We start from the raw sequence: 72,089 nt of genomic DNA on the forward strand, positions 1-72,089 counted from the left end.
TCACCACCACCACCAAATATAAAAAAATGTATTTTTAATTTTTTTTATAAAAATATTTTTCATTAAAAAATATTTTCTATCTAAATAAATGAAGCATAACATTGGGAAACAAGCTGATTTCAGTTAAATCTGTTCATAACTAAGAAAAATTCTTTTATTTAAAAAAAAAAATTATTTAGTAAAACTTTGTATCCCCTTTTTGTTTTTCCAGCACATAAATCTTTGTACCCATCCTTTCTAACCAATCACGACTCATACTTGTTTCGATTCTCTACAATTTTCCTATTTTCAAATACATTCATATATATATATATATATATGTTGTATAAATTGTGTGATAACATAAAACAAATAGATTCATACTCGTTAATTGAAATTTTAGAACAAGCAAACCATTCTAAAAATTACAATACATAACAAAATAAAATAACATAAAAAAGCAAACTGAAACATGCACTAGACAATATCCTTAATTTTTTTAAATAAATTAAAAAAATTCTAGATATGCATAAAATTTGACAAGAATAATGTGACAATATTAATTAAAGTGTATTTGATTTTATTGTTGAGCCAAATAAAATAAAATAAGATTGAATGTATATTTAGCTTTGGTTGTGAATCTTAAAAAAAAAATGATTGTAAACCTTAAAAAATAAAAAATAACAATAAAAAAATAAAATAAAAAAAGATTGAATATATATTTAGCTTTGGTTGTGAATCTTAAAAATTAAAAAAAAAATGGTTGTGAACCTTAAAAATAAAAAATAATAATAATAAAAAAGATTAGAGGTATATTTAGCTTTGGTTGTGGATTAAAAAAAAAAAAAAAAAAAAAAAGAAGAAGAAGAAGAAGAAGTTGGTTGTGAACCTGAAATAAATAAATAATTTCGGCTCATTATTTCTATATTGCAATCTTTTCATTTAAGAGAATACAAAACTACTTAGACCCATCTCAACCGACGATTAGATCCTACTTTAATTTCAAATTAAAGTTGTAGAAAAACTATTATTTTCCAACACATTGTTCATATAACATTACAAGATATCCTACATTCCCAAGAGAGCGAGAGAGAAACACACACGAAGACTCATGATTCAAAGACTGGTCAAGAGGGAGCTACCCTCCTTGATGAGCACAAACACACTGCCAGCATCTCCCCTTGAGATCCGAAGTTCTTCATCAAGGTATGTGGTGAGTAACCATGATTCTGCATTGTTGCTCGGGATAGAGAACATCAGTGGCGGTTGGCTGGAGATTGTCTTTGCAATAGAAGAAGCAGTGTCTTAGACAGAGGTGATCAAGCCTTTGAAGGGTGTGAGGTCAATATTTTGTCCAAGAAATTCAACATTTTCTGGTAACACAATGGAGTCTGTCAACTGGGGAGTCCCAACAATGCCTTCTTCAAACTTGATCTAAATTCAATCAAGAAATGTATGAGAAATCAATTATTGAACATTATTGTTTCCAATTATTGAACATCTCTCATTTCTTCCACAGCTATTAGACGCCGAACTGCAGCATTGATAATTGGTGTCACACTAGCTACAGAAAGATCTTAACATATTTCAAAGACCACGTTAAAAAATAAATAAATAAATAAAAGGGGCTAACAAATCAATCGCAAAACCTTAACATGCTCTATGCTCCAAAACTCTCCCCATTCTGCTATCTTTGGGAATCGTCTTTTTAGTCAAAAAATTATTAAATTAGTCAAAAAGCCAACAACTCGTACCAAAAAGTCAAAGATTCTCTTTTCTCTTTACTTTTTGCACATCTTTTCGTAAAAAGCCAAAAAGTCATCCCAAACATACTAGTTTTTTTTAGCTCATATTTTAGCCAAATAGCCAAAAAGTTACTAAATTAGCATGTTCCCAAACGAGACCTTAGTTATAGACCTGATATACACACTATCGTGTAAATATATGCGCGTGTATCCATGTGCAAAAGTGTGGATGATGCTTTCGGCAAAATCTTAGGTGCCGTTTGGTAACACTATGTTTTCAGTTTTCAGTTTATATTTACAAAAATTTTAAAAACTCAAATAAAAACTTGTTTGGTAAATTTTTCATTTATAAATCAGTGGTCTCAGTTTATAATTTGGCCAAAAAATGTAAACTCAAAAAATATGTTTCCGTTTTGAGTTTTCAGTTTTTTTTTTTTTTTTTTACCACCCAACACTAGCTACCACCCGCCACCATTTTCCACCACCGTTTTCCGCCGCCACCACCCACCTCCCATCACCACCTGCCACCACCACTCATCACCCACCAGCCACCACCAGCCACCACCAGCCACTTGCCACCCACTCGCCACCACCACCCACCCGCCACCCACCCGCCACCACCACCCACTACCCACCTGTCACCCACCTGCCACCACCACCCACCACCACTACCCACCCACCACCCACCACCACCCACTACCACTACCACCACTACCCACCCACCAGCCGCCACCACCTACCTGCCACCCACTCGCCACCACCACCGCCGCCACCGCCGCCACCACCACCACCACCACCACCACCCACCCACCCGCTACCTGTCACCCACTCGCCACCACCACCCCCACCACCCACCCACCCGCCGCCACCATCACCCACCACCCGCCACCACCACCCCCACCCGCCACCCACCACTCACCACCACCACCACCACCACCACCACTCACCACCCACCACCCACCTGTCACCCAGCCGCCACCACCACCCACCACTACCACCACCACCACTACTACCACTACCACCACCACCACTACCCACCCGCCACCACTACCCACCACCCACCCACCACCACTACCCACCACCACCACCACCATCACCTACCACCCATCCACCACCACCACCCACCCGCACCACTACCCACCACCACCACCACCACTCACCACCCACCACCCACCACCCACCACCCACCACTCACCATCTACCACCACCACCACCACCACTACCACCACCACCACCACCACCACCCGCTTGTCACCACTACCCACCACCTGCCACCACCACCACCACCACCACCACAACCACCAACCACTACCACAACCGCCACCACAACCGCCACCACCATCACCCACCACCCATCCGCCACCACCACCCACCACCCGCCACCACTTGTCATTTCTCACTCTTTTTATATTTTTAATTTTTTTTAAACATTTTGTCTAAACCAAACGAGTTTGTAGTTTATGTTTTTTTAAAAATAAACAAAAATCGGTTTATAAAATTTTTATAAATATAAACTGAAAACGTAATCGTTACCAAACAGGCCCTTAATATTTGGATTATACTTCAGAAAAACATAACAATTTGTGATGTTTTTGTTAGTGATCCATTAGTCAAATCAAAGCCCTCAAACTATTGGCACTACCCACGAATAATAATTGGGTAAATTACAAATACACCTCCTGAGATTTGCTTAAAATGTGAATTGTTCCCTATAGTTTGAAAAATTACAAATACCTCATTGTTTGAATTTTTTATTTAATAGAATTAATTGAAAAAATAAAATTTCTAATTGTTCTCTTATACAATGATAAAATTATCTAAATTATTAATTGAAATAAAATTTTAATATCATTAAAAACTATTAATTAACTTGATAATTTATTAATAAAATGACTTATTTGTTATGAAATTAGAAACTTTAGGGGACATATTGTAATTTTTAGAACTACATGAGGTAATTCATAATTTAAATAAACTTCAGGGGTGTGTTTGTAATTTATCCATAATAAAAAGAACACAAGAATAGGGAAAAACATGAACCTGCATACAAATAAGTCTAGCAACACAAACTAATCACAAAACCTGACACAAAATGTAGGAATGGCAACGAGGCAGGGTGGGGCCGGGGATCACCATCCCCGTCCCCGATCCCCGAAGCTACAAACTTCACCGTCCCCGGCCCTAATCCCCGACAGGGAACCCCTCACTCCCCCCAGGCCCGCTCCCAACGGGGATCAGGTTTCCCCAACCCCGGAAAATCCCCGTAACTCACTCACTCTCTCTCTCTCTCTCTCTCTCTCTCTGTTTAGCTTTCTCTCTCAATAACAAATCATCATCAACAACATCATCGATCATCAACATCATTTTCATCAACGGCAACATCATCAAAAAAAAAAAAATAGAGACAGATCTGGTGGGAGGGAGGAAATCGATGGTGGCGGTGGCAGGATCTTCTCAAATCTGCCATAGCAGAGGGAGGAGGAGGCGAAAGGCGACGGCATACGAAGGTTTGACGGTGGCCTGGTGGAGGAGGAGCCGACGGAGGACGAGGCCACGAAAGGCAACGGGAGGAGGCCGCGAGAGGCGACGAAGAAGGAGGAAGAGGCGATGGAGGAAGAAGCGGCAGTGGCCTGGAAGAGGAGGAAGTGGTGGTGGCCTGGAGGAGCCGACTGCATTTGTGGAGAGAAAAGAAGAGAGAGAGAGTGTAAGAGAAAGACAGATCAGAGAGTGTGTGTGTGTGACTGTGTAGTGTAAGTCAACCAAACCCTAAACATATATATATATAAATCGGAGCTAACCGGAGCAGGGGGCGGGGCCGAGGATGAAATATGTATCACCGGCCCGAATGTCACTGCGGATTTATTTTTGAATACTATCCCCGGCCAGTCGGGGGTATTTTTCAAGGAAAAACCACTCTTATCGGGGACGGGGGGTCGGGTCCCCATCGGGCCGAGTTCAAATTGCCATCCCTAACAAAATGCATATGATTGGACAAGATTTTTCAAAAGTGGGTCCCACTAACAAATTTTGTAAAATTTTGTTCATTCACGTGTATTTTGTGTCCATAGAAAAACTGACCTGTACACCCTTGGGACTTCAGACTTCCAATTTGGCATTGGTGCTGAAGGAAGTAGTAACCAGTGGTCCGGAAAACAAAACAGAGTTCTAAACCGTAAAAGTTCTGTGAATCAATGGTCTATGATACTTCCTCCACCTTCACTAATGGCAGTGTTCTTGACAACAAAGGGAACAAACCTACAAATGATGTATACCTGCAATCTCTCACATCAAAATTCTGTAAATACCCAGATTACATTGTAAGAATAATGTAAGTCTCAGTTTTGACCCTATTTCCAGAGCAGCTTAAATTCAGTGAGGCAATGTGAAATGTAAAATGAGACCTTCTCTTTGGTCTTAGATACAAAATTTTTTAGCTTCCATACTATACAGAATTTATGCTCCTGTATTGCTCTCCAGTTTGAGAGAGTGTTGCTACTGTTCGTTCGGCGGAGCTAAACAGAAGGTACTTCTACGTTAACAAGTCTAGACCGTCGTATACTGGGAGACAGATGCTGATATACCTCCAGCACCCACAATAAGATAGTGAATCTATTTTAAGGAGACTATGATATTACACAGCTTTCAGTTTGCTTTCTTTTCCTTAAGTTTTATCATATGTATTTTTGTTCATTAAGTTGTATGATGTAATCCCATTTCTTATTCTGTAAATCAGTTTAATTTCGTATGAATTTGTTTGTTTATTTTATTTAATTATACAATTTGTACAAGTACCACTTGGCGTTGGGAAACAAAGAAAGGTGCTCCATTTTTGTGGGTCTTGGGCTTACTTTGGTCTATCGTAAATTCAGTAGCTTCCCATGAAATGTCTCTTGTTATTATGACATATTTATGGGTCTTGGGCTTATTCTGGTCTATCACAGATTTAGTAGCTTCCCATGAAGTGTCTCTTGCTATTAAGAACTTGGCAAGCTTCAGCAATTTCATGGCCTTGTCCAGTATGTTGGACATGTGTTGTATATTCTGAAGTGCTGGTCTGTTTGATCATTTGTGGAAGATCTAATGGGATAGGTGCATCCATAGGATGTGATATTACATTATCCTCTAGGTTAGGTACTTTTACCTCTCATTTCACACCCTTTTTCAGGCGTTCATTTTCTCCTCTTGCTCTATGTCTAGCTATTTTAAATGGTCCTACTGGGCCTGCCAAAAATATATGTTAGCTTTTTTAGCTTTTGAATGTTAATTATATAATTTTAAGCATGCCAGCATAAATCAATAAGTCCTTACAGAATTTTTATTACCAACCAATTATCAAACGATTGTGTTGAAATTCTTTCAACCTCAATGAAGAAAACTTTTACTAGTGGCTTGCTTAGGAGAAACTTATAAATATGATAAGTACAAAAAACAGTTTAGAAACTGAATTTCATTAAGTAAATGAGAACTTACAATGAAATGACACAACCTCAAAAATGTTTACAGCAACAACTACTTGAAACTACTCCTAAGAAATGAAGTACAGTACAGGAATTAAAGAACTGAAAATTTAAAGGACTGGAAATGTAACGACTGGAAAGAAAAATATGAAGTAAATGAATTTGAGTCTAGGTCCTCCTTCTGGTGGCATTCTCTTCTATTTATACTTTTTGAAGATAACTGTCGAAGTGGACTTATAATCGTCGAAATGTTTTTCCATGATCACTGATCATGGTTTTGCATAGTTAGCTCCCACTACGCTATCTTTGCAATTAGGCCTCCCTCCTGAATTTGAATTTGAATTGTGAGTAACCGTTAGGCCACGTTGTCTTGTGTCTTTTAACTATTCCACTATTGTGCAGATCCATTATTACCAATATAAACTGCCACGTGTCTATTGTTGATTGAAGACTTGCATTAACTTCCCAAATTATTCTCTGTGAGCCACGTGTTAAACTGCGATTGGCCAATACAAAATATAGCCAACAATAACTCTCAGTTTTTTATGTGCTTCTCATCAATTGCTGGGGGTGCCATGAATGAAAGAGAGCGCTCGAAGAAAGATTGTTTGTACAGAGCTCTATACATGGAAAATTCTATATACAACAAATTACCCTGATAGTTACTATATTTTGCGTCTTGTATCATTTTCATCTTTATATTTATAATTGACCTAATTTTGGTCCTTAATTTTAAATTTTGTGCTAATTTGGTCCAATTAATATTGTGTTAGTGTTTTGTACAGAAAATAATCACTAAATTAGTTAAAGATTTGAACGGAAAATAATAACTAAATTAGTTAAAGTTAACTCTCTGAGTTTATTAAGTTTTTAATTTTTCTCTTAAAAATATGATACATGGCACTTATGTGTGTATTTTTTAATAAAAATTACTAAGAGTTCTAATCAAGTGGATTAAATTGAGATAAAGTTACAAATTCATAATCAAAATTGAGTCAATTTAGATTTATGAGGACCAAAATGATGCAATGACCAAAATATAAAGACTACCGTCATAATTTACTCTTCTATATATATGCTCTCCCCAATCGTCAACTTTGTGACATTTGATTATGACTAATTGTGAATTATTATGACTTGATTACGACTTATTGTGATTGTTATTTAGAAAAATTATATATATATATATATATATATATATATATAAACTTAAAAGTTTAACTCTTATAGCAAAATAAACTCTAAATCTTTAATTTTATTAATTTAAATTCAAAACTTTTTATTTATTTTTAATTTAAACTCTCAGTCAATGAAAAAGGTAATGTAGTCATTAAATTCAATGTAAGTATACACAAAGTGTCTAAAATATCATTTTTTATTGAGTTTAAACACTAAAACATTTTTTTTTTCTATAACTCATCTTTTCAAAAAAAAAAAAAGAGAAGTTATATATTATGTATTTGGTTATGACTCATTATTATTATTATTATTATTTTTTTGTTTAAGTTATAACTGAAAAAGATCTAATTATAATATTTGTGAGAATTAATATCATAAATACCATAAATTACATATGATGCACTTCTTTTCAGAGAGCTTAATATTTTATTTTTATTTTGCTATATTAACACTAACTCATGTACTAATATTACCGGTCATTCGTCGTGTATTTTTAGTATATTTTAGGATAAATTACAAACACACCTCTTGAGATTTATTTAAATTTTAAATTATTTCTTATAGTTCTAAAAATTACATTATGCCCCCTAAGATTTCTAATTTCATAACAAATAGGTCATTTTATTAATAAATCATCAAGTTAATTAATAATTTTTAATAATGTTAAAATTTTATTTCAATTAATAATTCAGATAATTTTATTATTGTATAGGTGAATAGTTAAAAATTTCATTTTTTCAATTAATTTTGTTAAATAAAAAATTCTGATATAGAGGTATTTGTAATTTTCCATATCATAAGGGACAATTTGTATTTTAAATAAATTTCAGAAGGTGTTTTATAATTTACCCTACATTTTACTAATGCTGTGTTTGGTTGGGGGATTTGGAGAGGGATTTGGAAAGAGAAATGAAAAAGCTCGGTGAAATGCAAATAAAACATGTCAGTATTTTACCTAGTTTCACACACCTTTTCCCTTTCTCTTTCCAAATCTCTCCTCGAATCTCCCAACCAAACACAACATAAGGAGTGGTTCTACTAACACACAAGACGAATATAATTTTTCATAAAAATTGATGTAGTTTCCTTCAACATGTAAATGCTGACAAGAAAAGAAGATTTGAGATCTTATTTTCAGCACTCTTTTACAGATGAATACAGAGTATTTATACAACAATTATCCAAGACTAACCATGATGAGTTAACTCTAACTAATCATACTAACTCTAACTCTAACTAACTAACTGTAGAACTAATTATGTTACAACAACATCTAACAGATATTATAATGGATATGGAATGTTATCACTGGACTCGGCTTGTAGCTTCTCACACTTGGATGTGGCTGATGAAGGCTGTTTGAACTGCTGCAGAACTTGAACCTGTTTGGACTGTTGCTGCTGCTGAGTCTGATTGTAAGCTTTGTAAGCTATACTTTCATCACCCCCTGGCAAGCTCATAGGGGAAGAAAGCACCATGAGCTTGTCACGAAGAAAATGAAAGCGAGAGACGGGTAAAGCTTTGGTAAACAGATCAGCAAGTTGATCAGAGGAGGCAACATGCTTGACAAAAATTTGTTTGGATGCAACTCGTTCACGGATATAATGATAGTCAACAGCAATGTGTTTAGACCGAGAATGAAAAACAGGATTGGAACTCAAGGAAATAGCAGACAAGTTATCACACCAGAGAAGTGGACATGGATGAGCAATGTGTAAATCAGTAAGAACCATTTGAAGCCAACTCAACTCAGCTGCGGCCTGAGCAAGAGCTCGATACTCAGCCTCAGTGGATGAACGAGACACTGTAGGTTGCTTCTTGGCAGACCAAGAGATAAGGTTAGGACCTAAAAAGACACAGTAGCCAGTAGTAGAGCGACGATCATGGACACTACCTGCCCAATCGGAGTCAGAGAAAGCATGAAGCTCAAGAGGACCAGGAGTAAAGGACAGACCCTGATGAAGGGTGCCTTTAAGATACCGCAACAAGTGTTTGACAGATGCAAAATCAGCCTCAGTAGGAGCATGCATAGTTTGGCAAGCATGATTAACAGCAAAGGAGATATCTGGACGAGTAATTGTCAAATACTGAAGTGCACCAACAATACTACGATAGAGAGAGGGATTGGAATAAGCCATAGTTGCAGAAGACAGAGAAGAGGACTTGACAGACATGTGAGAAGGGGCTGATTTACAGTCAGCCATGCCAGCCTTAGTAAGAATTTCCGCAGTATATTTAGATTGAGAAAGAAAATAGCCAGATGAAGAAGAAGTCACAGATACACCCAAAAAATAGTTGATAAGACCCAATTCTTTCATTGAAAAAGCAGAGTGCATATGGGCAATGAGAGAGGCAATATGAGCAGAATTATTTCCAGTAATAAGGATATCATCAATGTAAACGAGTAACACAGTCATGGTAGTGGCAGTGTGTTGAATAAACAGAGAAGAATCAGATGAACTAACAACAAATCCATTTGTAAGAAGATAGCTGGAAAAAGTAGAATACCAAGCACGAGGTGCCTGTTTAAGACCATACAATGCTTTAGTCAACTTACAGACAAATTGCGGTTTAGACTTGTCAACAAAACCTTGAGGTTGAGTCATATAAACTTCTTCATCCAAGACACCATGCAAGAATGCATTTGAGATGTCAAGTTGTTTAATCGGCCAATTGTAATGAAGAGCCAAGCAAAGTAAAATACGGATTGTGGGCTGTTTAGCAACGGGACTGAATGTCTCATGATAGTCTAAACCTGCTTCTTGAAGATAGCCTTTAGCTACAAGACGAGCTTTATGGCGAGCAATGGTACCATCCGAATTACGTTTGAGACGAAATACCCACTTGCATCCAATAGCCTGTTTAGTAGGAGGGAGAGGAACCAAGGTCCAAGTGGACTGTGATTGAAGAGCTGCAAACTCTTCATTCATGGCCTTGATCCAGGCAGAAGACAAAGTAGCCTCTTTATAGGAACTTGGTTCAGAATCAGTAGAAGCAGTAGAAGTAATGGCAGATAAGATAGGATGAGCTGCCTTAGACCGAGTAACCATTGGATGAATAGTAAGAGAAGGAGCAATAGGAGAAGAAGGAAGAGAATAGGACTGAAGATCAACAACCAAAGAATCAATAGGAATAGCAGGTGAAGAGGAAGAAGATAATGGAGAAGAACCAGGCAATGGAGATGTGGAAGAAACAGGTGCTGCTGCTGGTGCAGTGGATAAAGAAATAGGAGAAAGAACTGGTGCTGGTGTAGCTGATGGAGGAGGAGAAGGTATAGCTGATGTGGAATGAGAACAAGATGGCCAAAAGAAAGATTTATACTGAGACAAGGAAGAAGAAGGAACCTGGCTAGAGGAATCAAGAAAAGGAAAGGTATTCTCATGAAAAACAACATGCCTAGAAACATAAATGTGACCAGTGCTGGAATCAAGACACCTATATCCTTTGACTGAAGGTATATAGCCAAGAAAAACACAAGCAATAGATCGGGGCTGAAGCTTGTGATGAGCATATGGCTTGAGCCAAGGGAAACACAGACAACCGAAAGGTTTAAGAAAATGATAGTCAGGTAATTGATGAAACAACATTTCAAAAGGAGACTGATTGTGAAGCTTAGAGCTGGGCATGCGATTGATAAGATATACAGCAGTGGCAACAGTGTCAAACCAATAAGCAAGAGGAACACCAGACTGCTGAAGCAATGCAATGGTGGTTTCTATAATGTGTCTATGTTTCCTTTCGGCAACACCATTCTGTGGTGGTGTATAGGGACAAGACAATTGATGATCTATACCATGAGTGCGAAGAAATTCTTGAAATTTAAGTCCCAGATATTTAGTGCCATTATCAGTGCGAAGAATTTGCAACTTAACAGTAAATTGATTTTCAACAAAAGCTTTGAATTCAATGAATTTTGTAAAAACTTCACTTTTAAAATGTAAAGGATAAAGCCAAGTAAATTTGCTGAAATCATCAACAAACAAAACATAGTATTTAATGGAAGAAGCAGAATGAAATGGCCCCCATACATCACTATGAATAAGAGCCAATGGCTTATTAACAGAAGTTGTAGACAAACTAAATGGTAATCGATGGCTTTTGGCCATACAACAATGCTTACAAGGAAATGAAGAACTAGAAATAGTCTGAGGTAGTTTCAGTTTATTACAAATCAATTTCATTTTATGTAAAGAAGGATGGCCTAAGCTAGCATGCCAAGTGGAAGAAGCAGTAGTGGTGTTGAGGCAAACTGGATGAGAAGAAAACCTAGGAAGAACAGCTGGAAGATGATAGAGGCCATGAGAGCTAGAACCTTTATAAAGAATAGCTTTGTTACTCTTGTCCTGAATCACAAAACCAGAAGAATCAAAAGTAATAGAACAATGATTATCAGACACAAATTGATGAACTGAGATGAGATTTGCAGAAATTTTAGGAACATGAAGAAGCTGTGTAAGAGCAAATTGTTTAGAAGGAGTTGGTAAAATACCAGTACCTTTATGCTGAATAGGCAAGGCATTACCATCTCCAACCATAATCTGATCTGAACCTTGATATGGCTGATAGGATTGTAAATTTTGCAGATTATGAGTGACATGACTAGTGGCTGCAGAGTCTAAAAACCAATTGTCTGATGGAGAAGAACCAGAAGCAAGGTAAGCCTTATTCTGGTAAGTATTCTGAAAGTCAGATGCAATAGGAGAAGTCTTAGTGTTGGTAGATTGATAGGAAGTATCCATTCGGTACCAGCAATCGAGAGCAACATGATTATGTTTGCCGCAGATTTGACAAACCACAGAAGATTTGCCATTGAAAATATAACCAGAAGCATTGTTGTTAGAACCAGAGGAATGTTGATAGCCATAGGAACCTCGACCTCTTCTTCCTCGTGAGAAATATCGACCACCAGATTTATGGCCTCTGCTAAATTGAGAATGTCCAAACAAATTTCGAGACGAAGTAGAATTTTTCTGAGAAGAACCTTGAGTTGAATAAGCCACATGCAGATTAGTAGAATTCTGTTTGGAAACAGATTCTACATGAATTGCCTCTGAACAAAGCAGTGATGACAGATTTTCCATGGAGATGGCTTCAGATCTTGCTCGAATTGTGGTTTTAAAAGCATTATATTCAGCAGGAAGGCCATTCAATGTGAGAAGGACCAGATCTTCATCTTCAACTGGTGAACCAGCCATAGCCAATTGATCAGACAAAGCTTTAATCTGAGAGAGATATTCTTCCATTGAACAGGATGTTTTAACAACATTATGAAGCATGTTCTTGAGCTGATGAATATGAGACCTTGAGAGAGAAGTAAAACGTTTCTCAAGTGTACTCCAGACTTCATAACTACTCTTGCAATGAAACACTGTGGTGAACACTGTTGAGGATAACGTAGCTGTAATACAGCTCAGAAGATGTGAATCAACAAGCATCCATTGAGTGTATGCATCATTTGGTACCTCTCTGATGTATTGAGGAGGAGGTGCAGTAGAGCCATCAACATAACAGAGCAAACCAGTAGCTCTGAGAATGTTGTGAAATTGGTTTTTCCAGATAATGAAATTGGAAGAATCAAGCTTGACAGTAACAAATGAATTTAGATTGGAGATAAGAAGTGAAAGATTTGAGGGAAGCTGAGAAGAAGGTAAGGTCGCCATTGATGGACCTTCAAACTCGTGAGAGCAATATTGGCTCTGATACCATAAAGAAGATTTGAGATCTTATTTTCAGCACTCTTTTACAGATGAATACAGAGTATTTATACAACAATTATCCAAGACTAACCATGATGAGTTAACTCTAACTAATCATACTAACTCTAACTCTAACTAACTAACTGCAACTCTAACTAACTAACTGTAGAACTAACTCTGTTACAACAACATCTAACAGATATTATAATGGATATGGAATGTTATCACTGGACTCGGCTTGTAGCTTCTCACACTTGGATGTGGCTGATGAAGGCTGTTTGAACTGCTGCAGAACTTGAACCTGTTTGGACTGTTGCTGCTGCTGAGTCTGATTGTAAGCTTTGTAAGCTATACTTTCATCAGAAATTAAAGGGGAATTTTTAATCAGTAATGATTAAGACCCCAAAAAATACAATCCCCACAATCCTTATTCACTTGTGATTGGTCCAGGAACGAAAGGAAAAAAAGAAAAACACAAATATATAATTAGTTCACATCACTTTGGAAGTGATGGGGTCCCAAAAATGAGGGTCTCACTCTTTTTCTTTTCTTTTTTTAAATCAATTTTGTAGGCATATAGGCAAATTCATTATCCTTCACTGATTTTTAATTGTATTTTATTGCAAAAGCAGCATCTAACAACTGTAAAGAGAAACAATAACATAATTTGTGCCGAACTTATGAGATAACAAAGCACCATGCTTGTGTGATGCGAGGGAGAAGTTGTTTAGTGATCCAACAGTATTGCTTAACACAACACAAATCATGACACTTGTCATGTTATTTTCTCATAGGAGACAGAAAGTAGTGGAACCTACTATTTTAGCTAATGAAATGCATGTTGGAATGCCATTTGGATTTGTCTCTAGAACAAACTATAATTTCTTGATGCGAGATGCCATCAAATAATCTATTTTTTTGTTACACGTATTTTTATGTAATTTGTAAACATATTTTGTAAGGAAAATATTATGGACTAGAGGGTGATGTGTTATTCTAGTAAAATTAAACAGAATATTTAATACAAATATTATTATGAAATAAATAACAATATATAGACAAAAAAAAAAAAAGGAAAGAGGAGTATCATGAAGGTGTTAACTGAATTAAACAATTCTAGATAAAACTCAAGTTCAAAGTGTTAATGGAGTGAAACAATTCAAGATAATGTAACATTTCTCGTCTGGTGTTCACAATTACTAGAAGTAGGAGACTTGAACTATGTCACGAAATAAAGTTATCCAAAATATAATTTAATATAAAATAGAATAGAAAATCACCTTATTCTCTCCAACATCTCAATATATAAAATATGTAAGAATAAACTCTATATCTTACTCTAATGATATTCTTCTATATCTCATAACACTAAGGATAGCAATACATACGATGCTAGATAGACCAAGTGGTTGATTGTACCATTTAAAGCCAAATTGTCAAATTAATAAATAATAAAACTGAAGAATAAGTTATGAAATAAAGACACATAATTAGATAATTTAATATTTGAAATTATTTGAAATAAATTTGGTAACGGACAAATTGAATTATATAAAATATTATTTTTATTAAAATATTTTAACGTGATGTTGCGATCTATGAGTTCACCACGAATCCATTCTGACGACAAAAAAATTTTCATTTTGTAGAGTTTTGTGTGGAGGGGACGAGGGATACTATTGCACCTAAAGTCACAGCATCGTATCTGTTGAAACGGTGCAGTATTGGAAGGGGGGAAATTTAAAAAAAAAAATTGCCCCAGAACAAACACTTCTTTGGACATTGTTATCCCTTTCAGTAGTATTACATGTATTAATTAATATACTAATTAGTATACCAACATATATTTGGACATTGTCACTTCAAAACTATAGACCTACTCATTATACAAATATCATGTTATTGTTTACCATCAATTTTAACGGTAATATTTTTTAAAAAAATAAAATTCATAGTCAATATAGATCTTATTTGATAGATATTGATGAAAGAATTCTAAAAATACTAATTTTATTAAAAATCGACATTTAGATCAAAAGTTATATTATTTTGAAGTTTAATATTTTAGTAGTAGTGGTATATATTGAATTTTTCAAGAAAATTTTTTTATACTCCTTAATACATTAAAATTTATTATGAGATAATTTTGACCAAATCTCCTTTAAATTAAGCTAAAACTTTAATAATATGGTATGCCCTACGTTATTTTGAAGCGGTAGTTGAAATAGAAAAATAAATAAAGGAAAAATGTGTTGTGCCAGACAATGCAAACAGGCTAAAATATAGTATTTTATCACTATTTATTGTTAAAATATAGCAATAACCAGTCATTGGAGAGGCCTTATCATACATGACAACTAGGCTGTTTTGACTATACATATATGCACCTCCCTCTTTTCATTCCTAGGCCAACCTAAATACAATATAAGCAATAGTTCTAATAAAACATACTAATCTTTGTCTGACTTGTAAACATGGTCATGAGAGATTTGAAGTGCAGAAGACCTCGAGGGTTTGGATTTTCTACCAGATTTGAATGATTTGGCGACCCAAGATCGAAGAATACCACCATTAAACAAGGGAAGCGCCACACCAATTTTCTTGAGCGTGTACGCGAATGATTTCATTAGTTGAGTATAGAGAGGCAAGTACGTAAGTGCAAAGATGGAGACTGGGAAGAATGCCACGGAGTATATGGCAATTCTAGTCCACTCTTGCTTGTTACGTATCAAAAGAATCACTGTCGCTGCAAATGCTAGCATCATCATTGACACGGAAAGGATCAACAATGTAATCCCTAGCATAAGGTTTTGAGGAAGAGAATGCTTGAAGTCACTTAATCGAAACGATGAGGTGAGGATGGAAAGAAATGTGATGACGGATGTCAATGCAAATGTGAGGGAAAGGACATCTGTCAAAGCAAAAATTACAAAGAATGGTTGGTCGAGGAGAGTGGGTAACCGGTGCTTTGATTGGGACCTCCAGGGACAGTGTAGGCTGCAGCAAAGGCAACTGTGGAAATTAGGACAGTGACGATGGAGCAATTTTCAGATGTGCGCTTTAGCCATTCTTTCGCTTCTGTACGATGCTCAATATTGTTTTCAGCGAAGAGCCTGTCAGCAGTCTGTCCTTTTTTGTTGAAGTGTCTGGTGAAATGGATTGTAGATATCTTCTTCACACGCTGCAATGGATAGCCAATCCAAAGAGAATGTTGTTCAATTCACTTGTATAACAGGTTCTTAGATCCTAACAAAAAAAGTTACATTTTGCTAACTATCAGTTTGTATCAATGTTAACATTCCATTAAGGTTTCGTTATATAAATGAATGAAAAGTTGACATTTGTCTTGCACATGGCTTCTAAAATATTGTGAAATGCACAAAATGAACTAATTCATCTTTTTCTCTTCTTTTCACTTTCACCTTTCCCTGTTTCTCTTACCCATGTTAGCAGCCATGGCTGCCTACACGACAATTGCCATGTTTGGTTGCCACTGCGGGTAGAAGAAAAGGAAAGAAGAAAAAAATAAAGTAATTTTAAGTATTTCACAATATTTGAGATGTCATGAGAAAGACATGTCAAATTTTCATTTATTTACATAATGAATCCTTAATAGAAGATTCACATTGTTACAAATTAATAGTTTAAGAGTGTAAAATGATACTGAGTTATAGTAAATGAAAATTTTCTTCGAGTTGTTGGACCAAGATCCTATTTGATCCAACAACGTCAAACTTGCACAAATCCAATGCTTAATAAGGAAACGTAGCAAGAATAATATGTTTTGCATGTGCACATCTAGCATTAGCAATACTATCATATGTCAAACAGTATCAACCAATATATCGATAAATAAGGTATCATAAATCTAAAATTTCGTTGCGTATCGAGCGATATTTAAAACTCTGATGCACATAAAGAATGGAACAACGTCAGTAGTGTTAGTGTACCTCAAACAAGAGCAAATCTTCTTGCAATATCAGAGCAGGGCTTCTCATGTCTTCATCAAAGTGATCATTTGGCTTTCTCCCAATCATATGCAGTATAGAGTTCCCGTCATTGTCAATCTTTCTTATAAGCCGCCTCATTGGAATTTCCATCTTCTCAACAAAATCAAAAATATGTATTTGGCGGTACTTAATGGCTACATGGAGTATACTACGCCCGTCATCATCAATGTGCTCGACTGCCTGAGGATACACATTAAGTATTTCTTCAACGATCTCCAAAATACCCGACTTAGTAGCCAAAAATAGTGCAGTTTCAGCAGTATTTGGTTTGTTCGTCACATGGCTTGTCTCAGTTTTGTGTTCCTTCCCTACCGATTGGACTGAGGAAATAGAGGCCATTCCATATTTGTGGGTCTTAGATATACCCATGTTTAATACAGTTTCAGTAGCCTCCCATGAGGTATCTCTTTTTATTAAGAACTTGGCAAGCCTCACTGCTGATTGATATTTCTGGTTTTTTCCCCGAATCGCTTCCCACAAAGGGACTTTAAAACACGATTCACCTTTTCAAAATATAAAAAGCAAAAAAATTCAGAAATAGTTGTGTTGTGTATAGCATAAAAATATATATTTCCAAGTGCTAAAATTGAGTAAAAAGTATAGCATGATTGTAAAGTATTTTCTATAAACCTGCTTCTGTTGTAGAAGCTTCTTCAGTTGAGACACCTGAAAACACCCATATTTGTGACTTTTAGACTTCGAAGTACAAAGTGGCAAAGTGCAAGAGAGATTAATCTAATGCACAAAATAATATGAGTATAGTTACCTGATCAATATAATTTTTTTATGAATAATATACATATAAGGACTTACAAAATGAATGGATCAATTCATCAGAGTGAGACTAGTGTGAGCTTCATTGGCTCAACCGATCTATCTAATCCGCATTTGTGAGCTGGAGCTCTTTTGTTAAAATGTGAAGAAAATTTAATGGTGGTGTTTGGGAAGTAAGTTCCCAAATTTTTTTCTCATTTTTTCTACTAAAAGACAAAAGTTTTGCAAAACCAAAAAAAACACATCCAAACAAAATATCACATCCAACCCCATAATCATTTCACTTTTTCTCTCACAAACATCACATCCAACCACATAAAAACCCAAATATCTTTCCAAACACTAAAAATTTTTTATCTCATAAAAACCTACATCTACTAAAATCTACATAAAAACTCACTTCCCAAACACCATCAATATTACAGTGAGTGCTCCATTGGTTTGCTTCCATATCTTATTTACAAGTTTTGATTCAGTATTCTTCAATTATCTTCTCAATAGACTAATGTAGTGTTTTTTAATCAATAAAAACACTAACAATGAAATGAGTGGAGCCGACGTGAATTATCTTGGCAAATTGGATGAGAGACAAGATCGGACTTATTCATCTTTTTTTATGTGACGTCATTGGTTAGTAAATCACGTGCACATGTCACAATGATATTTCAAGAATATTGAATAATTTTTACTTATTTTATACAACCAAATGAATCGATTATAAAAAAAAGAGAGACTTCAATTAAAAATATCATACAAGATTTGATGAGCCGCTTTAGGTAACTTTTGCTTCCATTTTCAAATGCTGAGGGATTGCATGCTAGAAGTTGAAGAGCTGTCAACCCATCTCCATCTCTTGCACTCACTAAACATTCATGCTCTTTGGCAATATAAAGGGCCAAGTCTGCTTGATATTCATATTAAAATCAAAGAAAAACAATAATCATCAAAGAGAAAATTAAGCAAAATTGATACAATTAGAATTATAAGAACCAAATTGACACGAGGCAGATTACAGGGATCATGAGCATAATTTGCCCAATAAAAAATTGATATGCCACAAAAATATATAATAAAAAAATGCACTGTGTGATTGAGATTTTTGTATATAAAAGGAAAAATGTTTGAAACACCTAATTTATCACCTCTAAAAATCACCTCCAATGATGTTTTTGACAAGTGTCAATTTTTTTTTTTTTTAATCGGCAAAACGAAAAACTTTATTGATGAAAACCAAACAAAGTAAGGAGGATACATCGATAAAGAGGAGCTTGGAGCTAAGCGAAGCTCCAACCTCTTAGTTGGTGAGAAACCAACAGATAAAGAAAAAAAAAACAGAACAAATCAAGCAAAACAGAACAAAAACCAGAAAATCAGTGCAGTCCAAGAGAAACTCAGCAGATCAGCAACCCCAACAGTGTTTTGGTCAACAGACTGAAGGTCAGCAGCTGAGAAACTCAGCATATCAACAAAACCCAGAAAATTAAACTCATTATCATCAGCAAAACCCCATTAACAGTATCCCAGTGGAAAGCTCCAACAGTGTGAGAGACTCCAACCCTCAAACCAACAGCATAACAGATCAACTACCAATGCAAAGCACACCGACCCAAAATAACAGCCCACTGCTAGGCCTAGTAACAACATAGATACAGGGATCCTTCTGAGTGTTTATATTGTAGCATACACCATTTTGGAGGATTGCACCACAGTCATATTCAATCCAGCTTAACAAACACAAACAGACCTCCATTAAGCTCCTGGCTCAAAACCAGAACAAACCTTGCTATTGACCTTGGTAAAGTAATCAGACAATAGCAACCAAACAGACCTTCACTGCAGCCAAATAAACAGACATTCCCAGCATCAACCTATGCATAGCAACCACATAGCAGACCCAGCACCAACAGACCTTCACTGCAGCAACACAGCAAAATGGACCAAGAACTAAACCAAGAAGGGCTCCTGGGCTGCAAAACCCACAGAACAACCCACCCCCAGCCCATCAACAGATCAAATCAGAATTGCAGAACTACACCCAGCAAATCAACACAAACCAGCAGCCCTGCATCCACATAATCAGACTTTGATCCTATCGAGATTATATACAATGTCCTCCACAGAATACTGCAAACCTCCATAGCTATGCTTACACTACAGAGCTATCCTCACCTTCACCAACTCAGCCAAATCAAACCCATCAACACTCTTTTGATGAAAAAGGCATTCATTCCTAGCTTTCCAAATTGACCACAAAACAGCTACGGGAACAACTTTCCACAATGGTTGGATCTCCTTTTTGAATTTATAACCAGCCCACCAATGCAGCAGTGCCTCAATTGAACCTGGAACCACCCAAACCAGATCCCACCATTTCACCATGTCTGACCATAATTTCCATACCACAGGACACGACAAAAGGAAATGATTCATTGACTCCTCCTCTGTTTTACACAGCAAGCACACTGTGTTAGCTTCCGAATTCAACACACCAATCCTTTTCAAAAACACAGAAGTTTTAAGTCTTCTTTTCCAAGCTAACCAGCTGCAGAATTTCACCTTGAGTGGGGCAGAGTTCTTCCACAACATATCAACAGCACTTACGACTGGATCTTTTGACAGCATCCACCACTTCCATGACACACCCATAGAGTAAGAACCTGAAGGGTTTGCCATCCAAAAACAAGAATCCTCTACTTGGTTTGTAAGAACATGTGTGCCCCTTAGTACCCCTTACAACCTAACAACCTCCTTCTCCTCCGAGGCTAACAGAGATCTTCTAAACAGAAATTTCCAATCATGTGCTGACCCTCTTCTATGATTCATTTGCATAATTGTACAACCCTTCTCCTCAGACAGCCTGTACAGTCTAGGAAATTCCACCTTCAAACACAGATTATTTAACAACTTATCCTCCCAAAAAAGAAGTCTTTGCCCATTTCCTACAAGAAGCTTGAAATTAGATAAATAGTACTCAATCAACTCTGGATTAGATGCACCAAGATGGACAACATCTGACCAAATTCTTGACACTAAACAAGATTCTGGAATGGAAGGTACCCAGCCACCAGCACCGAGACCATATTTGCACTTCAACATTTGTTTCCATATAGCTCTGTCCTCCACTCCAAACCTCCATCACCATTTTATCAAAAGGCAAGCATTGATTTCTCTCAGATTTCTAAGCCTCAGACCCCCTTGTGACTTGTCCGCTGTTAAATCCGCCCATTTCACCAAGTGGACTTTCTTCTTAATTTCAGATTTGCCCCATTAAAATGCTGCCTGAATCTTCTCAATCTGTTTAGCTACTCCCACAGGGATTTTGAAGATTGATAGAAAATAGATGGGCAAACAAGAGAGGATTGACCTAATCAAAGTTAAATGGCCAGCGTAAGACAAGACTTTCCTCTTCCATGCAGCTAACTTCTTTTTGATTTGTCAAGCATTCCATCTTCTGGAGTTTAACCTCAATGTCACATCATTAGGGGTGTTTTAGCGGTGATAAATTAGACGGATGTAGCATTCTTGATATAAAAAATGCTCATACAATTTTTGGAGTAGAGTAAAATATAAAAATCTCAGTCACACACTTACAGGCGTGCAATCGTATTGATAAGTGGACTGTGTTCATACAACTATATTTTTAAAGTATTCATACTCATAGCATATATGGATTCTGCGTGCACTAAATGTTTTACAAAATAATTACTAAAAACACGAGCCTAAATGTCATTAAATGTCTATGTATCACTTTTTTTTTTTTTTTTTTTTTTTAATAATCACTCATATTTCGCGTTTGTAGTGTTACTAAATTTTTTAGTTGAAGTGTTGTGTCTATAGAATTGAAATGCATATTAGGGAACAATTACTGAGACCACTACGGGAAAAAAGGGTTTAGGCGGCGTTTTTTTAACGACGCATTTTAAAACGTCATTTTTTTAATATTTAACGACGTTTATAAAACGTCACCTATTTATTTAACAAAACGACGCCGTTTTATAATATGAAAAACGCCTTCAAATGTGTTGTGCCTCACGCGCTTGGTGTCCCCCTCTTTTCAAACCCTAATTTTGAATCTAAGACTCAGCTAAGACCCAAATCTGGAGCGCTCTCTCTCTCTCTAATAAATCTCAGAGCGATTTCGAAGCTCCACCGCTTGTTCATTCTTAGAGCGAGGTAGCGAGAACCAACGAAGGTGAGCTCCACTGTCTCTCTTTCTCTCTCAGCGCTCTCTAAACCCTTATCAGAGCGATTCAGAGATTCATCTCAATGATTTCATCACAGAGATTCAGAGCGATTTCATCTCAGTGATTTCATCGCAGAGATTCAGATCGGTCTCCACCATCTGCACCATCGTCTACTAAGGTGAGCTCCACTGTCTCTCTCTCTCTCTGAAGCTCCTCCTTCCCGTCTCTCTCTCTCTCTCTCTCTCTCTCAGTGATTGATGAGTTGTATGTGCTCTGTTTCAGTAATTGTTTTTCACCAATGAGTTGTATATGATCTGTTTCATTGCCTTATCTTTGTTTGGTTGCTGAGAAAACTGGGAAAAAAATATTAAAGAATATAAATCTGGATTGTTTTCTTTTTTCATGCCCTTGATTTTGCTGTTATTTCAGTTCTAGCATTCATTCATTTGAGATTCAAGTTATTCTGAAATCACATAATTACTGTCCGGTCTTTTAACATTTGATAGAAGGAACCTAGGAGATCTTACGCGCTATTGATCATGTTAGTACTTGCAACTATTCTGAAAAAGAAATTGATAAATGTGATATTTTAGAGTTATCATCCATTCAATTTGGTTAGTATATGACACATTTTCTTGGCCAAAACTAGTGGTCTTTATTACATGTATAATATGCCGATCCACTTGAAAGGGCTTTCCTTGATTAACATTTTTAGTAGAGTTTTGATTATTATTATTCCATTTTCTTTATAGTTGCCATTGAAAAAATTAGCAGAAACATCATTGAAATGAAAATAAGAATATTACAAAATTGGAATGTGAAACAGAAGGAAATATTTCAAAAAATAGAACATTATTTGAGAGAACCAAAACTTCTTGTGTGTCTTATGCGGGTTATATATTGTTAATTGATTTAGAAAATGCTTAATGATCTCATACTTCAACAAAAGTGTACTAAAGAAGCCTAACGACATGTAAAAAGGAGAAAAATAGTGAATTGATAGCTCCAGTTGGTCATTTATCTTTTTCTGCTGCCCGTATAAGGGGAAAGATGAAGGATACAGCTTTTTCTTCCTGCATTTCATCATAATACAATAAATTGATTCTTTATGCGTCATATGCTCACTTTTGGAGACTTGATCAACACCATTCAAAATTTTATTTCATCATGTAAACTTGTTAGTAACTCATACGAGGCTGTTATTGGTGGTTTGAATGTCATGTGCATTTGAAGTCTTATCTCTTTGTATGGAAATCTATGTGGGACATCATTATAATCTTCGTCATGTAGGTTATTAAGCAATTGATGTTTTGTATCAAGAATCTTAGTCTGTAATGATTCAATGAATGCCTATTTTTTTCTTCTTGCATCCAGAATGCTTGGTTATGAGGGGATGGAAGTAATTAATCCTGAGGGAGGCAAAGATGATGCTGAAGAGGAAGCTCAGAGAGGAAGATGGAAGCAGGAGGTGAGTTGTGTGTTATTCTCTTTCTCTCAAGATGTGAAGCTTTTTTACTGAAAGTATTTTTACATTATCAAAATTTTAGAAAGAACGTTATATATATATATAAAAAGCCTTGTGAAGATTAAATATTGGCCCGCAAGTAAGCTGGTTTGTATATTTGTCTTAAATGTAGAATTGCTTGTTGCTTTATAACATCACCACAGCATGAGTTTACAGTCCTGACAAACAAGTCTTGTTCTGGAAAAATTACTTCAACCTATATCAACTATAATAGCATATATATAATCCTCTGTATCTGGGATCGCAGGTATCCTAGTTTGGTAATTTACTGTACTGTTTTGTCAGTGTGTAGTGGAATAATTGCAAGTTCAATTTTTTTGTCAGTATGAGGATTTGCCTTGTTAGATATCTAGTCTCATATTTGCAATTAGAGAGGAGGCAATGGTCTCCATAAGAACTTTCTCTTTCTTTTGATTGCTTGTGTATATCTTAGGTTGCCATGCTATTGAAAGTCACCTACATTGAAATTTCTTTATTTTATGCATGCTGAAATCATTATTTTCTCGAAGGAAAAGGATAGTTATTGGAAGATGATGCACAAGTATATAGGGTCGAATGTGGCATCGATGGTGACACTTCCAGTCCTTATATTTGAGCCAATGACAATGATACAAATTTATTAAAATATGATGTTAGGTTTCTCACGATTTTGGCTCCCAAATAGCCAAGAATCTAGCAGCCAACAAGTTTTGGCTGATTTGAAATTATTTTATTATTATTTTTTAAATCATGGAGTTTTTTTGCTTGTTGAAACAAAAAGAACATGAATTGTAGGAGTTAAGAGTTAAAATTTAATTTACTATTTTCCTAGGAATTTCCAGTAATCGCATGGAGGATCAGGTTTTGAGAGTTTAAGTTTGTCAGATTAGTTAGTAAGGGGTGGAACATGCAGTATGATTTTTTCTATGCTTGCTCATTATTGGGCTGCTTTACACTGCTTTAATCACAGTTGCAACAGGTACTCAAATTGTAGAAAAGGAGGAGTTGTAGAAGATCGCCAATCCCACTTCCTTTAGGCACTCTTGGATGGCCTTTTCTCGGCGAAACCATCTCCTTCATCTCCTGTGCTTACTCAGACCACCCTGTGACCTTCATGGACCGACGTCGTCACATGTATGTCTATGTTTGATAGAGTTTATCTGAGTTCTTTATTTTTTATTTTAAGAATCTATTTTAGATTGTTTAGACTTTTACTAATAGTCAAGAGTATAGATGAGGCTGCTACCATATTGTTGCCGCAGACCCCTGACAAGATGAGGGAGTTAGTCGAGCTCACGTTTTGCATGCCGCCCAAGATCCTGCCTTCATGCGTCCTCACCGATTTCATTCGAGTAAGGTCTTCAAAACTTTATGCTCCTCATACGCAGACTCATACTGCCTAATTCACTGGTTGGAAACTAGGATTGTATGATTTTGTTGCCTTGTCGAGTCTATAATTAGTGTTAGGTGGGGTCATATATCTTAAGTTGGAAAATGCTGCAATCATTTGCTGCTCTTTTTACAGAGCCTGACATGGAAATTTGTGGATGACAAGAATTGTAAGTTCGTAATGTACGTCTGATTATGCCATCATCTATTGAATGTAAAAGTTCATTGTCCAACATTAAGAAAAAGAACTTTTAAGCTATCTGAGTTATGCTGCTGATTTTGAATCAATTTCTGTTTGTGTATAAGATATTGTAGAATTCTTGCGTGTACACCACTTAGCTGCTTTCTACCTGTGAGCATGCTTTACTTTTGACATTATTCTACAAAATACGTAATTTGGAAACCTTTTGAAGCTGGTTTTTTCAATTCTATTTCACCAATTTATATTTATTTGCTTTTGTTTTAGTGGGCTTGAAACTTAGTTTGCTAGTTTTTTCTTTTGTTCATGCGATGACAGATGGCTTGTTAAGCTTTTTGTAGCAAGTGGGACATCTTGGTACCCAGCATATTTGGAGACTTTTCGTATGATGTTTCAGAATTATAGTTCAGCCTGTCACTCTACTCAGTTTCATGCTGGTGCATACCATACTTTTTTTTTTTTAACTTGAAGCATTTTATATTTTTCAGGTAAAAAAACGCTACTTCCATACTCATGATTTGGGCCAGAAAACTGGTTTGCTAAACCTTTCCATTAAAAGGATCTGGAAGATCATTTATACTTATTGAGGATTCATCCGCTCCGATTTTGTTTCCTTCTTCACCAGTGCAACATGAGTGCATACCTCAAGCTATTTTAGGAATGGATGTCATCTGTCAAGCAAAGTCAGGGATGGGGAAAACTGCTGTGTTTGTTCTTTCTACTCTGCAGCAGATTGAACCTGTTGCAGGACAAGTTGCTGCTCTTGTCATGTGTCATACGAGAGAATTTGCTTACCAGGTATGCTGGGAGACCTGGAAGTTAGTATTTAGGCGTATTTGTTTGAGTTCTTGGACATTGTATTTCCAATAATGTGATTTTGTTTCTTAACTAACCATTACTTTTTATTATTTACAGATCTGTCATGAATTTGAGAGGTTCAGTACCTATTTGCCTGACATTAAGGTTGCTGTCTTCTACGGTGGTGTCAATATCAAGGTTCACAAGGATTTACTGAAGAATGAATGTCCTCATATTGTTGTTGGTACTCCTGGGAGAATATTGGCTCTTGCAAGAGATAAGGAACTCGGCTTAAAGAATGTGAGGCATTTTATCCTTGATACTACTTCCTTTGCAATCATTTAATGTAGAGGTTTTGATGATGAAATGAGAGCAGTGGTTGCAAGAAATCTGGAAGGCAGGCAAATTAATTTGCATCCCAGGACAAATCTGACAGAGGTTTCATGAGAAACAGGCACATTAAGTCAACACATTTACTTTGATCTGTGAAGTAACTTGACAATTATCGTTGTGTTAAATGTTTGATTTTTGGTAGTTCTACCAAGATTTGGAAAATTCAGAGAAGGCTCTTGAATGCCTCCAACGGGTCCTGCAAATTGATGGAAGGTATTATGTTGTGGATACATTGTTTTCTTTATCTTTTGGTTTACGAAGATTTTGTGGTGCTTGATTCCCGATGTGATGTCCATTCTCTTCACTTACGTTGGAGATACTTGAGAGTCTTTCTTCTTTAATAGGTTCACCAAAGCAAATTACCTACTTCTCCATGGGATGGGAGAGCACAGGTAACCTGTCCATCAACTTAGTTTTTCTTTTTTTCATCCTTTTCTTTAAGAGTATGTCCAAATCACTAATTTAATGCAACCACCAATGAGTTAACTGAATATTCTTTATGATGTTATTGACCATCCATATAAACAGCATTGTTTGGTGCTTTTTGCCTCTTATGTGCTATACAAATTCTTATACCAGTTTCACATTTTACCCTATGCACAAGTCTCCCTTGTGTCTTTATCTCGTTTTTTCATTCATTCCATTCCTATCCCTCATTATTGGGTGTTAGGAGGGGTAGATTGGGTCTGAACTTAAATTTACATGTAACATTACAACCTATTGCTTTTATTGTTGCCCTTTGTAATAATCAATGAGAGCATTAATGCTATTGCTTAATATAGAAACATAAACTGCTTTCATTTAACTTTTCTACATTTTAGTTTCTACTTTCTAGTCTTCCCCGTCATATTAATGGTAATAAAGATAATCCAAATGCCTAATCATGTCCTTTTTCCTTCACCTCTTCTTTTTTCACTTCTCTGTGATTTTATGTTTTTTTTACACATTTATCTAAACTCTATACTAAACCATTGGAACAGCTTAGCTCAGCTAACTCTAATCCTTAAGGTTTGTTGATGTCTATTGTTTTTATGTTACTGTTTGGTCAGAGCATTTTCATGTGGAAACTCCCATCTTTTGCACAAATATATTGCACCTACATGGTCTTAGCTATGTTTCTAACCATCTTTTGCCTGGCCATACCGTAACTCTCACTCCTGCATTCTTATTCCTGATTGAAGGCAGTGCGACATGGTAGAGCTCTTGTGCGAGTATCATTCAACAGTAATCTGCAGAAGTCGGACTACATTATGGTAACGGCTGATCCTCTTCAAATCCTGGAAATATGTGCCTTTAAAAGCAGATATTCCTTTCTTTCATAGGATATTAGAGTGTTGAAATTGTACAAGAAAACTGCAGAAAAATGTTTACTTTTGCATGATTATGTCCTGAAAATAGCTTGCCTCTATAAACTGCAGTAATTCTAGAAATTATTCAAAACACTAGTCCAGTCATTTTTGCTTAAAAACCCTATTCTCTTTGTAGCATTTTTCTTCGCTCACCATACACATGTGCACACATGTATGCACCCATACATGCGTTTGACTTTTTTGATTGTTTGCAGACACCTGCATAGTGGTGCAAGATTAGCACCAAACACTAGATGTCTAGAACTAGGATATTGTTGACGACAACACAGTTGAATGTGTAAGGAGAGGCTTTTGTTTGTGCTAGATGACACAAGCAGCAAACGATAGACGTTTGGAATTCTTTAAGTGAATGCTGAAGCCAGATCTAATGGCTGATAGTTATTTGTTGCAATTATAAATTAAAACCTTATAAGAAATTTATTTTTGAATCACTCAGTTCTCTGTGTCTGAGATTGTTTTACTTTTACATGGATAATTTTAGTTTGGGCTGCATGTGAGCTTATTTATGATTTTCTCTCTGTTCCAATGAGTTCATAATAATTCTAGATTATGTTTAAATAAGTCCTCAATTTATTATTTTTTTTATTCTGCTTTCAGTGCAAGCCTTTTCTGGTATTTTTTATGTAGTCCTCTTTGCAATTTAAAATCACTGTTAAATTGTGAATTTCTTCAGAATGCAGTTGGTTCTCATTTATACCCTCAGAATCCTGTCCTCCGCCTTGGAAGTCAGCTCAACTTCAGTGTAGAAGGTTGGTGTATGATAAAATTTTACATTAATTTTTAGTTGGTCACAACTAAAACTCACAAATCCATTTCGGAAATCTAGATCTAAAAGACAACATTGAATTAATGTTTAAAAAGCCATACTAATTGTATATGTCAGGTAGAAATCTTAGTCTGAAATTGATGAATAATTCAAATGCTATTTTTTTTTGTCTGAAATCTATACTAAACCATTGGAACAGCTTAGCTCAGCTAACTCTAATCCTTAAGTTGGATATGCCCAGTAGTTGCAGGAATGCCATCAAGGATTTATCCGTTGGGTTAAGCTTGAAAGCTCAAACATTGAGTGTTTATATTTAAGAGCTTCTTCCTTCCATGCTATTGGAGCATATAGAGAAGCGGTATTAGGGATTCTTTTTCTTGATTTTCCCATTTAAACTACTGGGCATCATGCTCAATTCTTCTTTGCTTTGGTTTACTAAATTTCATTTTATGATGAAGGTGAAGGATTATGATGCAGAAAATTACAAATTATATGAAGAAGTTGGAGAAGGTGTCAGCGCCACTGTTCACCGGGCTCTCTGCATTCCTTTGTGTTGACTAGGATTTGGGAATGTATCCTGCTCAAAATTGTCTTTGTTGTACATGAACCTATTATGATTAATTGAATACGAATCCCTATTCTGCAGTGTAATGATGTGTAATATGCTTGACTATTCCATTGCATCTGCATGTGCAAGCAAATGACTTAACCTATTTTTTCTTTTTATTTTTTGATTGTGTTTGTTGTTTGATTTTGGTTCAGACACAATCATGTAATGTTTATTTAGTCAATATATTGAAGTAGCTGTAAAATTTTATTCATATTATTGTTATTTTTCAGCTTTATTACAGGTATGTTTTTTAGTTAAATATAACAGATTCAGAACAATTTTTTTTTAAAAAAAAGAGCTATAACGGCGTTTTTTCAAAACGCCACTACAGTGCCAACGGACATTTTTTTAAAATAAAAAAATCTATCACGGCGTTTTAAAAACGTCGCTAAATATTGGATGACGTCATTTTATCATTATTTATCGCATTTAGCGGCGTTTTTACTAATTTTACGACGTTTTTAAAGCGTCATAAACTTATAGCGACGACCACGTCCTCGACGTTTGGTGATAAGCGTCACTAAAGGAATTAGCGGCGTTTTTCATACATATAGCGGCGTTTTTAAAACGCCGCTAAAAGTCATTTTTCCAGCAGTGGACCTATCTTTAATTTTAGGGCAAATAGCATGGACTTTCACGAAGGCCTCATTTGGGGACTAAATATTTTAATTAAAAAGTTAAAAAGTTACTATAAATTGTTATATCACTCTCTCTACTTTTTAACATATTTTTTTTTTTATAAAAAATCAAAAAATTATTAAAATAATCTGTTCTCAAACGAGGCCTAAGTTTGGAGAAAATATAATATATCTCCCAAGTTTAGCACAATTACAATAAGCTCTCTATGATTTTAATTTATATAATTACACATAATTTTATTTTTAGTAATTCGTTAGTCATACGAATAGAAAAATGATATGTAAAACTTGTAATATTTTCCCCAAACCCTTGAAGAAGTGTAATATACTCTTAATTTTACGAGTAGTAACTAACCAAAATGCTCGGAATAGACCGCGCCATGAAGTATGGTGCTTTTATCATCCCGTCGATAAAAGCCTATATGCCCTTCCTCTCCATCTTCTTCTTTTCCATCACTTGTAAAAGTTCTTTTGACTTCACCGTCAAGAAACTTGAACATTTCCATCTTTCCATACCTCGCTGCACGGGCCAAGGCAGTCTCCCCGCTTCTATTGCGCTCATGCAACAGAGCGGGGACTTTGCGCAGCATTTCCCGAGCAGTGGGGATTAGTTTATTGGAGGTAGCCACATCGTGGAGGATGGTGTTTCCAACATCGTTCTTTGCCGCCAACATGTGGTTTTCAGTTTCTGGCACCTCCCAGAGTAAACTCAACACCAACTTTTCTTGTTTGCCATATGTAGCCATGTGTAGGACTGTTTCATGGTGTATGGTTAGTTCATGTAATGGCCCTTTTTGGACCTGTTTGCAGAGTTCAATTACTCTGTTCTCATTTCCACTCAACAAAGCTCTGTATAACTCTCTGTTTTTTATGTGCCTTTCATTTTTTGTGGGGTGAGCCATGAATGAGAGGAGGCTTGAAGAGAGAGTTTATAAGTTGGTATATATAGATGTTGTTTTATAAGAGCAATAGTACATGTAGCAGTGGTCCAAGATTTTTAGAATCCTCAAACTATTAACTTAAAATTTTGGAGTCCTCGACAATAAGAGTATTTTGATATTTTTTAGATGGGTATTAGGCGATAGACTAAGTGAATTAATGGTTGAGTCACTTCTAAATTTATGTTCTATAATTCTTATTATAACACATTTGTCCAACCATCATTGAATGTCTATGTATTATTATTTTTTTGATTTGGATTATTTACTCCAAAACCCGTTAAACTATTAACAAATATCACTTTATCTTTCTCATGTATGAATCCATACATTTTGACTCCCTTAACTATAAAAATATATCACTTTCACTTCCCACAAACCCCTTTCAGGCCATCTCTAAAAGGGGTGCATTTGATTTTCATAGTTGAGGTTCATGAATGAGAGGAGTAAAGTTAAGGGATCTTAGTGTAATTAATCCTTATATATATATTTTTTTTGTAAGAATGTTAATATCTATACAATTATTCGTGTATTATCACAACCTACATTGTATTGTGCATAATTAAATGTTCTAATTAGGAGATGGCATCAGTCATGTGAAATTGAAGAGTACGCTTGGTTTGGATGTTCTCATCTTATAACAAGGTACTAGTTCTTTGTTCTTTACTCTGTACGTGCACTAATAATACTCGCCATTGGTTGTGCATTTCTCATCTTATGAAGCTCTCTACTTATGTTCTGTCACACGAAATAAAGTGGGCATTATGCTTTGCTTAATAGAATAAGAAAAATATTTATGAAAGAAGTTATGCAAAGCCCAATTAAAAGAAAAAAATTCTAATCAATTATGGTTAGTGTAGATGTCCCATTTTTATTCCATAATTTTGAAATAATATGTGATAAATATTATTCACCTAATATTTTTAATTAAGACATAGCGAAAAGCTTACTATTGTTAGATACACAAAGCATCTCCAATTGACTCTCCAAAAAGTCATTAGACAAACTCCACCTTTTCTTTTGACCTCGAATGGTTCCATTATCTTTGTTGCTAATTAGTGCAGTAGATAGAACATTTGCCAACTGTGGTTACACAGTTGGTGGAGAGAGCTGGTGGTGCATGTGGTCAGCCACAGTCCTTTCATATTTTTAAATTATTTTTTATTTTTATATATACATTTAAGTCTACTTTATACTTACTTAACTATACCCACTCATTTTTTTAAACTAACAAACAATTAATACACATTTTAATTATATTATCGCGGTGCACATTCACTCTCTAAATTACTAAACACTTCATACATGTTTTGGCCCTATTTTGATCATTTTTTTTTTTGTTATATAATAAACATTTGAACGCATAAATTTAGAGAGCCCATAAGAGATACTCTAAACCATTAATTTGGATAAAAAAAAAACAAACAAATTAACAAAATGTAAAGAAATATCTTTTGGTATTTTATTCAACAACACATTCACAGAACTTACACAGTATTTATAGAGAGATTACACTTCAACTAAGTATGGTTATATTTTAACTAGAGTTCTAACAACTTTACTACTGATATAGTTATTCTAATTGTCTAACTAACTCGGCAGTTATAACTTTAAGCCTTAGTAGGGGAAGCCATGCACTGCACTCTTGGTTTTGACTGTGGCATTGGCTGGAATTGCACTACTGTGGACTGAGCATTCATTTGTAGAGATTGAGCTTGATCTTTAGAAGATTGAGCTTGATCAGTAGGAGCTTGAAGGTATTCATGAGCTTGAGTACCAATGGTCTTATCATTCCCTGTCAAGCTGATAGGAGAAGCATGAGCTAGAAGCTTGTTTTGAAGAAATTGAAAACGAGATATAGAAAGGGGTTTAGTAAGAATATCAGCAAGTTGGTCTGCAGTAGGAATGTTTGATAACCAATTGATTTGAAGCCACATGCTCACGAACATAATGATAATCCACTTCGATGTGCTTCGTACGAGCATGAAAACAAGATTAGTAGATAAAGCAATAGCAGAAAAATTGTCACACCATAAGGTAGGTGGAACAAAAGGAACATGAAGATCTTTGAGAAGCATGCCAAGCCAACTAAGTTCAGCCAAGGTTTGAGCAAGAGCTCTATATTAGTCTCAGTAGAAGACCGAGAAACAATGGGTTGCTTTTTAGCAGACCAAGAAATCAAGTTTGGTTTGAGAAAAATGTGAGAACCCGAATATACAAATAAAATAAATAATTATTTTACAAACCTCAAATATTTTACTTATGAGTCTTAAGATGCAAATTAAATATTATTGAACGATATTTTAATTAATTTTAAACCTAAAATAAATTTATGGTGAAAGTATTTAACTTAGAGGGAAGATTTATTATTTAAAAAAAAAATAGGGGACAAATTAGTTAGTATATTTTGATCTAATCATAGTTGTATTTTATTTAAATTAATGGAGAGAGAAAATAAAATAAAACAAAAGATAATAATTTAGAGTCTTTTGTTTAGATATATATATATATATATATAGGAACCCTAGGTTGCCGAATACAATATATAGCAGCAACAGCCACGAGAGAGAGAGAGGTTGAGAGAAAAGAAGAAAAAAAAAAAAAGGTTGCAAACAAGGAAGGATTTTTGGGTGTGTAGTAGGTCTCTATCTTTCTTCTTCCTTTTGCTGTTGTTCTTTGTCCTTATTCTATTATATTTAATTCATTGATGGAGAGATTATAGGTGTATGTATTTTGTATATATATACATAGTATACTGTTAAGAAATATAAGAAGCCAAGCTCATATGTAAAGAATGGGTATGATTCTTAATCCAAAAATTCTGTACAAAACCGCAAACTTTAGAAATTTAGAAACCATATTAAATGAATGAATTTTAAGCTAATATTTTTATAGTAATCTAATTAGATATTAATTTCATACCAGAATTTTCTTATATTCTTTGGGAGCCGAAATCTATATAAACCGATGCGTTCAAATCTATCCAGAAAACTAGTATAAAACAGTAAATTTGGAAGTATCATTCTCTTTGGGTATAAATTCAAAAATTATCAAATCAGTGCAATTAGAACCGGTTATGGGTTTAATTTCTTACATTTTTGGCCTTGTGTTGATTGCTTGTGTTCATTAAGAGAACCGTTGATTTCTTTAAAGTGCTGTAGAAAGTGATCTGTTTGGATATAATTAATTGTAAATAATTATTTTGATAAGAAAATTATGTAAAACCAATTGGGTTTGAAATGTAAGATATATTAGTTGATATTTGGAGGGGCTTTGAAATTTTTCTAGCAGCATGGAGTGGGTTTTTAATTTTCAAATTTAGCAAATGGATTGAGAAAAGTAGTTTAAAATTCTATTTTATTTTGAAGTTACTTTTAATTAAGTTTCGATCTAAACCCATGTCTTGGGTAATTTTAGATCTTGAAGAACATGAGCTTAGTTATTATTTAATAGTAACAATGAGTTGGGTTGAGCCGTGCTAATGTGATTTAGCTTGGGGTTACTTAGTTTCTTAATCTTTTTAGTATTTTTGAGTTACTAATGACATGTAGTTTTCATATTTGGTGCAGGGCACTAGTTGGACTTTCCTATTCAGTTTGAGGATTATATTATACCGTGTTCAAGTAAGTAGTTGCATGCTACACATTTTTATAAATGTTCTCCTACCCTAAACTGTTGGAAAATTAAATTGTTGTTTCAGGACTAAACAGTTTTGATAAATTATTATATTATCAATGGAATTAAAATTTCTGAAATATGTGTGAACTTGGCATACTGTAAACTATTTGCTATGGTCTTATGTTTATAATGGTGAACTACCATGTTTTACGAAATTGTATTGATTATTGGGACCATTTGTATATAAAAGTCCAGGGAAATTAGTCCACTGTGTGTGGTGACCCTATCCACTAGGGAACAGATTTGGGTTGGGCTGTGATGACTCTAGTACTCAACAATTGTAAGGAAAAGACCTAGGCTAGGCTAGGTGACCTTCAATCGGATCGTCTCAGAGAAAATGCCCGGGTTGCCACCTCAAGGATGACTCTTGGATCAATATTGGATCCAACGAGCTTATTGCCTTGAGAACTTTGTGGCGTGTTACTTGTTATTCTCGGTACCCAGAAAATTATGGATGATCATGTTGTAATCTGTTTTAAGTGGAGGATGTCATTTGTTATGTTCTTGAGAGACATGCGTATTTTAACTGTTGTACTGTGAAACATTCTTTTTAAAACAAAATGTCTTTATCAAAACTGTATGTCAATTTAGTTTCTGTGATATATATCTTATTTTGGAATTGAATCATGTTTTCAAAATTGTATTTACTATCTATGCTACTACTTACTGAGCTATCAACTGATAGTTTTTTATCATTTCCAGGTGATAGAATGACTTGAAGTGGACTCACGGCGTAGCGGGGACTCAATTGCATGGAACTCTAGGACATTCATTTATTTTATTTTAGCTTGTTGTGTCGGTTTTGTGCATACATTGTGGTTGGGTTTTATTTAGAATTATTTTATTTTGTGGGTGATTTGTGTTTAGTATATATTTTTAGAAGTTAGTTACGACTGGTTTTACCATTTATACTTGTAACATATCACCGGGTTGAGTTTTGGTTTATTTTAATTGAACTATTGTTACGTTTATTTGATGTGATTATGGATTCGTGTTTAGGCTTACGTGTGCCTTGGGCTAAGGCCCTGTGGGCCACGACCGGTCATGCCTGGGTTTGGGGTGTGATAGATCTTTTCTCAGATACTACTCTCTATCGCCAACTAGTAGGTAACCTTGTCTATCTCATTGTGACTCGTCCTAACATCGCTTATGATGTACATCTTGCTAGTCAGTACATGTCGGTTTCTCGTACCCCTCATTACACTGCTTTACTTCGCATACTTCCCTACCTAAAAGGCACCATGTTTCATGGACTCCATTATTTTGCTCACTCCTCTTTTAAGCTTCGTGCCGTTTCTGATGCTAATTGGGCTGGGAATCCCACTGATTGACGCTCCACTACGGGTTTCTGTTTCTTCTTAGGGGATTCACTTCTTGTTTGGCCCAACAAAAAACAATCTCTCATTGCTTGTTCTAGACTGAAGATGAATATCGTGCTCTTGCTGACACTACTCAGGAACTTCTGTGGCTTTGTTGGCTTCTTGCTGACATGGGTGTTTCCTTCTCTAGTGCTACCTCTCTTTATTGTGACAATCAGAGTGCCATTCATATTGCTCATAATGATGTCTTCCATGATTGCACCAAACATATTAAGATTGACTGCCATTTTATTCGACAACATGTTACTCGTGGCATTATCCATCTTTTTTTTGTTTCTTCTGCTGATCAACCTGCTGCTATCTTCACCAAGGTTCATCCTTCTGGCCATTTCAATGACTTGGTTTCCAAACTTAATTGGTTGATGTTTATCCTTCTTGAGTTTGAGGGAGGATGTTGATATATATTGTATATATTAGCATATATATATGGTATATATTTAGGTATATATTTAGGCTATAATGTAGGTAGGGGTGTGCATAATACCGTCAAAACCGCCGAAACCGCCAAAACCGCACCGAACCGCACCGCCAAGGCAAATTCATTATTATTTGTCAATCGAACCGCCAGTTTTTGGTAAGAAAAATGGCAAATTCTAGTGACATTTTTATCAATCCGCCGGTTTCTATTTTTCTTCCAAACCGCACCGACCCGCACCGCTATTAAATCATGTTTTATAGGATTCTAAAAATTCTTTTTTACTTAAGTTTGCTTGTTGTTCTATACCTTAGAATATAGTATTACATTAATGCTCGAGGGGAATTTTATGTATTGTATTTGATCATTGCAGCTTCCACAGAAACTTGTAATGAACTGATGGCATAGTCGTTGATATTATCATGTTGTTGCTACACTTGCTGCATTAGAAGAAAGCTTCGCAAGATGCTTAACATCACGATGTCTCTCGTCTTTTTTTTACTCTTTGATTTAAGTTTTGTAATTTGAATTATATTTTTTATAAACCGCCAATCCGCCCGAACCGCCAAGGCAAATCCGCCATTATTTGCCAATCGAACCGTCAGTTTTTGATAAGGAAAATGGCAAATTCTAGTGACACTTTTATCAATCCGCCACCCGCCATACGGTTTCTATTTTTCTCTCAAACCGCACCGACCCGCACCGCGCACACCCCTAAATGTAGGTATATATATTAGGGATTGATTCCTTGTATAGCTACCTTCCATACTTGATTGTAATACTATCTTATATATAGGAGTTCTTGTACCTTGATTCAATATACAATTGATACATATTTCTCCCAACCATTCTAATAGGGAGAAAAAGGTTTCTGATTTGTTGGAGAATTTCAATTGGTTAATTGTGTTCTGAAGCTACGAATGAATTCACTTTTAGTCCCCAAATCAATCAGCTCATCGACGAGTTGAGAAAAAGCTTTTCCATTTTATGTTCACTTGGCTACCAAGTTTAATGAGCTTCAAAAGAAAAATTATGAGCTTTGTGACTGAACAGAATCGCAGTGTTTTGTGTACTTCATGGCATATAGATCATACCAATCTGGCTATTGTCTCTTCCATGCCTAATCTGAGAAATTCATCGATAGCATAGTGTATTAACCTTTTGACAGAGACCATGGATAACCTTATAAATAAATTCATCACTTTGTTTAAAACTGATAGTCATTGTACTTTGTTCTAATCCATAATTCAAACATAATGTTTATTTCTTATTCGCCTTTTGGTCTTTTAGACTACACAATAATCGGTGAATGTGATGATTCAACTCATTTGCTAGAGATATGAGAGTGTAAATCGAAGAAAATTCTAATATGACAAAAATCAGAATACTTGAATACATTAAAAGAAAATACAAAAACCATACAAGGCATCACTCGACATTGTAAACTAATCAAATTTAGTCTGTGGTAAGTTGAAAGCACTCAAACTAGTACTAGAAAGATTGTTCATGATTCATACAAGAGAATGGTTGGTTTGAGGCGTTGTTAGAGGACATGAGCAACTGGTGGAACTAGTGGTTTGAGGTTGGTTTGGGTTGGAGTCAATTCTAGCTCTAGATTTAGGATATTTGAGTGAATTGGCCATCCCAGATCGAAAAGATTCACTTCTACACCAACGAAAAGCCTCCCCAATTTTCCGGAGTAAGTACTTCGAAGAAGTCCTCATAAGTGATAAATATAGAGGCAAGTAGGTAAGAGCAAAGACAGATACCGGGAGGAATGCAACTAAGTACAAGGCTAATTTTGTCCACCGTTCCTTATTGTGAATCATTAGGATAACTGTTGCACCAAAAGCCAACATCATCATCGACACAGAAAGGATCAATAAAGTAATTCCTAACATTAGTTTCTGAGGAAGAGAGCATTTGAAGTCTTTAAATCGAAATGGTGACGTGAGGATGGAGAGAAACACGATGACTGATGTCAAAGCAAGCGTGAGGGAGAGAACGTCTGTCATGGTGAAGACAACAAAGAAAGGTTGGTCTAGAAGAATTGGATAACCGGTGGTCTGACTAGGACCACCTGGTATTGTGTAGGCTGCAGCAAAGGCAACAGTGGCAATTAGGACAGCAACGATGGAGCAATTTTCAGCAGTGCGCTTTAGCCAATCTATGGCTTCCTTATGAAGTAGAGCATTGTTAGAAACAAATAGCTGTTTAGCAGTCTGTCTATCATTGTTGAAGTGCTTCGTGAAAAGGGTTGCATATATCTTATTGAGACGCTGCAATGCACAAGAAATCACATAGAAAAGTCCGTTTCAATAGAAAAGCAAGTCCAAATCCTTAAAACTTCAATTTTTAGTCCATTTACCATAGATTATAACTTAACACATTATGACTTATACCTGTGAACATAAGCTGTTAACCTGTTTGGTGCAGCTGTGGGATTATGAATTTAATATTAACCTGTTTGGTGCAGCTGTGGGATTATAAATTTAAGCAGAGTAATGTTTGGTTAATAAGCTATAAAATAGTTTTTTCTTGTATAATTGTCCTTTCTACCCTTCTATGATATAAAAATGATTATTTTGTCATTCTTTTCAGTTTTAATTTAAAAAAAAATATTTCATTAATAAAAGTTAATATAAGTAGTATTAATTAGTATCAATTAATATAAAAATTGATATATTTGCTAAAAATGTAATTGAAGTGTTATTGTCACAATTATTTTCCATTATAAATTAATTAATATCAATTAATTGCTTAATTAGTATCAATTAATACTAAAATTATTAATTAGTATCAATTAATGGCTTAATTAGTCTCAATTAATATTAAAATTATTAATTAGTATAAATTAATATTAATATTTAATTTTTATTAGTATCAATTAATATTAATAATCAACAATTGTTATTAATTAGTATCAATTAATAATTAATTCATTACAAAAGTATACAATATTAATTTATTAATAATTAATACCAATTAATATCGATTTTTTTCTTTTTCTTCAGAAATATACAATTTTTTATTTTTTAATTAATATAAAAATATACAATATGAATTTATTAATAATTAATACCAATTAATATTTATTTTTCAATTAATATTGATTTTTTTCTTTTTCTTTTTCTTCAGAAATATAAATTTTTTTATTTTTTAATTAATATTAATTAATAATATTAATATTTGGGTATTGACGAGGGCATTTAAGTAATTTTAGCCCCCCAACACCAACTGCGCGCTTAAGTAAAAAATTTAAGCACCCCTGACCAGCTTTTGAGATAAGCTAGGAAATAGCTTGATTTAAGCTATAAGCTAGTTAACTTAAGCTGCACCAAACACAATATTTTAACTTAAATTAAGTTAAAAGTTGAAATAAGCAGTTTATAAACCCTACCAAATAGGCCTACTATCACTTTAAAACACACTGATGAAGGTGCTTCAAGCTTTTGGACCATGGCCTCGAGCCTATGAAGCACAGACACCTCTCTAGAGGTCATAAACCGTGTCCAACATGGACATGTGCCAGACAAGCTAGGGATACGTTCCATTTTTATTTTTTATTTTTTCACTGGAATAGTATACCTAATGCTGATGAATTTGATGCAAATTTGTGTGTCCATGTTGCGTCCTCCGTGCTTCTTAGCCTCTAGCATTATAGGACTAAAAATGATGATGGCCTTTGATCTGCCGGCTTAAAGCTTATGCACTGCCAATGCTTGTGTGCAAGGAAAAGAGTGTGTTGTGCATGTTAAAATCAGGGAACGATGTTATGGAAGTGTACCTCAAACAAAAGCAAATCCTCTTGAAGTACCAGGGCAGGGCTTCGCATTTTTTCATCTTTGTAACCATCTGGTCTTAATGCAACCGTGTGCAGTACGGAGTTCCCATTGTTGTCGATCTTTTGTATAAGCCTCATCATTGAGATTTCCATTTTTTTCTCCAAAAAGTCAAATATATGTATTTGGCGGTACTTGATGGCTATATGTAAAATATTACGCCCGTGGTGATCAATATGCTCAGCTGCCTGAGGATACTTCTTGAGTATTTGTTCAACAATCTCTATAATACCCAACTTAGTTGCCAAAAACAATGGAGTTTCAGCATTCCCTGTCTTCTTACCATGAGTTGTTGAGGCCTGTAGTCCTTCTACATCAGTCGATTGGCCTTGGGAAGCAGACGAGAACTTTCCATATCTGTGGCATTTAGGCTTACACTGGTTGATTGCAGAGAGGGTGACGTGCCACGAGGTATCTTTTGCTATTAAGAACTCGGCAAGTTCCAAAGCTGATTCATATTTCTTGTTTTTCTTCCTTATTGCTTCACTTAAGGCCATTCCATAACATGATGAAGCTTTTCAAGAAATGAAATGTTAGTAATATATACAAATGCATAGAGAAACAAACCACTAGAACTATGAAAGTCAGCTTTTTTGTTTTATCATTCACATGATTTCAACATGATAGTTTCTATCTGCAAAGATAATTCAAGATAATAATGAACTTGGTGTCATATAACAATGAGAATGAATGCTTATTCTGTGGACTCAGGGGCGGGTGTCGGGTGCAGGTATGTATCTAAAGGTCGGATTCATCAAACTAAAAATTTAAGGGTACGTGGACTAAGCAAAAGAATGTCATATTTTTATATTTTTAATCAAGTTTGGGAGACAAAATGGTGCTATATGTAATTACAGTGTCAAAAACACATTTATAGTAATTATACAACAATATGTACATATAGTAATAGTGTTATATACAATTATATAAGAAATATCCATTGAAAAGTATTTGATACATGTCTCATACCCTTGTCCAAGTGTCGGGCATCCGACAAGGGTATTTGATTTATTTTGAAGAGTCCGTGTAATAGAGATTCTTTATATACACTATCTTCATTGATCTCAAGATCTTGCAACAATCTAGCATAGTACCAAAAGCAAAAATGGATAGAATAATTTCCGTACATGGCCCTTTACCTCGTTCTGTCATAGTTGTACCTTCAAGTGAGACACCTGAAAACATGTACACCAATTTTGGTGATATTAAAAAATTAAACAGGACTTGCTGAAGTGGAAATTGAAAGGCGAGTATCGTACAAGAGTGCAAGAGCCGGTGAGTTAGTTTCCTTGCTCTTTTGAAGGCTGATTGATTGCACGCAAGAAGTTGAAGAGGAGTCATCCCATCTCCATCTCTTTCAACAACTAAATGTTTGTACCTTTTTGCAATCGAAAGGGCCAATTCTGTTTCAAATTTCACAGCAAAAGCTGAATTAACAGAAAATAAAACCCTGAAGCAGTAAAAGCAAGAATTATATGCTCGCAAGTTATTCCTGATCTTATTTTAACCAAAAACAAAAAAACAAGAGACCAAACAAACAAAACAAAAAGCAGTAGTGAGAATTAGAAATCAAAAGTTACTCTTGCTCCTTCTAGTACAACAAAGTTGAATTAACCAAAAAAAAAAAACTAAAATTGCAAAGGTAAGAATTACAAGCTCACAAGTTAGTCTTTATCTATTCGTACGACAAAGTTTTTTTTTGGGGTGAATAAATCATAAAATAAAACTAGAAAATATGCAAAACTACAAGGCCATGTTTGTTTGGGTGGACATGAGCTTGGGATTGGACTAATAGTCCAATAAAATTATTAATCCGATGTTTGGTTAAACAATTAAAGTACGGACTAATTATTTTAAACTTGACTATTAGTTAAATAGGATACATAATCTAACGGATTCGTAATCCTAAAATTATTAGTCATGGGAATACTAATCCAGTCCACCCAAACAAACATGTCCCAAGGGGCATACCCCAGGCCCTACCACAAATGTACAACGCTACCCTGAGCAAAACCAAAACTACAAGAAAATTAACACCAAAAAACAAACCACTAAACAAGACTACACAACTACATAATAATAGATAGCAATATACCAAAAAATGTAGTCAATGGCAACAACATATTTGTTCAGGAGCCATGTCCACAGAGGATAGGGGACTTGAACAGCAAAATACCACCAGCACGCTATAACAAACAGTGGCAGCAGGAATCCAGGGGGATTTTAGTACAACAAAGTTGAAAAAACAAAAAAAACAAAAGAACAAAAAACAAAATTGCCAAGGTAAGAATTACAAGTTCACAACTTATTCTTGGCTTGATCTTATTAGTACAACAAAGTCGAATTAACACAACCAAAAAAATACTGATAAAAACCACAAAAGTAGCTCACAAGTAACTCTTGATCTTATTAGTACAACATTGGAACTACCATAGCATCACACAATTAGTAGATATCTTAACTTTGAAGAACTAGAAGGGCTATATACTATGCTGAAACAAAACAGCATCGGCTAATTAACTGATGTGTGGAAATTTCAAATGAAATATATAACAAGTTTGGACATGGATACCTACCAAAGTGGTCACTGATGATGGACGCATGAAGTATGGTGCTTTTATCATTCCTTTTCAAGAAATAATTTCCAACCTCTTCAGGTCCTTCCCCGACAAAGATTTTATTGATTTCGTTGTCAAGATACTCAAACATTTCAGTCCTGCCATAAGCCGCCGCACGAAATAGAGCAGTCTCTCCATGCTTGTTGCTCATACTCAACAGCTTCGGTTCCATCTCCAATATTTTCCTCGCGACAGTGACGCTTTTTTCAACACCGGCAACCTCGTGGAGTATGGTGTTTCCTATGTCATTTTGGCGGGTCATTTTGTCCAGATGTTGGCTGTCCAACTTTTCCAGTAAATGAAGGACTATGTCTGTTTGTTTAGTGTATGTAGCCATGTGGAGGACTGTGTCATCATGTATGGTTAATATGTGCAATGGTCCATCTGCAAGATCTTCACATTGTTGAATCACTTTGTTCTCTTCCCCACTCATGAGAGCCTTGTACAGATCTGCATTAAGGCTGTGATCTTCATCAGTGGCCGTGACAGCCATGACAGAGAGACAGAAACAGAGAAACAGAGAGAAAAGGCTTCACCATGAACCAGTTTGTACTTCATGTGTATATATAGGAGTGTTAGGATAATATGACCTGATACATACTGGACACTAACCAGTCAATGTCTGACTTAAATTTTGATATTTCAGCACTTGTAACATGTACACCCAAAATGTTGAGTAAGTGTATTTTTATATTTCTCCACTTGTGACCTATAACCTATGAAGTATGGGTACTTCGAAAAATATGTCGTACCTGTACCGGGTACTTACCGGTGTATAGTACTTTGTATGGTACTCCTGCATACATACCGGATACACGAAACACGTACTCAAATTTTTTCTTCTTAATTTTTGGCATACTCAAACGTACATAGAACATGCTCAAGCCGTACCGTACTTCAATCAGAGATAAAATTCCTTTAATTAGATTTCTTTTTTATTTTTAATTTTATGCTTAGCATGATTTTAAAATTAACTTATGGTTTGTAAGTTACTTAATATAATGATATTTAATTTAGGTTTATACCTTTACTTTTGGCATTAAATGTTAATTGTAGATTGGATCTTAACAAATTAAACCATTTAATCAATTTTTGCATTAATCTAAATTACAAATAAATATTTTTTACAAATGTATCAAGACGTACCCGTACCTTACTTTTTTTTGGATTTTACAGTATCGACATACCCGTATTGTATCATGACCAGTACGCGTACCCGCACCCGTACTTCATAGCCTACAACCATAATTATATATGTAGTTGAGGGAAGCGACTATCTCTATGTCTTGTTTGTGACTCTTTCTGATCTTGTGAAAGCGCAACAATCGTAAATGCAATTCTAATTTTGGGCATGGGACACAAATTTTTGAGCAAGTATATATTTTGATATTTCTGTACTTGTGACTTGCAACACTAATTATAAGTGTATGTAATTGAGGGAAGTGACCATATTTATATCTAATTTGTAACTCTTTTGGATCATAGTGAAGCCGCAACAAATGTGAATATAGCTCTAATTCTGGCCATGGGATCCTCCATTTCCAAATCTTCATGTCCCTCTTGTTGGGATCTGGGATCCCGCCCAAGACCTTATAGAAATCATTGCAAGCAGAAAAAACACACCCACACACAAGGAGACACAATATTTTACGTGGTTCGGCCCAATGCCTACGTCCACGGGAGAGTAACCGGTTATCACTATACCAATGAGGAGATTACAGAAAGATTACAATAGAGGAGGAGCTCACACTCTCCTCATTCAGCCACTCACCCGTCTCCCTCGCTCACACCGAGGGAGACGGTCTCTCCGCCTCACATCTCTCGCACTCTTTGGTTCACGGTTTTCTTCCTCACTTACTTACTCACTTTGGCCTCTCCTCTCACCCTCCCTTTATACACATTGGAGTAGGTGGGAGTGCCTTTGGGTAGCCTCCATTCTTGACCCTTGACATGGTTGGTGGCCACCAAGCTTGACTTGGTTGGTTGCCTTCCATTGTTGACCAAGGTGTGTTCCCATGGAAGAGCATCACCTTCTTCACATGGGGTGAATTCAACAAATCACCCCCTCAACCCATGTGAGGTGATCCACTGCACATACTGCTGCTAATCTTGTCACGCCCAAATTCAACATAGTTTGCATCTCCTCACTGAGACGCTGCATCCCCTGAAGCTAGAGATAAAACACCAGAGATACAAGAGGAGGAGGGAATCCGACATCCTCAACTCAACTCACACCACTCTCTGATTTGGAGAGAGCCACTGCTCCTATCTCCCACAGATCTCTTCCATGCTTCCTGTCTCGGATGTCTATACCTGCTATGCTTGAACTTGCGCAACCAAGATATCCGACACCCCCTGATTTGATGTCCTGCACCCCCTGCTTGGATGCCCTTGACTATCATGCAACTCCTTGCATGATGAACACTGGAGCAACTAGAAAACTTCAGAGTTTGACACATCAACATCCTCAAGTTTCCTTGCTCGGAGCTTATTTCTGAACAACCAGCCTTTGCCCTTCTGCACTTCTGAACAACCTCCTGGCGTTTCCACATACGCTTGTTGTCTGTGCTGCAATCCCTGATGTTCGGTTCTGTCTCACTTGTCCGTACTGATGTTTGACAGTTAGCCCTTCTGTCAAGACAACTTCCACCGGTCTGTACAAGTTACCACTACGCAACTCCGTGCATAGTGCTCGCACCCATGGCTTCTGGTCTCCCTGCGTCAAGCTTGCTTGAGAGATCTGCATCAACTCTATCATCTGCTGCCATGGAACTAAAGAAACCACCATAGAGAAATAAGACTTGCCACTTCTTGGCACGCACTCTTGCGTTTTACCTGTCTCAATTTCTCTGTTTGGAAGTTCCTGTGAACTATCAACAACCCACTGTTGCACACTCTTCTCGCGCCTCTGTACGACACTCTAGCGTACCCTTGCACTGTTGCACGTCTGCAATTGTACTTCTGCGCTTAGTATGCTCCTCTGCAACTATTGTTCTACATGTCCACATACCATTAGTACCTTCTCGTATACAGTAGCTCCAACAGCCACAGTATTTCCCTGAGCCTGTACTGGTTGCCAAATCATCTATCCGTCGATGAATGGTCTTCTCTTTTGATTGAACCAGATCCTCCGAATACCTCAACAACCAGGAAAGTTCCCAGGAAAGACTGGTGGGGTCACAACCGGTCCCACTTAAGAACCAGTCTCCTTAGACAGTGTCTTTTTGACAGAACTTTCCTAGACCTTTGATCTTGAGATAATCATGTCTGCAATCCTCTGATCGCCCCTGACCAATCCTGATCTCCCTCGATCTGCCATTTGATCAAGCCTGATCTCCTCTGGTCTTCAATGATCTATCTCAATCTGTATCTGGTTGTCCAATCGGGTCAGAATCTGCCCATTCTAACCTCTTCAGTGAATCCGCAGCGTTCCACAATATCCGGCAACCTTCCTTCGACTATTGAAGATGACAAACTCCCATGTTTTGACAATCTTTCCAAACCGTTCAGAATTTCACTATTCTGACCTCGCGGTTGCGTCCGGAGCGGTCCGTTTAGCTAGGACCAACCTTCGCTGCATTTCCGGGGACCTCACTGAAAACTATCCCCGAAAGCTGGGCCACACCACAATTTTCTGAAAATATTGGGCCAAATTGCAATTTTTAGAAGTTCAGGGAATATTCCGTGTTCCAACAGAATATTCTGTCCACTGTCCCTAACGCCGTCTGCCACTTTAATCTGCCTTCTTTTTACAGAAACTCCATCTCCAAAATCTGACCGTACGGATGTGTTCGGAATACTCCAAATAGTTGAAAACCACTATTGGATCGCCAAAAACGGACTCCAAATGGCTTCGATCTAGCCAAAACATTTTGTACGCCTCAGATCTGCGGCTGCACCGTAGCCGCGAAACACAGGATTCTTCCTCCTTCAGATGACGTGGCAGATGACGTGGATGCTGACGTGGCACGCGCGTGCCATACACGCGCCTCCCCCCACTCGTCTTCTTCCTTCATCGCGCGTGGGGCGCGTGCCTGCGACTGGGCCGACACGCCGGCTGCCTTCACGGCGCGTGGCGGCGCGTGCCGAGACTGGGCCTCACGCGCCTTCTTCAGGCGGCGCGTGAGGGCGCGTGGAAGCTCCTATGGATGTCTGCTTTATATGGTTGGACTCCTCTTCTCGAGACCTTGCTCCTGGTATGCTCAAAACCGGATTTCGAGCAACTTGATTTCTGGGCAGTTTCGGACAACACGCTGTTTTTGTTCCGAAACGCCACCCACGAGGCTCTGATACCACTTGTTGGGATCTGGGATCCCGCCCAAGACCTTATAGAAATCATTGCAAGCAGAAAAAACACACCCACACACAAGGAGACACAATATTTTACGTGGTTCGGCCCAATGCCTACGTCCACGGGAGAGTAACCGGTTATCACTATACCAATGAGGAGATTACAGAAAGATTACAATAGAGGAGGAGCTCACACTCTCCTCATTCAGCCACTCACCCGTCTCCCTCGCTCACACCGAGGGAGACGGTCTCTCCGCCTCACATCTCTCGCACTCTTTGGTTCACGGTTTTCTTCCTCACTTACTTACTCACTTTGGCCTCTCCTCTCACCCTCCCTTTATACACATTGGAGTAGGTGGGAGTGCCTTTGGGTAGCCTCCATTCTTGACCCTTGACATGGTTGGTGGCCACCAAGCTTGACTTGGTTGGTTGCCTTCCATTGTTGACCAAGGTGTGTTCCCATGGAAGAGCATCACCTTCTTCACATGGGGTGAATTCAACACCTCTGTCCCAAAATATTCACATCCATTGAATCATGTATTGCATTTACCGCATCTCAAGTTTCTCAATGATTCAGCGATTGTGAGGGACAAGGGGACATAGAGATTTGGGGACACAGGTTCCTTAACTCTAATTTTAGTGTAAACCTTGTAACTCTCGTATTTTTGAGTGTGCGCTCTTGTGATATATAGATCTTGTGTTATTTATTTTTATTTTATTTTTTTCTCACTGATCTTCGTTAGGAGTTCTGTAATTCCGAACAAGGCGTGCATTACATAACAACAATACACATACACAGAAATCAACTAGAATAAATAATTCTTAACATATAGTATAAGATTCCTCATGTTCAGAACTAGTTCCTAATGAAAACTGACTAATCTTTTCATGGTATAAGATTCCTCATTTTATCAAGGTACTTATGCTCTGTTACATAAAATAAAGCTATTTATGCTTTTCTTAATGGAATAACAAAGCTATGGAAGTATAGAAGAATCCCAAAAAGAAAAAAAGAGTGAAAAGAGAGAGAGAGAGAGAGAGAGAGAGAGAGATAAAGTTCTCAATAATGCATATGAAACAATTCCAATCAATTTTGATCACTACACTTTAGAAACAGTTTGTTATCGGAATTGATGAATAATATCTTTAAATTAATTTTACAGAATAAAATATATCCAAAAAAAAAAAGATTTTGAAAAAATAAGATTTACATAGTTTGATTAAGAATTATGCTTCGTAGCTTGAAAAAAATTGGCCCGAAATAGCTCGAATACCCAAAACAATGCAGTTTTGGGTATTTTTTTTTATTATTATTATATTTTTTTCCTTCCCTCCCTTTGCTCTCTGAAACAGATAGAAGACAGAGAGAAGAGGTGAGAGAGAGAGAAGGAAAAGAAAAGATGAAGAGAATGAGGAGGAAGAGAAGAAGGAGAAGGAGAAAAAAAAAGGAGAGGAGGAAAAAAAGAAGGAGAAGGAGAAAAGATGGAGAGAAGGAGGAGGAGGAGAAGAAGAAAAACAGAGAGGGAGAACAGATTTGTATACACACAGATCTGTGTGTGTATACACACAGAGGAGACGGTGATAGCGGCGCCAGTGGATGGCTCTCTCTCTATATATATATATATATGTTGGGATATACCTCCTTATTGGAGTTTGAGACAAAATTGGTTTTGGTTAAAGAATTTTAATTTGGTTTGGTTTGGGTATAATATATTTTATATATATTATATCTAATTTGTGGAGAATTTGGTTACAATTAGGGTTTGATTACAAAATTCAAAAATATATATAAATATATTGTATTTGTTTTCCGAGGCACATAGTAGCGGCTGCTTTAACAGTTTCGGTGCTTATTTGTTTTGGGTGGAAGCTATAGATTTGAGATGTGCTTGCTGGGTTAATCAATTGGTGAATTCAAAGCTTGGTGACATAAATTTTGTGGCTTTATTTCGGCAGCGTGCGGATTGATTTGGGATAATTATTTTGGATCTTCTACAACTCTGGTTCTGAAGATTTTGATTCATCTATTTGGTGAGGTCTTTCCTCTTGTTTATTTGTGATTATTTGGAATTCACCTAAGGGTGATTTTGTGAGACCATTAGTGTCTCGTTTGTAATCGTTTGGAAACTTATTTGGTTGATAGTGGAATCAGATTTCGATCCTGTGGACGTACTCATATTGAGGGAACCACATAAAATTCTTGTGTTGCTTTTGATTTAATTTTTTCGCATTAGTTTTTATTCTCATTGATTGATTTACTTGTGGGAATCACATATTTTCCCTAACAATATATAGATAGATATGTGTATACACACATAGATCTGTGTATACACATAGATCTGGCGGCGCCAGTGGGTGGAGGAGGAGGGGGCGGCGTCGGTGGGTGGCTCTCTCTCTCTGTGCCGGTGGGTGAATTTTTTTTTTTTTTTGTTGATGATTGTTGGTTGTTGTTGACGATGATGTGTTGTTGTTGATGTAAATCCAGATCCACCACCACCACCAAAGTCTCTATTTTCTCTTTTTTGTAGTGGATCTGAGGTCTCTCTCTCTCTGCAACTATTAAGGGGATAAGAATGAGTGAAGATGAAGGAAAAAGAAATTTTTTTTTCCAAAACGACGTCGTTTTGGAATTCGAGCCAGTCGGGCTAACTCCCTTTCGAGCTACCTAGCAGCGCTGAAAAATAGAATATAAGACAGAATACTCAAGGAGGTTCAGAAAATAGGCTATGTAATTATGAGAGACAAGGCCGTTATGTGCTCCCTTCGTGCAGTTTCTATTGCAAATGATTCCAAGATACAACCCAAAACTCACAAGAATCTAATGTAATGCATAGTTGCACTAGATAAACATATCAAGTTTGTATCGATTGCCCAGAAATATAGAATATAAAATACACATAAAAAATGAGAGGGAGAGAGAGTAAAATCTAAACACGTTTTATATGTATATTTTGCCTGAGTAAGAGTTCTCAATATATAGACTCTTTGATGACTGCTAGGAATAGACACCCATTCTTTATTGAAATCAAACACTGTTTAAATTTCAAATATATGTGACTGTTAGAAAAGATAAATAAATAAAAATAAAAATATAATAAAATACAATAAATCTACTATCTATCTATCTACTATCTACTCTATATTAAAAAGTACGAAGAGTTTTCTACTTTTTTTATTCCCAAAACACCCTGCCTTACTAATTGAAATTTATAGCCCCGTCAATTTGAAAAGGTAGCACACTGTATATTGAATTCTCCATAAAACCAACTCTTTTTTTTTTAAAAACCAAAGCAACTGCTTTTATTTGATTCTCCTTAAAAGAAACTGCTTGCCTTTGGCAAGGAAACTAATATCAAGGCCGTATTTCACATGATTCATTTAACCACCAAAAATAACTTACAAACAACCCAGCAAAATTAAAAGGTTAGGACAATGTCTCTCAGGCATTATTCTGAAATCAAAAGGTGCGAATAACACCACGAGTATATATTGGATTTTCATGAATTGGGTGCTAAAGCACTGATAAGAAAATTAATTGAAAGTCCAAGTTGTGGAGTACCAAGGTATGTCCAAGTCTCCAATGTTGTGTTTGGTTGAACAATTATATATTTGAAATGGTTGTTCAAGATGTACACTTTTGTTTGAAAAAAAATATGTATTTGCTATTTATGCAATAAAATTTTTGACTTATAGATTTTACAAACAAATCAAGGAAAAATGTTTGACTTATAGATTTTACAAACAATCGAAGAAAAATGGTCGCACTCGGTTCTGAAATCAAAAAATCAAGATAGAAACTCCGAATCAGTGTTCTGAAATTGAAAAAATGGGAACAACTGTTGGAAAATTTATAAAGAGGTAGTTGTGAATTGAAATAGACTCCATGTTGAATGAAAGGGTGTAACCTTTCATTGTGTCTTTTTGTTTTATAAAAAGGGTCAAACCTCCATTTGAATGAAAGGGTGCAAACCTTTCATGGTGTCTCTTTATTTTAAAGGAAGGGTTATGTCCCTTTTTCATACCTTCTCTATTCAATTTGAATAGGTGCCAACAAAGCCTATATAAAGGCAGCCCCATTCTAATTTTGATTGATTCCGAAAATTCATTTTCCTTGCCTTCATTTTGCTCTCTTGCGTCCTTTATTCTTCATATTATTTTAGGAAAAATTTCAGAGAGTTATAGAACACAAGGTTCTAGTTCGCCAGACAAATTTGTTTGAAGTGCTACTACAAATTTGTGAAGACCATTGTATCCTAGGAGATAGACGCCACATAACCGTAAGCACCGTAGCAGGGCGAATCTGTCTTAAGGATAGAGTGTCACACACTCGACTTGGTCTTTGATTTTTCTTTTAATTTGATTCAATAAATAAATTCAGTACGTTCTTTATTTATTTTGTTTGTTTTAGTTTCCATTTAATTTATTTACACAGAAGATTGTTCCAACAATCTTAAGACAGAATCGAATTATTCTGTTTACAAAATTTTTCGTTTGTTTCCTTTTCTCTTTCTTCTTTTAAGAAAATTATTTTCTATGGATTTACAAAATAATATTCTGGTTGGAAAAATAAATAGTAATTATATGCTATTTGACAGATAGTGGTAATATACTGTCTATTTTCTTTGACAACTAGTAGTACAATACTGGTGTCATTAACAATTCAGAATATATTTTTGTGGTATTTTTTCAGAAATTAATTTTGGGTTTTAGAAATTATTTTCTGAGTTTTCATTGCTTAAAATTCTATTTTAGTATTTTAATTATTGAAGTGTTACAGAAATTAATTTTCTGTGTGAAATTAATTTGGTTAAATAAAATTTTATTTATTTTCAAATTAATTAAAAAATAAAAGTTATTTTATTATTTCTTTTATTTTACAGAATTTAATTTCCTGTGTGGAATTAATTTGGTTGAATAAAATTTTATTTTATTTCCAAATCAATTGAAAAATAAAAGTTATATTCTTATTTCTTTTATTTTACAGAATTTAATTTCCTGTGTGGAATTAATTTGGTTGAATAAAATTTTATTTTATTTCCAAATTAATGGAAAATAAAAGTTACATTCTTGTTTCTTTTATTTTTTACAGAATTTAATTTTGTGAATTTGGTTTAATTTTCTGTGTACTGTAAATTCTAATTATAATTTTGTTTTATAAATTAGAATTGATGGATACTGAAACTAATGCCCAAACAAGAACTACTGTGGTGGCTGCAATGACGCCAACCCCCTCTCCTGTTGTAACAGTACCAGTAAATCACGGTGAAAAGCCAGAGAAGTTCGCAGGAACTGACTTTAAAATATGGCAACAGAAAATGTTGTTCTATCTTACAATTCTGAACCTGGCTCGTTTCCTCCGTGAAGATGCTCCTATCTTGAAAGAGGATGAAACCGACCGGCAAGTGGTTGCTGTGATTGATGCCTGGAAACATGCCGATTTCCTTTGTCGGAACTACATCTTGAACGGACTTGACAACACATTATACAACGTCTACAGTCCTATCAAGATAGCAAAGGAACTTTAGGAGTCTTTGGAGAAAAAATACAAAATAGAAGATGCCGGCTCAAAGAAATTTATGGTTGGCAGATTCCTGGATTTTGTAATGGTTGATTCAAAAACTGTGATCAGCCAAGTTCAAGATTTCCAACTCATTCTGCATGACATTCACGCAGAAGGTATGTCTCTCAGTGAATCCTTCCAAGTTGCAGCCTTAATTGAAAAATTACCAAAAGGCTGGAAGGAATTCAAGAACAACCTCAAACACAAGCGCAAAGAAATTTCTATGGAAGAATTAATTGTGCGTTTGAGGATTGAGGAGGACAACCGCAATTCTGAAAAGCGGGCTGGTAAGCATCCTATGGAGTCTAAGGCAAATGTGGTGGAACATGCTTTAAAAACCAAGAAATGAAAGTCTTCTGGAGAAAGTTCATCACAAGGCTCTAAAGGGGGGGGGGGAAATAAAAAGTACAAGTTTAATGGCAAATGTTACATCTGTGACAAAGAGGGACATCGGGCGAAAGATTGCCGTAGCAAAGGCAAAAGCAAAAGAAAAACAAGCAAGAAGCCTGCTCAAGCCCATATGACCGAAGTAGACAGTATTTCCAATGGTATAGATGATATCAATCTTTCTGCAGTTGTTTCCAAGGCAAATCTTGTCGAAAATCCTAAAGAATGGTGTGTGGACACTGGTGCTACTCGCCATATTTGTGCCGACAAAAAGATGTTCACATCTTATTCTACAGTGGACAATGGTGAACAACTTTTTATGGGCAACTCCTCAACTTCCAAAGTTGAAGGACAAGAAAAGATTGTACTCAAGATGACATCTGGAAAGGAACTCACTCTCAACAATGTGCTGCATGTACCGAACATTCGCAAGAATCTTGTTTCTGGATCTTTGTTGAGTAAGAATGGGTTTAGGCTAGTATTTGAGAGTGATAAATTTGTACTTACTAAGAATGGGATGTATGTAGAAAAAGGTTACATGTCTGATGGCCTTTTCAAGTTAAATGTAATGACCGTTGTACCCTCAGTCATTAATAATACTACATCTTCTTCTTACTTGCTTGAGTCTTCAAATTTATGGCATGGTAGATTAGGACATGTTAATTATAGATCTTTGCGTAGATTAATTAATATGGAATGTTTACCTAAATTTGACATTGATTCAAATCATAAATGTGAAATTTGTGTTGAGGCAAAATTATCTAAAACTCCTTTTCATTCAATTGAAAGAAGTACGGAACCACTTGAATTAATTCATAGTGACATTTGTGATTTTAAATCAATTCAAACTAGAGGTGGAAAAAAAATATTTTATCACTTTTATAGATGACTATACTAGATATAGTTATGTTTATTTAATTCGAAGTAAGGATGAAGCTTTGGAAACTTTCATTCGATATAAGAATGAAGTTAAAAATCAACTTGGTAAGAAAATCAAGAAACTTAGAAGTGATAGAGGTGGTGAAATGAATCACCTTTTGGTGAATTTTGTAAAGAACATGGAATAATTCATCAAACCACCGCTCCTTACTCACCTCAACAAAATGGAATTGCTGAAAGGAAAAATAGGACTTTAAAAGAAATGATTAATGCTATGTTAATAAGTTTTGGATTACCTTAGAACTTGTGGGGGGGAAGCAATACTTTCTGTAAACTTTATTTTAAATAAAGTACCCCCGAAAGAAAGTGAATCAAACACCTTATGAGTTGTGGCATGGAAGAGTACCATCCTACAAATACTTAAAAGTGTGGGGGTGCTTGGCTAAAGTAGCTATTCCTAGTCCTAAAAAGACTAAAATAGGTCCTAAGATCATTGATTGCATTTTCATTGGTTATGCCAAGAATAGTAGTGCATATCGGTTTTTGATTCATAAATCATAACATTCCGAAATGCATGTAAATACTATTATTGAATCTCGGAATGCATCTTTCTTTGAACATGTATTTCCAAATAAGACTGGACAAGAGACTAGTAATAATAAAAGATCTCATGATGCTATTACTAGTCAAGATCAAGAACATGATCAAGAACAAGAGCAAGAGTTAGACCAAAATGAGGAAGAGGAACCTAGGCGTAGTAAACGTGCTAGAACCCCAAAATCTTTTGGTCCAGATCTCCTAACATTTTTGTTAGAAAATGAGCCTTTAACTTTTAAAGAGGCTATGTCCAGTCTTGAAGCTCCTTTATGGAAAGAAGCTGTCAATAGTGAAGTTGAATCCATCTTGCAAAATCACACTTGGGAATTAGTGGACTTGCCACCAGGTTGTAAACCTCTTGGGTACAAGTGGATTTTCAAAAGGAAAATGAAAGCGGATGGATCTATTGACAAATACAGGCAAGACTTGTGGTCAAAGGTTTTAGACAAAAAGAAGGTCTTGATTACTTTGACACATACTCGCCAGTTACTAGAATAACATCCATTAGAATGCTAATTGCCATTGCATCTCTATACAATCTAGAAATTCATCAAATGGATGTTAAAACCGGTTTCTTAAATGGTGAGTTAGAGGAAGAAATTTACATTGAACAACCAGAAGGGTTTTCTGTTCCAGGGAAAGAAAAGAAAGTGTGTAAATTGGTTAAATCATTATATGGTTTAAAACAAGCACCAAAGCAATGGCGTGAGAAATTTGACAAGGCAATGATGTCAAATGGATTTAAAATTAATGAGTGTGACAAATGTGTTTATATTAAAAACACAGACAATGGTTTTGTCAGTGTATGTTTTTATGTAGATGATATGCTCATCATTGGTAGTAATAATGATATGATTAAAACTACTAAGAAAATGTTGAATAAACATTTTGACATGAAAGACATGGGCATTGCTGATGTAATTCTTGGTATGAAAATTACCAAAATATCAGACGGATATGCTTTGTCACAATCTCATTACATTGAGAAAATACTTGACAAATTCAGCAAAGATGATGATCATCTTGCTAGAACACCTGTAAATGTTAATTTGTATCTTTCTAAGAATGTATGTGAGAACCCGAATATAAAAATTAAGTAAATAATTAAATAATAATATTACAAATCTCAAATATTTTATTATGAATCTTTAAGTGCAAATTAAATATTATTGGAGGATCTTTTAATTAATTTTAAACCTAAAATAAATTTATGGTGAAAGTTATTGATTGAGAAGCAAGGTTTATTATTAAAAAAAAAAAAAAAAAAAAAGAGAGAGAGGAGGGTGTGACTTGAACTCTAGACCATAAGGTTAATATATAAGACTCCTACCATTTGAGTTGCATGTAACTTATATATGTATTTTGTATATTTATCTATCTATTTGACCTAAGTGTGCCCACCACTAGTATAAAATAAAATAAACACAAACCCTACTCTATTATTTGTTCACCACATAGGGCAACAACAGCAGCCACGGGAGAGGGTTAGAGAGAAGGAAAAAAAGAAGAAGATGTTGCAATCAAAGAACTTTTGGGTGTGTTGTGTTGTGTGTGATCATCAAAGGTTAGCCCTCTTAGGTTTTCTTCTCTTCTTTCTTTGTTCTATCCTTATTCTATAATTATTTTATTCATTCATGGAGAGGTTGTAGGTTTATGTATTGTGTATATAGATATCCTATTAAGAAACTTGAGGAGCTAAATTTATGTGTAAAGATTGGGTGTAATTTTCAGTCCAAAAAATTCTGCACAGAATCGCAAACTTTAAAAATCAAGAAACCATATCAAACGGATGAATTTTAATCTGAAATTTTTACAGTAGATCAATTACACATTGAATTGCATATCTGAAGTTTTTCATAATTTTTGGGAGTCGAAATCCATATAAATTGAGGTATTCAAATCTGTCCAGGAAACCAGTCCGAAACAGTAAATTCGGGAGTGTTGTTCTCTTTGGGTATAAATCCAAAAATTATCAAATTAGTGTCATTAGAACCGGTTACGAGTCTAGTTTCGTACATTTTTGGCCTTGCATTGATTGCTCGTGTATATTAAGAGAACCGTCAATTTCTTTAAAGTGCTGCAGAAAACAACCTGTTTGGATATAATAAATTGTAGATAATTATTTTGATAAGAAAATCAAGTGAAACCAATTGGGTTTGAAACTTAGGATATATTAGATCATATCTGGAGGTTATTGGAATTTTTCGAATAGCGTGGAGTGGGTTTTGTAATTTTCAAAGTTAGCGAATAGATTAGGAAAACTTGTTTAAAACACTGTTTCATCTTAAAGTTATTTTTTAGTTAAGTTTCGATCGGAATCTATGTCTTGGGTGATTTTAGACCTTGAAGAATATGAACTTAGGTAATATTTAGGAGTAACGGTGAGTTGGGTTGAGCCGTGTTAGTGCGCTTTAGTTTGGGGTTACTCAGTTCGTATTCTTTAGTATTTTTTAAATTAGCAGTGACGTATAGTTTTCATATTGGTTCAGGGCACTAGTTGGACTTTCATACTCTATTCGAGGATTACATTATTTCGTTCCAGGTGAGTAGTTTCATGCTACGTATTTTTATAAATGTTTCCCTACCCTAAATTGTTGGAAAATCAAATTGTTGTTTCAAGACTAAACTGCTTTGATAAATTATTATATTATCAATTGAATCAAATTATTTCTGAAACATGTGTGAACTTGGCATACTGTAAACTATTTGTTTTGGTCTCATGTTTATAATGATGAACCACCATGTTTTGCAAAACTGATGTGTATTGATTATTGGGACCATGTGTGTATTTAGTCCAGGGAAATTATTCCACTGTGTGTGGTAACTCTGGCCACTAGGGAACAGATCCGGGTTGGGCCGTGATGACTCTAGTGCTCAACGATTGTAAGGAACAGACCTTTAAAAACAACTAGGTGACCTTCAATCGGATCGTCTTTGAGAAAAGGCCCAGGTGCCACCCTGAGGATGACTCTTAGTTCGGTATTGGATCCAACGGGGCTTATAGCCTGAGAAATGTGTGGCAGATTATTTATTTTTCTTGGTACCCAGAAAATTATTGGTGTTCATGTTATAATCTGTTTTAAGTGAAAAATGTCGTTTATCATGTTCTTGCGAGACATGAGTATTTTAAGTGTTGATTTGTGGAACCTTCTTTTTTAAACAGATTGTATTTACCAAACTGTATGCCAATCTAGTTTCTGTGATATATAACTTATTTTGGAATTGAACCCTGTTTTCAAAACTGTATTTACTATCCATGTTGCTACTCACTGAGCTATCAGCTGACTTAGTTTTTATCACTTCCAGGTGTTAGAAGGACTTAGAGTGGACTCATGGCGTAGCGGGGACTCAATTGCATGGACCTCTAGGGCATTCCTTTAGTTTAGAGTGTTGTGTCAAGTTTGTGCATATTTATATTTATTCTTATCGAAGTTCATTTAGGATTATTTTTGATATGTGGGTTGTTTATATCCCATAAGTTTGGATGGTTTTTTATTACGGTTGATTTTGCCGTTTATAATTGTGACATATCTGGATTGAGTTTTGGTTATTTATTATTGGACTATTGTTCAGTTGTTCAATGTGATTGGATTCGTGTTTAGGCTTACGTGTGCCTTGGGCTAAGTCCCTGTGGGCCACGGCCGGTCATGCCCGGATTTGGGGTGTGACAATGTACAGGAAAGTATTTCTCAATTAGAGTATGCCCAAATTATTGGAAGCTTAATGTACTTGATGAACTGCACTCGCCTGGATATAGCTTATGCAGTAAGTAAATTAAGTAAATATACGAGTAATCCGGGAGTAGAACATTGGAAAGCAATTATAAGGGTTTTAAGGTATCTCCGATTTACTCGTAACATTGGGCTTAATTATACTAGATATCCAGCAGTACTTGAAGGATACTGTGATGCAAATTGGATATCGGATACTAGAGACTCGAAGTCCACCAGTGGGTATGTCTTTACTCTTGGTGGGGCGGCTGTGTCTTGGAAATCTTCCAAACAGACTTGCATTGCTAGGTTTACTATGGAATCTGAATTCATAGCTTTAGACAAAGCTGGGGAAGAGGCAAAATGGCTTTGCCACTTCCTTGAAGATATTCTAATATGGTCAAAACTGGTGCCTGCTATATGCATACATTGTGATAGTCAATCAGCTATAGGTAGAGCAGAGAGTCATATGTATAACGGTAAGTCACGACACATTCGTCGTCGACATAACACCGTGAGACAACTACTCTCTAATGGAATTATTTCCATAGAATATGTTAAGTCTAAGGACAACATAGCGGATCCACTAACCAAAGGGTTAGCATGAGAGTTAGTTGAGAATTTATTGAGGGGAATGGGACTTAAGCCTATTAAATAAGAGTTACCACAACGGCAACCCAACCTAGTTGACTGGAGATCCCAAGATCTAGGTTCAAAGGGACAACCAAGTTGTGAATAACTTAGAAGGATCACTGGGGAGTCTAACTCCTACCCATTTCTATGATGAAATAGTGATGTCTGCAGCGTTTTAGGTTAAATAAAACTTTTAATGATTCTTATATCTAGGTTAACCTAGTGGAGTATAGCAGGATACTCTTCGTAAGAATCACCTATGTGAGTGTGAACTTGGCCGGTTCTGTGAGATTTGTGAAGGGCTACAATTCTCTAGAACACTCATGAAAGACCAGGTTGTTCAGGGCCAAAATGAACACAATAGTGAGAACTAAGCTGTGTCTGGGAATATACTGTGTGAGCTCTATTGTCTTGGTTTACATAAACGGCTGAATAGTTCAAGGCATCGTGTTCACTGGTTAGCTAGTAAATCCGATAGTGTCTCACAAGGAAAGGTTCAAAGCCAAAAGCTACACATCCTTTGCAGAATATTACCAATTTCTGTACTCTTTGTATTTACATCATGTTGTTGCATTTTCTCTCTGTCAATTTCATTCATATGGGGGATTGTTGGAAAATTTATAAAGAGGTAGTTGTGAATTGAAATAGACTCCATTTTGAATGAAAGGGTGTAACCTTTCATGGTGTCTTTTTGTTTTATAGAAAGGGTCAAACCTCCATTTGAATGAAAGGGTACAAACCTTTCATGCTGTCTCTTTATTTTAAAGGAAGGGTTATGTCCCTTCTTCATACCTTTTCTATTCATTAATTATTCTCCCAACTCCATGAAATAGGATATATAAGAACATGCATTAGCCATTGATGCCCCATATGAGAATTGTGTGCCTGACAATTCTAACTGATCGCTGCGCTATCATAATGTCTGAAGAAATACAATAAGCCGATCTTACAGATAATCTCCACGAAAATGAAGAGGGCGATTTGGAAACCCAAATCATAGACGCGACATCAAACGTACCGGTATCCAATATACCAATCTACAATCCAAAGATAGGCGATACAATGTGGAAAAAACTCACGTTCAAGTCTATGATGATTGACAAATGCAAGCTAAGCTACAGGCCACAGTGTCCGTTTAATTCCACCGGCCGTGTCAAAGTCGAAATACGAGACACACGGGTACGAGCGGATGATCAATTACAGGCCCGCTTTACGTTTCTAGTTACATGCCTAGTAGACATAACATATTATGGAAACGCCTATGCTGCCGCAGATAAAAAAGAATGCCCATGGACAGGGTCCTACAAATTGCTACAAACAAACATCAACGATGATGTGAAATATTGCAAAATGAAAGCCACATTGGCTTTCCAAACATCATCGTTCCCAGATGAAATTACTTATCGGCCGCCATTAATAACTGTTTTGTCCAAGGTATTCAACAACAGCCATGTGGATATCTGGCACGTGGAGCGCAAAGTAACTAAGGCAAGACTAAAGCGCTGCAATTCCGAATCACGTTTTCGATCCACAATGACATTGTCAGCACCGATGGGCCAATACGGTTCATCGGCCCAAACATTAATGGCGGCACGAATGTCAGCAAGTTCAATTAGGGATGGGCCTGAATCGTTCAGTCGACGCGACATAATTTTGCCGACCCACGGCCCATCAATAATCAACAGTGGCCCAAATAACTAGCCTAGCGACCCAGTTGACATAGGCCCATCAGTAAGCGAGGCCGGATCCAATAACTCAGAATCATCAAGACTCACAACAGACGAGGTGTCTAAATTAATAGGAGAAGTTGTAAAAGCCGCAGTGGAAGGATCCACATCAGCCCAGAAAGCAAATGTATAACGGAGGCAATTGTAAAGTAATTTGTAACCAATATTTGTAATAAAAATAAATTATTTTACTAGTAACAATATTTTAATCTACAATTCAGATGCGCTCTTACAATCGATTTTGTGCGACATTCCCACACAAAATAATAAATAATTGCGTTTTTTACAATATTATTGTACGCCCCGCTAAATTGACCTAAACTATCGCAGAATTCGGATACAACATTTTTTCCGATGTTGAGAAATGTTTTAACGCCTTGACGGCTAACAACTGGATATTCATCATTTGATTGCGGCGGCATTAGAACAGGGACACGCCGCAATACAACAAAACAGTCTATTTCCGTGCCCCTGACCATACAGCCAGTTCGTGGATCACCACTAGACCTTAGGAAAACATCTTCAAACTTTGGCGTATACGCAGGATTAGGAAACCGGTCTAACACGACGACAAATTCACATTGGCCATTGTCAAGTATACCAGATGGATCAATGGCCACAGTTTGTTCCGCAGCCAGAGTAGGGGCATCATGCATATCGCTTTCGAGGCCAGGCGTATCAGCAACAACTTTGGAGAGACCACCAGTTTGATGTAAAACTACACCCTGGATGTAGAGCCCTGACAGCTTCAATTTTCGGGATAATCGTTCATCCCTTTCAGTATGTCCCTTCTTCATACCTTTTCTATTCAATTTGAATAAGTACTAACAAAGCCTATATAAAGGCAGCCCCATTCCAATTTTGATTGATTCCGAAAATTCATTTTCCTTGCCTTCATTTTGCTCTCTTGCGTCCTTTATTCTTCATATTATTTTAGGAAAAATTTCAGAGAGTTATAGAACACAAGGTTCTAGTTCGCCAGACAAATTTGTTTGAAGTGCTACTACAAATTTGTGAAGATCATTGTATCCTAGGAGATAGACGCCACATAACCGTAAGCACCATAACGAGGCGAATCTGTCTTAAGGACAGAGTGTCACACACTCGACTTGGTCTTTGATTTTTCTTTTAATTCGATTCAATAAATAAATTCGGTACGTTATTTATTTATTTTGTTTGTTTTAGTTTCTATTTATTTTATTTACACAGAAGATTGTTCCAACAACAACGTCTTTCAAGCGGGGAAAAAAAGAGAGAGATGATGATGGATAAACTGTTTGCAACAAATAAACACTCTTGGATTTACAAAAGACGGACATCACAGTGTAATAATTGAAAGAAAAAAAATAGAAAAGAAAATAGATCACAAACAGAATACAAAAAGAGACAAGAAGCACTGCTTTTACATATGAGGTTGGATTATATTTTAGAAACAAAGCCATTATGATATCTATAATCAAGAATGAAAACGAATACAAAAGATCATATTCCAAACCATTACAAGCAAACTTCATCAATTCCCCTAAACATATAAATTAATGATTTTCCTAAAGAACAACTACAAAAAGTGTATGTTATGGATTGCTTGGATTTAACCGACTAGGTCTAACTTAGTTGGGCCATGATGACTTTTTTAATGGTTTAGTCCCAAGAGAGAAGTCATGTGTTCAACTCTCCCTAAGGGGGAGTTGAATTAGGAGGCAATCACTTGGTGTTTTGCAAGGGTGAGAAGGCTAACTCTTATAAGTGTTAATCTAACAACTGACTTTTGTCGATAAAAAAAATACATCCATAGTTTGTGCCTATTTATCGGGATTTCATCATCTTTTTTCATTTTTCTAAAGACAAATAAATTTATATTTTGATTTTTTAAAAAAATTTTGAGTTGAAGAATTTTCTAAAAATAACCAACTTATTGAAAGACATCAAAATGTGATTTTTGAATTTTTAAAAATTATTTTCACGGAAAATGCAAACTACATGAATGTCGTTTTGCAATGTTTACAATTTATTATTTTTGATTTATAGAAAATATTAAATATGTTTATATTTATTTTTAGTATAAAAATTAAAAAATATATTTGGTAGAAATATTTATTGATTTTCCTAAAGAACAATTAGACAAAGTGAATGCTTTGGATTATTTGGATCTAATTAACTCTAGTATTTGTCCCTATTTAGTTGTGATTTCATTTTTTAGTTTTTATTTAAATACAAAAATGTATTTGGTGAATCAAATATGTACTAGATTTTTTAAACTTTTCCATCTTTTTTTTTGTTGCTTTCCTAGCACTGTCGTTATTAATTGTTCTAATTTATCCACTTGCGTGTGTTGTCTTATTTCTTGTATATTTGTTTAGGTTTCTTTTCAACTTTGAGAGTTTATTTGTATTTATTATGTGTTGTATTTGATTTTCATTACAACTGTAATTAATTAGGCATCATTGTAACAACATATAAATAAAATTTAAAATTTGTTTAGATTTCTATCCCACTAAAATCAATTAAGTCTGTTTAATAATTGTAACTCTTATCATTTAAAATTTTATTTAAATCATAAAATGTTGGTTAAAAAAATTTAAACCAGCAACATCTTATTTAATGTTCACTAAATTTATAGTTACTTATGTATAAGTACCAAAATGTACCAGTATGACATAACCACCCTCGCCATAACGACCACCGCTACTGCTATGCCTACCACTATCTCCACCACCAAATTATTTCACTACAACCACCACATTCTCCTTTGGCACTATCACAACATTTCCACCACTGCCAAATAACCACCAATAATTATTCTTTCTTAAAAATTCAAAATATATAAATATAAAATACAATATAATGTGATGCTAAACTTTTGTTCATGTTCACTTAAATGTGGTTTACTAAATTTTCTATATAAAAATACAATTACAAATAATTTACAATTTATAAAAAAAAATAAAAATAAAAACTTTAAATTAGCTGTTGAAGTTTCAAATCAAACCTTATTTGGTTAACGAACACAATTTTAAATTGAATATGTGTCTATTTAAATTTAAATCTAAAAAGTTTTGAATTTAAACCGAACCAATGCGTCACTTACAAAAGCATAAAGAGTCTTATCTTATAAAAACAAACTCTCTCTACAATTTGAAGACATAAAAACTACGGTTCTTTTTCTCCTTAATTCTCTCTTTCCATATTTAAATTTTAGGCATCCAATACAAACTTGACATCCAGTCTGCTACAACTATTCATTGTGAATTAGACCGCTATGAATATTCTGAGTTGAATCTTAGAGTTGTATGAGTTCGTTCAAACCTGTATGGAACGAGGCACATGCAATTTTATGATAGTAATTTGTGGTGCCTCTCCAAATTTCACAGGATATCTCCATACTTTCTATCTCTTTGTTTTGATGTTTTGTATGTCAATATTATATTATTTTGATTTTATTTGTTTGATGTCCAAAACAAAAATTTGCTATATATAGAAATTTTACCCTCAAATCGAGATAAAAAATCACGTGCAACACACGTGCAACACACGTGCAGCACAACTAGTTATTTAAAAAAATTCAAAGAACATAAATGTTTTCTACTTTTTTCGTATACCAAAAATATCCTGCCAAACTTATTAAATATCACAAATACTTTCTGAAATTCAAATACATTCAAACACCAAATAGCTTCAAATATTATAAAATATGATTATACTCTACTTCAAAAAAAGTGAGCATCCTCATTTGTTTTCTACCTTTTTTTTTTTTTTTTTTTTTTTTTGCCAAAATAACCTTCTCAAAATATGTTGGTCACGTTGCTCTAAAAAGGCACAATGGTTAGCAATGGCCCTTACACATAGAGCATTTTGTCAACCATCGCTTTACAATTTTCAACCGTTAGACTAATAGGCACAACAAAAAATATATATAACATACTTACAAATAATTTTTTTGGAAAATTTACAACTGTTACACATAGAAAAATATTTGAGATTTAAAAAAAAAATAATTTAACTCATAATGATATGAGATAATAGATGTCAAATTTAACCCACAATGATATTGCGGCTCGCCTTTTTCACGCCCATAAATATTGGACTATTTTGTTAGATACAGAGTCGCCGCCTAAACATTTTTATTTTGGGGAAATTTAGGAAATCCTGAGTCATGCCAAAGGTCACGTGTCCGTCATCACCAAAGTTGCCTCGGCTTGGGAACTTAGGTACGAGATGGGAAGGTCATGAATTGAGCACACCCGCTTGCCCGATCAAAGATCGGCCTCTACTAATCATGATATGATTTTTTGTAAACATTATGTGTTCTTGTTCCGGTTATTAAGCTAGCATTACCATGTGATGTGTGCAAGCAAGTATAGACTAGTTAGCTCAAATTGGAACAATTTAACTCATGTTTGTTTGTAAAAATGGTTTGAATTTGCCACCTTAAGTGGGTTTAAAGATGCGACTTTGCCACCAAACATAGTGGGCTTAAAACATGATTTGCCACTCAACAAAGTGGCTTAAAACATACATTTGTTGAATCGTTCCAATTCAAACAACAAGCCTTCATCCACAAGCATTCAAGTAGTTTAGCATTTAAGCACATAACCTCATAGCAAGCATGCTAATCATGGCAACATCCACACTTATGTGAGTATGCTAAAGCACAAAACTCACTTAGTACTCCAAGCTAAAACAGAAACTAGTTAGAAAGATACATGATCCTAACTATATAAGATGTCTAATGCAACACATGCAAAGAATGCAATCAGTAGGCTCGACTACTAATATGGCATATGAAGCAATTTGATAACATGCAGTTAAACAAGTATTCAAATAAGTATTGAAATGACAATGCAATTTGAATGATACGCCGAGCCTCGGTGCATGCAATACAAATGAATGGATGCAAGCATAAGGTATGCTAATTTGAAACATGAGGCTCCTAATCTAACCATAAAAAATGGGTAAATAAAAAGGAGAAAGATGTGGGGTTGGAAGACATACACACACGCACGCACACTTATTACAACATTACGCCCTCGTGAAGGAGGGTCCGAATGAATAAGCTAACCAACTAGCTACACTAATTAAGCTAACTAATTATTACAAAACTTGAAACTAATTAACTATTCTAGTTAACTAATTCCAAAACGAAATTGAATAACTAGTTAAACTAACTAATTATTTACAACACTTAATTAGCTACAACTAGTTAATTACAATATGTATTTAAGCTAGATATTTAAACGCTAAATAAGCTTGAAAATGCAATGGAGGCTCATGCAGGTGTTCGATTTCCACCCGAAAAGCTGTTGTTTTGCTGCTGCAGGCCTCTGTTTGCACATTTGAGCATTGACAATGCTATCCACTTCCAGAACACCTCTGCTCCATCTTATCAACACACTATGTAAATTTCATTGGTGGCTGACAGGGGGCCGGTCAGCTACTGGTGGTGGTCAGTCGGCCACTGGTGGTGGCTGTCGGCCATTGCTGTCCTAAACTTCCTTGCTGTAACAAAGAGCAAAACAGTGTATTTCTCAAAGATTGTTTGCACACTTTGCCTCTTCCTTTCATGGAGAAATCAAATGAGGGACAAAATTTGGTTTATAAACCATCAATCAAGCAATTTCATTGCATGATAGCTTGTGAAAACAATTGTACAAGTTTAATAAATGCAAAATGAGACCAAAATAACCATCACCCTATCATGCATGATCAAGGGCAATAGAGACCAAGGAAAGTGGCACATTTCATCACTTTTGAGTATGAAATGTCCCATTTTCCTTGTGTTCAAATGAACGTCCGATTTGAACACATGCAATGCAACATAAAGAACGCTTATCTTCCCTCTTTTACTTGCCAACTTTGTTTACTCATTTTAATTAGAAAATCATTCCTTAATCCATTAAGTCCATTGGTGAGTGTCCTCTAATGGAAAGAGGGCTCAAACCAAAGGTTGTTTTAGGCATGAAAGAGACCTCATGCCGTTGGTAATGAACCCCAAAAGGGATTAAACCATTAAGCACAAACGCCTTAATTTCATGCTTTAAACAAACAAATGATTTGAACCACTTTTAAAGCAAAAATAAAATCAAGAAAGTAGGGAGGTTGCAGAGATGATTAAGTGCTAGAAATGAGTGATAAAAGCACTAAAACATGCAACCAACTCAAACCAATGGTGGTTAAAGCCTGAAAACATTAGGCTAGTAAAGGAACTTGCACTACAACTATGCAAAACAAGACTCCAAAGGGACCAAACAGCCAAAATAGTGGCAAAACAGTTCAAAATAGAGCTTAAGACATGCTGGACTTGAGCCATAAAAGGCTAAAACATTAAGCTAATACATGGGGCTAACTAGGCATGCAAACAAGACACAAGGAGGGGAGGCTAACCCCTCCAATTTTGGACTTCAAAATGAGTTTTTTTTTATCACTGAAAAACCTCTGAAATTCAGTGGTTAAATGGCCCAAAACAGTTGGTTTGAAAGTGATGAATAAAGGCACAAAAACTTTACAAACTAAGAAGCAAGAACGATGAACCACCCCCTAACTAAAAAGGGCTCAAACCACCACTTTTAAGTCACAAAAATGAAACTTTTTACAGTTTAAAACCAGCCCCAAAATAGTAAGAAAAGATGGCAAAACAAGTATATTGAAACAAAGTAAATAAGGCAAGTGTTATACCTTTGAAGCAAAGCTCAAGTTTATGCACCAAACCGAGCTAAAACCACTTGCTAGAGCTCAAAGAGGGTCTCAAATAACCTTAGCCCAAAGAGAAGCAACTTTGATTAAGGTAGTGTGTGTAAAAGTGTAGAGAAAACAAGCAACTAAGTACAAAATTGCAAGAGAGAGAGAGAGCGAAATCTAGAGAGAGAGAGAGAGATTTTTTGTTTCAAAATTTCTAACCCTCAATAATGGCGGAGGAACCCCCATATATATAGAAAAACATGCCTTGAGCTTAGAAACATCCTACCATACATGTGTAGGGAGATCCAGCTTAGTGTGCTAACAACTGTTAACAAATATCTAGAAAAAGACACTGGTGGCCGTCGGCTACTAGTGGTAGCCGACCGGCCACACCAATGGCCGACAACCGTAAGCCATGGCCAATAGCCTATGGTGGTGGCCGACAGGTCACCACAAGTTCCAGGCACCAAGTTTTGGTCCAAAACAAGGCATAGAAAAGACAAGGTTTAAAGGCTCAAAGATAGGGCGTTCCATCGAGGACTTCGGGCACTCAAAACGAACACATGTAATCACAATCATCATATGCACAAGGGATGACGACCAAGTCTTGAGGACGATCAAAAATGGGGTGTCTACAGTTGCCCCTCTTTGACAGAACTCGAAAGTCATGAAGTGACGGGAGTGAATGTCAAAGTCCAGAGACGACCCATTTTGACAAGGCCGAAGACTTGGACAAACAAACAAGCAAGACAAAAACAGTTGCGCCCACAGGCTGCTTATGTATCCCTTTGCAAGGAATCAAACCGGTGTAGTTCTAGGGCAAAATGCAAGTGATATGCACGATACAGGAACATAACTTATGATCATGCAATGAGGCTGAGCAATGAAATATTTAGATGCAATGAAAATGCCACATTCAAACAAACCGAAATAAGGTATAGCAACCTCAAATACAAAAGTAAGGAAGTAAACACGCCACACGTGGGAATTACAAACCAAACCACATTTCATGTAGAAAGGATGTAAGAAAATTATGCAAACTTAACCACGCGACACGCAGGAAAGGCGAAGAGCGACCGTCGAACACACCTGAGGTCTCAACCGAAATCCTAATGTGTTGCGCACGAAAGGAAAAGGGTGGTGTGAACACCGGGAGGCACCCGAATGTGTTTAACCAAAACAAACAATCCCAATGCGTCTTACGCGCGAAGGGAAAAGGTGGTGTAAACACCGGGACGTACTTGAATGTTTTTAACCAAAGGGAGGTGTAAACATCGGGATGCACCCAAATGTTTTTAACCAAAAGGAGTGGTGTAAACACTGGGACACACCCAAATATTTTTAACCAAAATGAGTGGTGTAAACAAAGGGACGAACCCGAATGTTTTTAACGAAAATGAGGTGTAAACACCGGGACGCATCCAAATGTTTTTAACCAAAAGGAGTGGTATAAACACTGGGACGCACCCAAATGTTTTTAACAAAAATGAGTGGTGTAAACACCAGGACACACCCAAATGTTTTTAACCAAAAGGAGTGGTGTAAACACCAAGATGCACCTAAATGTTTTTAACCAAAAGGAGTAATCTCAATGCGTCACGTGTGAGGAGAGGGAGTAAAAGGATGTGATTTGAAGGGCACAAATGATTTCACCCAGAACTTCGCTGAATGAACCGTACATACAATATCGCTTGACTGTGTTGGCTCCGTTGAATGAATCATACATACAATATCGTACCTCGGATGAGTTGCAACATGTTTTAAAAGGATACACCTCATTCATGTTGACTAACAATTAACATCATGCACTGAAGACACGGTTTGGAGCTTTCGCAGAGGCAATCTGAACTCAACAGTGACATTCCATGCATTTCTTGAGAAATAAGGATACAAAACAGCATCAAAACTCAATAGAGGAGCACTGGGCACTGGACGGCCGCAAGGGAAGGGTGTCAGCCACTTGTCGGCCACCCTTAAACATTGTCGACCACCAATGGGACCTGTCGGCCACCGATGACAGATCGGGCGAAAATGGTCTTCTCACACATGGGTCTTTAAATATGAAGCTTGGGGCTTCATTTCCACACACCAAGACATCCAAAATTTCACATTCTCTCTCTAGACCTTCATTCTCTCTAGATCCGTGCTTTCTACGCATTTTCCAACGCCCTACGTACATTTTCTTCGTTAAACCCTCTTAGTTTACTCCGTTTTGAACAGATTGAAATTTGATTTTGGTGTTTTTTCTTAGAGTTTCACCACTTGAGGCTTGTTTCCCTCGAAGTCTTTTTGGGTTTGGTGCCTTTTTCCGGACTTTGACTTTTTCTTCCCTTTTCTCTCTCTTAGGGTTGACTTTTGGCATTTTCCACCTATTTTCCTCATATTCCTTCACTTTTCATGGATTTTCCGTCTTGTTTCCACATGGCGCATGATCTATCCCATGACGGAGCTTCTCCGGATATCCCACCCTATTTGTCTCCAGATATGGAGGCGGAGCCCGAGCCGGTGCTACTACCACCCAAGATTCGACCTTTTGATCCGACGACATATCATCCTCGGACGCATGTGCTACCACCCGAGAGTATCCGAGGTTTCAGAGGGTTTACGGGAGGTGTACCAGAGGACCTCTTGCTACAAGAACCGAACTCCCATTTATCTTATGGTACCACCGAGGTATACACTTTATTCTCATGTTTTCTTCACTATACATTGCATTTCTTGCTTTAACAGTGTTCCTTGCTTTAACTGTATTTTTTACACTCTATTTCTTTCCCTAATCACACTTTTGCACTGTATTTCTTACACTGCCTTTTCATCTGTTTGTTCTCATACCACTGTATATCATTGTTCTGATCACAAGAGGATTCTCGCTCTATTAGAGGTTATGGAGCCACGTTCGCAAGGGACTGGTACATGGAACTTCCTGCTAGTGTCCTCCACGTTATTGACGAGGCCGGCTTTGGTTTATTCTGCACGGGGTTATCGCGCCTCATCGCGAGTCGGCCCTTACTTTGAGCATTAGTAGAGAGGTGGTGGGATACCACCAACTCTTTCCACTTTTCTACTGCGGGGGAGATGACGATGACTTCCTACGACTTCTCCATGCTCACCGGCATAGGAGTATGGGGTCACTCGATTCCTTATGATACAAACATGGGTGAGTGGGAGGCTGCCTAGATCTATCGGCTAAGGACACGCCCACCTCACTTCCAACCGGGGATGGTGTGATACAGTTGGTTCGCGGAGCAATTCCGGGGGACCGAGCTAGAGACCCCAGAGGAGATCGAGCATTACGCTTGAGGTTTTTTGATGTTCTAGAGCCGAAAGTGGAGATGCCCCCCGTTGTGCCGTACTCTCATTGGTACGACAGCAGATGCTTGCGGAGGACCAGGGAGACCTTTCTGTTCTTCCGTTGGTCCTTCAACACCGTGACCGCGGCAGAGGTAACTAAAAACTCACAGTTATTTTCATTCTACTTGAGCTCTGATTCATGCTTCGATATCTAATGGCCACTAACAATCTGTGCATTCTCTATTTACAGATCACTTGGTAGCCTTGGACGACGATGCCGGTCGGGGTTAAGGACCAGTTCATTGGATCTTGAGGAGCCTCCCGTTATCGGCTTTTGTTCGAGGGTCCGGTTTGTCGAGCCTGGTTTTTAGGTGAGCGGTTCTTACACTAGACCATGGGCTTGCCTGAGCAGGTAGTTCCCATGGTGCCTCTGTCATCTATGAGAGCCACAAAGAGACTCATTATTTAGGACATGATTTAGTTCACAGAGGGCTTGGAGGTTGACAGCTTTTGCGAAGAAGGGGATTGTTCGACATTCATCAAGACACACCTCATGCCTCCTTTGACCGGTATTCGTGGAGGTGAAGGGGTGTGGACTCGCCTTTTTCAGCACCCCGCCTTTTGGAAAGGTTTGAAAAGAAAGACCTCACAGTTCGGACTCCCGTGGTTCCGAATCTAATCTCGCAAGTGCAATGTGAAATTGATAAATACCAAAGAGTCCAAATCCGGCAAATCATTTTGGAAAATCGATTTTAAATCAAATAATGCCAAAATTGGACGGCTTTGCCAGATACAGAGTCGCCACCTAAATATTTTCTATTTTTGGAGAAATTTAGGAAACCCTGACTCATGCCAAAGGCCATGTGTTTGTCATCACCAAAGTTGCCTCGGCTCGGGAACTTAGGTACGAAGGGGGAAAGTCATGGATTGAGCACCCCCCGCCCGATCAAAGATCGGCCTCTACTAATCATGATATGATTTTTTTTTATAAACATTATGTGCTCTTGTTCTAGTTATTAGACTAACATTACTATGTGATGCGCACAAGCAAGTATAGACTATGTCGCAAGAATTAGAACATTTCAAGTCATGTTTGTTTGCGAAAATGGTTTGAATTTGCCACTCTCAAGTGGGCTTAAAATAGATTTGCCACTAAACAAAGTGGGCATAAAAAAATGCATATTCGTTGAATCGTTCCAATTCAAACAACAAGCTTTCATCCACAGGCATTCATGCAGTTTAATCAAATAAGCATTTAACCTCATGGTGAGCATGCTAATCATGACAACATTCACACTAATGCAAGCATGCTAAAGCGTAAAAACTCGCCTAGTACTCCAAGCCAAAATAGAAACTAGTTAGAAAGATGCATGATCCTAACTATACAAGATGTCTAATGCAATACACGCAATAAATGCAATTTAATAGGCTCGGCTACTAATATGGCATATGAATCGATTTGAACAACATGAGATTAAACACTTATTCAAAGAAGATATTGAAACAATAATGTAGTTTGAATGATGTGCCGAGCCTTGGTGCATGCAATACAAATGAATGAATGCAAGCATGCAAGCATAAGGTATGCTAATTAAAACATGTCCCTAATCTAACCATCAAAAGCGATTAAATAAAATGGAGAAAGACGTGGGGTTGGAAGACATACGCACACGCACGGACACTTATTACAACATTACGCCCTCGCGAAAGAGGGTCCAAATGAATAAGCTAAGCTACACTAAGCTCAGCTAACTATTACAACACAATATGAATTAACTA

At 36.2% G+C, this 72,089-nt stretch overlaps 3 protein-coding genes, 3 long non-coding RNA genes and 1 pseudogene across 9 annotated transcripts; 3 read left to right on the forward strand and 4 right to left on the reverse strand.

The window, feature by feature from the left end:
• Positions 1 to 1,051: 1,051 nt before the first annotated feature.
• On the reverse strand, positions 1,052 to 5,753 carry LOC114271027 (light-induced protein, chloroplastic-like; annotated as a pseudogene).
• A 9,978-nt stretch (positions 5,754 to 15,731) lies between these two features.
• On the reverse strand, positions 15,732 to 17,566 carry LOC145800077 (uncharacterized). Its single transcript, XM_082889732.1, has 2 exons — positions 17,007 to 17,566; positions 15,732 to 16,237 (listed from the first exon to the last, which is right to left on the reverse strand). The coding sequence occupies exons 1-2, from the start codon at positions 17,433 to 17,435 to the stop codon at positions 15,983 to 15,985; spliced, it is 684 nt and encodes a 227-aa protein (XP_082745858.1). The 5' UTR covers positions 17,436 to 17,566; the 3' UTR covers positions 15,732 to 15,982.
• A 45-nt stretch (positions 17,567 to 17,611) lies between these two features.
• Positions 17,612 to 30,619, reverse strand: LOC114271039 (uncharacterized). Its single transcript, XM_082889733.1, has 3 exons — positions 30,047 to 30,619; positions 18,595 to 18,741; positions 17,612 to 17,732 (listed from the first exon to the last, which is right to left on the reverse strand). Exons 1-3 carry the CDS (start codon positions 30,591 to 30,593, stop codon positions 17,689 to 17,691), a joined length of 738 nt encoding a protein of 245 aa, XP_082745859.1. The 5' UTR covers positions 30,594 to 30,619; the 3' UTR covers positions 17,612 to 17,688.
• LOC114271026 (uncharacterized) lies at positions 21,737 to 25,914 on the forward strand. Of its 3 annotated transcripts, none has more exons than XR_014340822.1 (7): positions 21,737 to 22,032; positions 22,122 to 22,202; positions 23,399 to 23,492; positions 24,508 to 24,662; positions 24,762 to 24,880; positions 25,435 to 25,520; positions 25,605 to 25,908. It is a non-coding gene; the product is annotated as an uncharacterized LOC114271026 (long non-coding RNA). The 3 variants fall into 3 exon arrangements; XR_014340821.1 differs by having other exon boundaries at positions 21,738 to 22,032; positions 24,791 to 24,880; positions 25,435 to 25,499; XR_014340820.1 differs by having other exon boundaries at positions 21,741 to 22,032; positions 25,435 to 25,499; positions 25,605 to 25,914.
• LOC145798926 (uncharacterized) lies at positions 26,241 to 29,264 on the forward strand. Its single transcript, XR_014340823.1, has 3 exons — positions 26,241 to 26,368; positions 27,489 to 27,560; positions 28,351 to 29,264. It is a non-coding gene; the product is annotated as an uncharacterized LOC145798926 (long non-coding RNA).
• Positions 30,620 to 37,471: 6,852 nt separating the features above from the next.
• LOC114271010 (uncharacterized) lies at positions 37,472 to 43,219 on the reverse strand. 2 transcript variants are annotated; one of them, XM_028212634.2, is made up of 5 exons: positions 42,520 to 43,219; positions 41,203 to 41,346; positions 41,083 to 41,118; positions 39,889 to 40,457; positions 37,472 to 38,380 (listed from the first exon to the last, which is right to left on the reverse strand). In XM_028212634.2, exons 1-5 carry the CDS (start codon positions 43,052 to 43,054, stop codon positions 37,613 to 37,615), a joined length of 2,052 nt encoding a protein of 683 aa, XP_028068435.2. In that variant the 5' UTR covers positions 43,055 to 43,219; the 3' UTR covers positions 37,472 to 37,612. The 2 variants fall into 2 exon arrangements, with proteins under 2 accessions (XP_028068435.2, XP_028068434.2); XM_028212633.2 differs by having other exon boundaries at positions 41,071 to 41,118.
• A 12,460-nt stretch (positions 43,220 to 55,679) lies between these two features.
• LOC145800078 (uncharacterized) lies at positions 55,680 to 57,824 on the forward strand. The gene is made up of 3 exons (XR_014341402.1): positions 55,680 to 55,838; positions 56,764 to 56,816; positions 57,581 to 57,824. It is a non-coding gene; the product is annotated as an uncharacterized LOC145800078 (long non-coding RNA).
• Positions 57,825 to 72,089: the final 14,265 nt, after the last annotated feature.

Source organism: Camellia sinensis, chromosome 9 (genome assembly GCF_055761805.1).
Source record: "Camellia sinensis isolate YWXY chromosome 9, ASM5576180v1, whole genome shotgun sequence".
NCBI classification, from domain to species: domain Eukaryota; kingdom Viridiplantae; phylum Streptophyta; class Magnoliopsida; order Ericales; family Theaceae; genus Camellia; species Camellia sinensis.

What these genes read in the sequence shown, in the direction of transcription:
- LOC145800077 (XM_082889732.1), bottom strand. Translation starts at nt 17,435, where the DNA reads ATGGGTATATCTAAGACCCACAAATATGGAATGGCCTCTATTTCCTCA. An exon ending in AAGATTTGCTCTTGTTTGAG is followed by an intron (nt 16,238 to 17,006) that starts GTACACTAACAC and finishes TATCCATTGCAG; the next exon opens with CGTGTGAAGAAGATATCTAC.
- LOC114271039 (XM_082889733.1), bottom strand. Translation starts at nt 30,593, where the DNA reads ATGGCTCACCCCACAAAAAATGAAAGGCACATAAAAAACAGAGAGTTA. An exon ending in GGTCTATTCCGAGCATTTTG is followed by an intron (nt 18,742 to 30,046) that starts GTTAGTTACTAC and finishes AATATCAAGCAG; the next exon opens with ACTTGGCCCTTTATATTGCC. An exon ending in AAAGCGGCTCATCAAATCTT is followed by an intron (nt 17,733 to 18,594) that starts GTATGATATTTT and finishes GGGTGTTTTCAG; the next exon opens with GTGTCTCAACTGAAGAAGCT.
- LOC114271010 (XM_028212633.2), bottom strand. Translation starts at nt 43,054, where the DNA reads ATGGCTGTCACGGCCACTGATGAAGATCACAGCCTTAATGCAGATCTG. An exon ending in CATCATCAGTGACCACTTTG is followed by an intron (nt 41,347 to 42,519) that starts GTAGGTATCCAT and finishes AATTTGAAACAG; the next exon opens with AATTGGCCCTTTCGATTGCA. An exon ending in AGAACGAGGTAAAGGGCCAT is followed by an intron (nt 40,458 to 41,070) that starts GTACGGAAATTA and finishes TTTCTTGAAAAG; the next exon opens with CTTCATCATGTTATGGAATG.